This window comes from Gymnoscopelus microlampas (assembly GCF_963454915.1).
Source record: "Gymnoscopelus microlampas genome assembly, chromosome: 12".
Classification (NCBI taxonomy): domain Eukaryota; kingdom Metazoa; phylum Chordata; class Actinopteri; order Myctophiformes; family Myctophidae; genus Gymnoscopelus; species Gymnoscopelus microlampas.
In genome coordinates this window covers 33,630,017-33,702,105 of record NC_139949.1, presented here as the reverse complement: position 1 = coordinate 33,702,105, position 72,089 = coordinate 33,630,017, and the positions used below count along the sequence as shown (strand labels likewise).

General features: G+C 42.7%; 1 protein-coding gene across 1 annotated transcript; it reads left to right on the top strand.

The window, feature by feature from the left end:
* Window positions 1–30,310: 30,310 nt before the first annotated feature.
* On the top strand, window positions 30,311–71,001 carry fgf11b (fibroblast growth factor 11b; the record flags this gene model as incomplete). Its single annotated transcript, XM_084075163.1, has 5 exons — window positions 30,311–30,500; window positions 46,571–46,681; window positions 56,433–56,536; window positions 69,746–69,944; window positions 70,871–71,001. The coding sequence occupies 5 exons, from the start codon at window positions 30,311–30,313 to the stop codon at window positions 70,999–71,001; spliced, it is 735 nt and encodes a 244-aa protein (XP_083931289.1).
* Window positions 71,002–72,089: the final 1,088 nt, after the last annotated feature.

Here is a 72,089-nt window from a genome sequence, read left to right as displayed (position 1 = left end):
CAGAAAACAATGGCTGCCGTTCCATTTTGTTCAGCTGCACTCGGATCCATTCGGGTTCACTCGAACTCGACACCTGATTGGCCAACTTTTGCTGTCAATCACAGAACGATGAGCGAGGAGGGGCTTTACCAGGCTAAGGACGCTGATAGGTGAGTCCATTTGGTGAACGGGCAAGAAACGCCCAGATAAGCCTTCAGGCCAGACTCACTCCTGAAATCAAATGGAAATTAGATTTTCCCGAGGGAGGGGCTTTACCAGACTAAGAATGGGCAACATCACACCTGACCCTCTGACCCTCCGCACTGGAGCACCCCAGGGATGCGTGCTGAGCCCTCTCCTTCCTTTACTCCCTGTACACGCATGACTGCACAGCCATGTACAGCTCCAACATCATCAAGCATGCGGATGACATAACAGTGATAGGCCAGATTGTCAACAATGATGAGTCTGCCTACAGAGATGAGATCAGTTTACTGGCACTCTGGTTCCAGACCAGCCTCGCCTCAACGTCAACAAGAACAAGGAGCTGATCGTGGACTTCAGGAGGCTGAGGAGAGAGCACGCGCCTATCTTCATCGATGGAGCTGCTAGTGGAAAGGGTCAGCAAGTTCAAGTTCCTCAGAGTACACTTGGAGAAGGAGCTCAAGTGCGACACACACCACACACCATGCATGTGAAGAAAAAGGCTCAGCAGTCACTATACTGTTTTTTAAATATTTTATGATCTATTTATGCTGCCAGCAGTCTGCTGCTGTTCACCCGTTTCCTCTCTGCTCCTAAATGAATGCATAACCACTGGGACTATGCCAATAAAGCTTACCTGAACTAACAAATGTCAATGAATTAACATGCAATCTGCTGTTTCCCTACCCTAGAGGGTTGCAGGTGCCTGATGGGATTGTCGTCACATTTGGACCTCTCTCAGAAGATATGTCTGTTTTGGACATGTCATAGGCCATTTTCCCCCCAGAATTGTACATGAATAAATACATTCATTAAAATAATTCAAATTCAGAATTTAAAAAAATAGTGAAATCAACATATCTACAAACTCAGTTGTAGATTAGCTATGTTCGTTAATAGCAGATCTACACGCTCACAACGCCTCTCGATGCAACACCTTGTGGGCTTGTAGATCTGCTTTTTTCAAAACAAATCTTGTACAGGGGTCTCGAATCAATGGTTTAAACAACATGGAAGCAAGCCCAAAATAAGCAACCTGCAACTACCAATATTTACAAGCCACTTTACAGAAAAACAAGCCCAAAGTCGCATATAATAAGCAGACATGGCAATATAGACCTCGCTACAATAAAGACACAAAACAAATCAGGCTATACATATAACATAAATTAGGCTGAAACAAATAGCTTCAAATCTTACAAAGCAATAAATGCACAGAATCTCTGTACGTAGGCTACGTCCGTAATTCACGTATTTCGAGAACCGTCCGGATAGGCGGTTGTTCAGAACCAACAGAAAGCCTCTAGCCGTGGCCCAAATGAGCCAATTGATTCAGGTGCGAGGAATGTCAAATCCTGACATAGTCAGTCCGCATTACTTCAGTCAGTCTGCACTCCTCAGACATTCTTCATAGTCATTTACCACTGCACAAGGACAGAACTGCCGATGCCCCGATATGCCCATATATGAGCATTACTATATATTGGCATATATTGATAACTTCAGGGATCTCCACATATGGGCATAAAAGGGACAAGGACAGCCACATATAGAGTTCTCCATATATGGGCATAAAAGGGACACAGGCAGACAGAAAGATACAGAGATCTCCATACAGTACAGTATATGGGCACAAAAGTGACACAGACAGACAGTTACAACGGGTATAATAACAGGCATTGCATAATAGGGTGGGGCATGCATTCCCTATTTGCATCTTGCCCAACTAGCATCGTTCCTGAGTAGGCCGGTGCCCGTCTGGTAACATGAATTAAAACAATTAAAAACTGAAATAAACAAGGCGTACAGAGAGATTATCACTGATAAAAGTGCCAATAAAATAAATGCTATGAAAAGGCTTCAACATAAAAGTAGCTTTTGAGAAGTGACTTAAAAGAAGACCTTCAGGTAGGCCAGGGCGTTCCAAAGCCTAAGTACGCAGCCTGATGGCCCCAGGTAAGGAGGCTGTGTTTTAGGAACAACCAAGAAGGACCTATTTGAGGATCCAAGGCACACTGAGATGGTGGCAGTGCTACGTAGAACTGACAGAGGGCGCTCTTTACCCATGTAACAGAGCTGTAGACAATGGAAATTTGATTTACCTCACTTCAGCAGCCTGTAGAATAATCAGTTGAGCTATCTCACTACCTTAATTGTTTGATGATGGAAGCGTTTGTAAATGTATAAGCCTTTGGACTTTTAAGCAGCTAAACTCAAAACTGCAGTTAGTTACTTGACAGGAAAGAGGGAACTGTCCACTCCAGGGGAGCATTCAGATTAAAAAAAAATATGAACAAAATTATAGCTCTGATAGCTCAGGATTTATGAAAAGGACGGATGCTTTCTACTCCAGACAAATGAGGTGTATAAGACATCTTAATCATTGCTACAGAAGTCATGCTGCTGTGCCTTGTGCGTAAGAACCTGTCTCATGTTGTAGAGAGACATGACAATGGACGAGCAAAAAAGCATAAGCCAGGTGGACTTCACTGAATGGGAAGTTTAGACACCCAAATTAATTGTCTCAATGTGCTCTTACTGGTTAAATAAAGGTTAAATAAATAAATAATGTATTTTTTTGTTAAATAGTTAAGCTCTACATTCTGTAATCATTGCTATTCAGTGTTTGTTCAGTAACAGGGGTCTCCCTGTCTCTCCAGCTCTTTAATAAATTAGATTTTATTCAGGTGGGTTGCCAATCTAATCAGGAGTGAAAACCCATTTATCAGCATTTATAGTGGTCCAGTTACATTTTTTCCTGCAAATTTTTCCGCTCATTTGTTTATCCTGACTGTATCCTGTATGAGTTCTCTCTCCTGATTAGATAAAATTGGTATCCTGACCTGAAAACACCTGACCTATGTTATGTTAATTACTTTATTATACATTTAATTTGTATGAATTGTACACTTGATTATCTCCACCAGGCCGGAATGGCTGGGGGCGGGGATTACATTTTAGACCTGCATGGTGATTCTGTGAGTCTGTCTGTCTGTCTGTAGCTAATCTTGGACACAGCATGGGCCGATCGGCATAACACACACACTTTCAGTAGGCCAAGGTAGAACCTCCAGAGAGGACATGCAGGTGGCTGGAGTGACCGAGGAAGATGTCAAGAACAGAAGCAGATGGAAACAGATGATCCGCTGTGGCGACCTCTGATGGGAATTAACCAAAAGAAGAAGAAGGCAGTAGGGAGTCAGTAATAAGGCAGCATTAGGCAGTAGGGAGACAGTAATAAGGAAGCATAAGGCAGTCGAGTCAGTAATGAGGGGGCATAATGCAGTCAGTAAAAAGGCTACATAACGCAGTAGGGAGACAGTAATAAGGAAGCATAAGGCAGTACGGAGTCAGTAAAGAGGGGGCATAATGCAGTCAGTAAAAAGGCTCCATAGGGCAGTAGGGAGACAGTAAAAAGGAAGCATAAGGCAGTAGGGAGTCAGTAATGAGGGGGCATAATGCAGTCAGTAAAAAGGCTACATAAGGCAGTAGGGAGACAGTAAAAAGGAAGCATAAGGCAGTAGGGAGTCAGTAATGAGGGGCATAATGCAGTCAGTAAAAAGGCTACATAAGGCAGTAGGGAGGCAGTAATAAGGAAGCATAAGGCAGTACGGAGTCAGTAATGAGGGGGCATAATGCAGTCAGTAAAAAGGCTACATAAGGCAGTAGGGAGGCAGTAATAAGGCAGCATAAGGCAGTCGAGAGTCAGTAATGAGGGGGCATACGGAAGTAGAGTCAGTAATAAGGCTGCATAAGGCAGTAAGGAGTCAGTAATAAGGCTGCAGAAAGGCAGTAGGGAGTCAGTAATAAGGCTGCATAAAGCAATAGGGAGTCAGTAATAAGGGAGCATAAGGCAGTAGGGAGTCAGTAATAAGGGAGCATAAGGCAGTAGGGAGTCAGTAATAAGGGAGCATAAGGCAGTAGGGAGTCAGTAATAAGGGAGCATAAGGCAGTAGGGAGTCAGTAATAAGGGAGCATTAGGCAGTAGGGAGTCAGTAATGAGGGGGCATAATGCAGTCAGTAAAAAGGCTACATAAGGCAGTAGGGAGACAGTAAAAAGGAAGCATAAGGCAGTAGGGAGTCAGTAATGAGGGGCATAATGCAGTCAGTAAAAAGGCTACATAAGGCAGTAGGGAGGCAGTAATAAGGAAGCATAAGGCAGTACGGAGTCAGTAATGAGGGGGCATAATGCAGTCAGTAAAAAGGCTACATAAGGCAGTAGGGAGGCAGTAATAAGGCAGCATAAGGCAGTCGAGAGTCAGTAATGAGGGGGCATACGGAAGTAGAGTCAGTAATAAGGCTGCATAAGGCAGTAAGGAGTCAGTAATAAGGCTGCAGAAAGGCAGTAGGGAGTCAGTAATAAGGCTGCATAAAGCAATAGGGAGTCAGTAATAAGGGAGCATAAGGCAGTAGGGAGTCAGTAATAAGGGAGCATAAGGCAGTAGGGAGTCAGTAATAAGGGAGCATAAGGCAGTAGGGAGTCAGTAATAAGGGAGCATAAGGCAGTAGGGAGTCAGTAATAAGGGAGCATTAGGCAGTAGGGAGTCCAGTGGCGTCAGTTCAGCAAAAGCTAGGGTATGGCAGCGTGCTGCGCGCGCGCGAAATTTTTGTGCGGTTCTGGGCGGGTTGAGTTCGTTTTTTTCCAGTTTTTGGTTACTTTATTTCGGTTTTAGGGTTAGGATTCGGGTTAGGTTAGGGTTATGTTATTTAATTCTTATTTTTGCCTGATTTTCCCGATTTATTGTCAAAAAAAGTACTCTTTTTTTTTTCTCCCCTGGAGCCAGGGTATGGCAGCTGCAATAGCCTGCCATACCCAATTGACGCCCCTGAGGGAGTCAGTAGTAAGGTAGCCTCGGAATCCCAGCCTTTTTTTTGTTTCAAAAGAAAAAAGTCTGGGCGAACGGTGCAGGAACGATGGTCTTAGGACCTTGTTAACTCCTAACCAACCAGAGTGCAGAGGGGTGTCGCTCTACATTTGGTGACGTCAGCCTGCTCCGTGCACAGACCCGGGGGGGGGGAGGCGGGGACATAGATTGGTGAAGCAATCGGAGGACGCGGCTGCTCCGGGCGCCTGGGTTTGGATCCGCCCTTCGAGACCATGGACTGCTCTCGTTCTCTCAGTCTAGTAGTAAGGTAGCATAAGGCCGTAGGGAGTCAGTAATAAGGGAACATATGAAGCTCATCAAAGGCAAAACTTACTTCACACTGGCTGTGATTTTTTTTTACTTAAGTAAAAGTAGCAAAACCAGTGTAAACATTCTCTGTTACAAGTAAAAGTAAAACATTTTACTTGAGGAAAAATACAAAAGTAAAACACTTTTGGGGTCTCAGGAGGCAGAGTGGCCATCTGGGAACCAAGGTTCCCAGTTCGATCCCTAGCTTTATGTCAAAGTGTCCTTGAGCAAGTCAATGAAATCTTTAGCAGGATTTTATCGTACAGATTTTGCTATGTAGTGAGTAACGAGTGAGCGATTTGGAACACAGCCCCCAGTGTATTTATTCTGCCGGTCAGTTTAGTTACATATTTTATCTGTTGTGTACTGTACCCGTTTCTTGTATCCTGTTCGGTTCCTGTCTGCTTTCTCTTCCTAAACTATGGGGAGGAACGCCAATAGTAGGCTAAACATTCTTTGTCTGTGAGTATGTGCTTGGTTCCTCATTACCACCACACTGTCACGCTCAGTATCACTCTTGTTTTTGTGTTCTGTGCCTCCCTAAAACTCCAGTGTGCCTCCCCTAAGATGGCTGGGATCATAAATAAAGCCTGCATACCAGGTAAAGGACAGATGAATCCAGTGCTCCATCCATTTGTTGTTTAACAAATTTGTCATACGACAAATAACAAAAATAGCAGATCTACAAGCTCTCGTGTCTCATAGCGACGCGAACGTGACCTTGCTAAAATAATGGCAAATTATTTTTTTCAGGTTTTTTAGAAAACAGAAAAAACAGAACCACATACAGACTATATGATATTTCTTAATCATTTCACACAAAAGGTTTTGAATATGACTATTGACATACAAATAACTCTGTCTTCCAATGATGTAACATATTGAGGATTAAATTACTTACTGTAGGCCAATTTACGTTGTGACTTAGGCAATTGTAAACCTGACTTAGGCTTAATTATTTCTGGAGTTAAATCACATATTATTTTGCCTAAGTCACATTGTATTGTGACTTGGGCAAAATAAAATTCCCTAAGTCGTATTGTCTTTGACTTACGCAATATAAAATGGCCTAGGTCACACTCTTGACATAGGCCATTATACTACTGGGGTAGGAACAGCATGATCTTTTCAATAAGGATATAGGCAATTTTACCAGAGGTGGCCAGTGTCATGAAGAGATGATTTAGGCAAAAATTACGTCGACTGTTATTTTAGGAAGGTGACAATAGTTACCTTCCAGAACCATAGTTACAAATGTAACAATGGTTCTGTGAATTCCTGGATGAATGCCAGCAGGCAGTAAACAATAGTGAATATGTCTCAACAATCCAATGGGATAGCCACTGTTTAGACAGTGCAAATCCATAATTCTTTCTGCCGTAGCAGACGAACGGCTGCTTTGAGCGCCGAAAATCCTGTGTTGCCTGAATGTACAGTCGCAACGCACACAGACTGGACACAGTAAGTGGACCCTCTCCTCCACCTTGTAGACGGGGGAGGGTGGAATGCCAGCAACTCTTTTGCCTGATTAGTATAACTGGGGGGCAAAACTTTAGGCAGGAATGAAACATGCAGCCAAAGTGTGACCCCAGAGCCGTCCGTCTTCCAACAAAGGCATGCAGGACTAGTAGAAAGAGTGTGGAGCTCACTCACACACTTAGCTGTCGTAACTGCTAACAGAAAAGCAGTCTTTATAGATAAAGAACTCAAGGACGACCCCGCCATAGGCTCAAAGGGAGCCTCGCTCAATGCCTGCAGGGCAAGAGGCAGGTCCCATGCTGCAGTGCGCCTCACCCTGGGGGGGGGGGGGGGGGCGTGATCTCTTGGCACCGCGCAGAAACTGTGTCACCCAGTAATGCACACCAACTGGCCTGCCATCAATATGGCTATGTTGACAAATAAAGCAGCCGCGTGCACCTTCAAAGTGGAGGCCGCACGGCCGCCGTCAATTAGAGGGCAAGAGACGTGGGCCCTATAATTGCCACTGCTTTACCCAGTTTACAAGTGGCCGTGCCTTCAGATCAGGAAACAGGCTGCGCTTTACCCAATCAAATGTAGTGGGCGGGATTTACATCTGTGCGCTCGCTTCCTACTGAAAACAAACCCAGCGTCCTCAGAGCCGACAAAACCACGGAAAGTTACTAACAGAAACAAGCAGGCTTATAACCAAAACGATCTATGTTCTTTGGGAGAAATGGTGTTAGTGTTCCGTGGAGAAATATTGTTAGTGGGAATGAAAACATAGGCGCACCACTGGAAGTGGAGGGCTGAGGGCATGTTCATACCAAGGGGCAAGGCTTGGATATTTACGATGAGGCCAACACGGAAGCTTATGAATGGCCAGAGTGAGGCACTGTTTTACCCTGCGCCGACCTGCAGTGTCAGAAAGAATTTATTTTAACGCAAGTGAATGGGTTTTTGACAAACTTTAGACTAGATTTTCTTACCGTAATAAAAATTGTCATACATTCTATATGCTTCCAGTCGCTAGTTTAAAGTCTCCTTTCAATCATCATGATATGCGTTTTGCTAAATTATGGTCCCATTTATTCTAAAATTGACGATAAAGTAGGCTATGCTCCAGGAGGGGCGGGATGATTTGATTGACAACCTACACAACCAATAGCATTCATTCCCCGCCCTGCTCTTGATTGACAAGCTACCCAACCAATAGCATTTTTGGGGGTTGTTTTCCGGTTCGCTGGTCACGTGTCTGGTCTCAACCAATAGCGTTTGAGTTCCGGCGTGGCCAACTGTATATATTAACGATGGAGGAATGCACGTTCCTGAACTATCGGCTTCATTTTCGTTCTGTAGAAAGCAGGGGAGTGGCTTTCTCCATTCCTTTTTTACAGTCTATGGTTCATACCCCGGTTTCCAGTCAGCATAGGTCTAGTTAATCACCCCCCCCCCCGCCCCAGAGTCAAATGCAAAAGTGAAAGACGCTGGGGGCGCTGTTTTTCCTTTTTATTTGGCGATGGGTTCCCAGATTGCAGAAAACCAAGCCCAACGTGGCTTATAATAAGAAGACCTGACAACACTGCAGAGAGGGAGAGAGGAGAGCGTAAGATTGCATTGGGGATAATGGCTTGCGCAGTCTTCTCTTAAAGGCAATGGCATCTGGCACGGTGATTGGTTTTATCATTGTAACGCCCAACCACACCTAGGTATAATGTAACGGGTAGTGGAGGTGTTTTACGGATAAGGCAGGTGTCGCAAAATAGCAACTTTTGCACGGGAACGCCCCTTACGCACTTAAGTGGGTTTAGCCAGTATGGTCCTGAATAGGTCCCTGTGTCTAAACCCCTGTCGCTGCACCATGATGATAAAGCATTGGCATGGGCTGCCAAATAGTTCAGGACAGGTGCTGCTGTCAATATCTGCCCAGGACCCTCAGGCCTGGATGGTTATTTGGGGGCAGGGGGGTGTGCTTGTTATGCCATCGCCCAGACTGGGGCTGGCGAGGTGGCTGCCGCTCACCTCTGGGCTGATGTTGCCAGCTGCCAGCAGCCGACTGGTCACGTTGCCAGGGCTGCAACTGAGGATTCAAGTAGCCTGAGAGTCGCAGGTCCCACGTGCAATGTGGCTTAAAGTGGCGAATGGGCAGTGCCATGCCTCTACCCTGTTGACGCCTGGCATGACTGCTGCCTGCACTCCAATGCTCTGTCTGCCTATGGCCCAAACAACTGGTCTGGCACAACAGGAAACTTCCGTAGGGCCTGTCTACATTCATGTCCACAGGAGGCATGTGACCCAGTCCGAGTTCTTCTGCATTGCGCATGGAGGCCAGGGTCCTTGTATCCTTGCCTCGGCGAGCAGGTGCATCTATACCACCCTCAAGTGAGACCATTGCATTAAGGCGTTCTATTTCAGCCTGCAAATCCTCCATTTCATGGCGATATGGAGCAGTTTCAGTTGCCGCCGTCCTTTTCCATGAAGGGTGACAGCGCTCGCTGCGACTTTCCCTTCTCCCACCCACCGGAAGGGACCCCAGAGGGTAGAAGGTCTCCTCTGAACAGGAGGTTCGCCACCTCACGCAGCCTAGCCTCTCTCAGAGAATGGTAGGATGCTGCAGTTCATACATGGGTCAGTCAGAGCTTCCCTGAGATGACCGATACACAAGTCCTCGATCTGAAGGTGAACATCAGAATCAGAATCAGAATGCAGGACAAACACTCCATAGCTTAGCAGTCAGGCTAACCAGCCTACTGTCAGCCCACTCAATCAATTATTTGTGTAGCCAAGTAATATCAGCAAGAACTGTATGATCACAGTCCACAGAACGCGTCAGCAATCACAGCGTAGCTAATCAAGTCAGGCCACGGTAGCTTGCTGTTAGCTTATTAGGCCAGGGCGCAAACTGTGTAGCCAACAGACTAAGTTAACGTGCTGTCAGCTCAAAAGACAAACTAAGTGTATAAACAGGAAATCCTAGCGAGAACTGTGCAGTCACAGAATGCGTCGGGAACCTCAAGTAACTTTAATCAAACAATCTATTATAGCCAGGTAAATCAGGTGAGTTCTGTGGGCAACCCGCAGCACGCGACCGACACCCAGCATGTGGAGGAATTACTAACAGAACACTCTGTGAAACACAGCATGTGGAGCTGGTGAGTGAGCCAGCACAAAACAGGACGCTCGGAAAACAGTACAGGGATAGAGGGCAATAAATTGCACTCTCGACAATAGTCACAAGCAGGATGTCAACAAACCAAACAACACGTATTGATTTACCTATGCAAAACCACAGAAGAGAACCAATGCACGGATTCTCCGGAGCAATATTTACCCGCGATCCAAGCCAGGTACAGTAATGAGAAGATCAAAGAGAGCAGGTGTAGGCTATCACGTGCAATATGTAGCCGGGACGCACAGGTGGCCTGAGGGGCGTGAGGGGCACATTCACTATTGTTTACTGCCTACTAGCAGTCAGGAGGGAATGGAATTGCTATTTATGAAAAACAACAACTGAAACTGAAAACGGACCAAAACAAATGTATCCCCCCAAAATAGAGACACCAGGGTTAATATGGTTTACATACTTTTTTAATTGTTAAATTATCAAACATATTTCACACATCTTCCAAAAGGAATATACTGTATTTAATTCAGTCTGACCAGAAGCAGGGATAAAACACTGGTTATGAAAATGAATGACCATGGGGAGGCAAATCAAACCCTGGGTAAATCACAGAACCACACAGTAGCTGCACGCCTGCATCACAATGACCAACTTAACTGCTGACCGCAACCTGCTGTGTTTCCATCCGAGGACACAGACCTGTGTGTTGGTTGTGTCTGTGACCAGCAGGGTGTACTGGCTGCCTGCATTAGAGGCGTACCCTCCCCCCTCTCTCCTCCTCCTCCTCCTCCTCCTCTAATCCTATAGCAGCTCTGTTTGTGGAAGATAGTCACGGTGCATGAGTAAGACTATCAGGAGAGGAGAGGAAAACCAGGCTTGGGGGGGGAGAAGATGGGAGGATACAGTAAAGGACGGCAGAGGGATATGGTGATACAGTGAGGTGTTCAGGAGGGAGGTGGTGGTAAATGTTGCTTGAGTGTGTCTATACGGGCCTGCGTTTGTGTCACATGTGTGTGTATATAGATTGTGTCTGTGTGTGTATGTGGTGGGAGTGTGTGTGTGTGTGTGTGTGTGTGTGTGTGTGTGTGTGTGTGTGTGTGTGTGTGTGTGTGTGTGTGTGTGTGTGTGTGTGTGTGTGTGTGTGTGTGTGTGTGTGTGTGTGTGTGTGTGTGTACAGTACACATACTAACACTGGGATGGGAGTGTCTTCTGTCTTCCCCTGCTGGCTTTAATCCAGCCTTCTTCTAGTGTTACAACTCTTCTTATGCCCCCTATACCCAACTTTCTTCTCTTCTTCCCTCAATGCTTCTCTCCCTATCTCTCTCTTATCTTTGTCTCACACTTCCTTATCCTATTCTCTCCCTAAGGCTTGTGTCTCTTGGAATTGCAGGTACAATTGGAGGGTATGATTTCCCGCAATCAGCAGAATCTGGTCCTCAGCCCCTGCGCCCACGCCCTTCCGCCGCAAAGCCAGAGAAAAAAAGAAAAACCTCACCCTGGCCCAGGGGGCAGAGGAACACCAGCAGTCTCAGCGAGTTCATGTGAAAGGTCCCCCGTTCTAGAATTTTGACACAGAGGGTCCTCTTCCGATCACAGAGAGCGAAGAGAGAAGAGGAGTGCCAACGATAGACGAAAAAGTGACATTAGAGGTGCGTGGGGATAAAGTTGGTACAGTACAGTATGGTGTTGAGGATGTAGCGGGGTGGGGGTGGGGCTCAAACACATGAAAGCTCGGAAGAGATTTAGGGAAAGAGGGGAGGAGTTTGGGATTGATACGAACCAGGGCAAACAAACTTATATACAAACACATGACATAACACCGAACACACACGCACGCACGCATGCACACACACACACACACACACACACACACACACACACACACACACACACACACTCATATCGCATATGCTGTGCATGCCACACTGGACCAATAAATCTGCTATGGATAAGAAGATTATGTCTCCAGAGTTTCCTGGAATGTTCTCTGTTATACACCCCAGCCCAACACACTCACTCACTCTCTCACTCTCACTCTCTCACTCTCTCTCTCACTCTCTCACTCTCTCACTCACTGACGCATCACATCCCATACAGACATTCTGAAAACACACTGTCGTGGACAGGCTTGGATGACCGTGTCTACCACAGCTCCAGTTATGTAAGCACAGCAGCAGCACCACCATCCTCCTCCTGTCCTCCTCCTGTTCTCCCTCCCCGAAGCTGCCCTGTGGTCACACTATCCCAGACGCTGCTTCACTCAAATACTGTTTCAAATTGACAGACATTACATTAGGGTAGAGATACCCTGCAGCAGTCTGCCTGTTTACAGTCTAGTATAGCAGCTTTCTCATTTGACACGTGTCAGATATGTTTGCAGAAATTGTCTGAAACATCCAAGCCTCATTATCTCCGCCAGGCCGAAGTGCAGGTGGCCAGATTATGTTTTCGCCCCAAATAAGTATCAATATCTAGCTGGGTTAACCATAGTATGTTTACCCCAATTATGAACATTCTCATAATCACATGACTTTGCATGTAAACATACCTAAAAGGCTGCTGTGCTCTTTTTGCACTGCGCTATCCTGTCCTATCCTGTGTGACATAACACCTCAACACAGAGCAGGGACAGTAACGTGTAATTATTAGGAGGACACCTTGCTCGGGGGGAGGCTTTTTTTATAGACACATCAAGGTGTTTTTCACCTCAGAAGTTACTGTTTTCTTCTCTCCCTAATGCCATCCATCCGTCGTTCACTCTGCCCTTGTTTCTACCAACTCTCATTCTGCCCCCTACCTTCCCTCACGCTGTTTCCCTTTTGCTACGGCACTGCTTGTTGTCCATGTCCATTAATCTCCATTAACACAGTGAAAGTATTAATAGTTTCTGGGGCGAAACAGAAGGAGAGACCTGCTGGGGTTTTCGGGGGAGATCATACGAGTGGAGGACAAAAAAGAAAGAAAAAAAGATGCCGTTCACTGGGTATTTCCTATGTGTGTGGGCGCGTGCGTTTGTGCACGTGCACATACGTGCGTGTGTGCGAGCATGTGCGTGTCAAACTCCAGTCACATTATTATTTTGTGTATTTATAATGTGAGTATGTATGCACTGATCTGGCAGCTAGTCATGGCCACTGTATTTTATACAATGCAAACAAAAAGAGAAAAGAAAGAAAGAAAGAAAGAAAGAAAGGAAGAAAGCCCAGTGCAGTTAAAGGGATACATTTAAATGCACTGGGGAATGAAAGCTTCATTGTTAAGTCAGAGCAGTTTCATACTGGTTCATCTTTTAGGGAAAGGTTCTGTCTATTCTGCTGTTCAAGTTCTTGACAGAGTGAGACTGTATGTTTGTGAGAATAGCACACATTCAGTCCTGTTCCGATGAACACTGACACAGCTGAGAGATGTATTTTCTGCTTCTGACTTAATATTAATTAGCATTCTCTTTGATTATACTTTTTTCAGTTCCAGAAGGAACTCTTGGATGCAACGTAATTGGCCATGGCTCAAAACCTTTGAAGTGAAATTGCTTGGGTGAAGTCGACTATTGAGAACTGGATTAAGAGTCAAGGGGGTAACAAGTAATCAGTCTTTTCCACTCTCTCTAATAGTTTCTCTCTCTCTCTCTCTCTCTCTCTCTCTCTCTCTCTCTCTCTCTCTCTCTCTCTCTCTCTCTCTCTCTCTCTCTCTCTCTCTCTCTCTCTCTCTCTCTCTCTCTCTCTCTCTCTCTCTCTCTCTCTCTCTCTCTCTCTCTCTCTCTCTCTCTCTCTCTCTCTCTCTCTCTCTCTCTCCTCTCTCCCTCCCCCCCCCCCCCCCCCCCCCCCCCCATCCCCCCATTCTTCCCACTGCCTCTTCTTTTCTTTGCTCCCCTTCTTTACCAGTTCCTCCTACTTTTATATTTCTGCTCCATTTTCAGTATTTCTGTCTAAGCAGCTCTGGCAGGCGAATATCACAATCTCTTACAATACATTGTCCTCGCTCTACATTGTTATCTAAAGGCAAGAAACAGAAATAGAGGCACATTAGAGCCCCTCTCACTGCACTTCTGCAGTTTCTGCTCAGCAGTATTGCACTGTTTCTGGCAAATGTACATACCAATATTTATTGACCTTTCTTATGTCAGCCAAGAATTACAGCCAATTGACTTTCATTTTATGCTTTGAAAGCCTCTCCATGCGCACAATTGAATCAAAATGTCAGTTATATCAGATATTTTGCGCTAAACCAACAGCATCTTTACTGATAGATCATTGGAGTGTGAAAGTGCGTGCCTGAGAGAGCGTGATGTCTGTCTGTCTGTCTGTCTGTCTGACAGACAGACAGACAGACACACGCAGAAAGACAGACAGACACACACAGAGAGAGAGAGAGAGAGAGAGAGAGAGAGAGAGAGAGAGAGAGAAAGAGAGCTCCTGATGTGGTGTGACAAATGACTCGGTTATACCAAATGTATGTGTATATGTCGTGTTACAGTATCGGGCACCCAAAATAGCCAATCTACAAGCTCACGCTTGGGTTGCGACACTGTTGTACGATGTAGTATCACTCGTGCTCACAGTGCTTTGCGTTGTGAGCTTGTAGATCCTGCTATTTTCACTTTTTTAATTTATTCTGTTCATTAATCAAGGCGAAAGTTTGAAATAATAATATTACAATAATATATATAATCAATCAATATAATAATAATATTGATTTGAAGTCATATCGGCCAGCCCTGATGTGAGCATAAACAACGGCAGCTGTTTCATGATGTACAAACAAGGTTACAGTCATAATTGCACTGACTGACAATGCATTTCTGAATAAGAATGAGCACTGAACCGAGGCACAGAAATGGTCCCGGTGGGATTGCAATGCAACTCTCTCAGCTTCATAACATGTTTATGCTGTTTGTGCGACATTCAATCACAGTAGTCTAGCAGTATTTGAATTTGTTAATGGAGACGGGATTTATAGATCCCCAAGGATGATCAAACATTAGATTACAAGGTTACTGTACTAAACGACTTGAATATCAATTCCTTTCGTGATATCCCTTTTCTAGTGACACTTGATTTGCTGCAAATGCGCTTTACAGAGATATAAGTAGCTTTGAATCATGGCATCTATTAAGCATGGAAGTACGGTACTGCACAATTTTGATGCAAGTTGTAGCTCAAATGAAAGGTTACTTTCATTTGCTACTTCACAGCTACTACTGAGTACAGCAACTTGCAATGGGCCTTGTCTTCAAGATACTCAGGGGATCAGTGCCCATGTATCTGTCAAACTACTGTACTTCACTAGAGAGAGAAACGCCCACAGGCACAACACCAGAGGGAGCTCAACTGATATCGTACTCCCAAATTCAGCACAATCACGGGGATAAATGCATTCTACTATTCTGCCACCAAAATGTGGAACGCCCTACCACCAGCCATCAAATGGTGCGACTCCCTATACTCATTCAAAACCCACCATAAAAGAGCACCTGGCCACAATTTAAACAGGACCTAGATAAGTCTTCTATCTTGCCCATTTTCTGAGAGAAAAACGGGGGGGGGATGCATTGACAGGTAGGCCTGACAACATGTGCTTTCCCCTGTAAGCGTCCCTCCGTTTCCCTTCATCTTCCCACCACTGGAAGGACTGAGAGGTGGTCAGGTGTTCCGATAGCAGCAGCACATCACGCTGCCCCACATTTAACAGAGGCAGTGCTGTTATTAACTTTAGTACCATGGCCACTTCCCCAATGCATATATTGCTCCCAGGGATCAGTGTGCAATAGGGCTGCTGCTTAGGGCTATCACGATAATGACATTTTACTTGAAAAGTCATGGTCACACAAATAATCGCGATTACGATTTAATTGTGTTTTTTCCATTGAACATTAGAACATGAACACAAATTACATTTCTGTTTGCATTTTAGGCTTTGTAAACATAATTGCACAGGCAGATATGACAAATAACTTCAACATATTTAATAACTTCATACTTTCATATGTTTTTTGTTTTCTTAAATGAATGCCCTTCATCAATATCTATTCTTCATCTATTCTTCAATAGCCAATCTATAAGCTGTTCTAACCTCACGCGTTGTGAGCTTGCAAATATGCTATTTTTGGATATACAATATTTCTGCCTGACAGCAACAGTATGCTACTTGTGTGTCAGGTCTGTGGGGTGAGTCTATATGTCTAAAGATCACTTCACTTTCAGCCATTCTTTCAGCAGCTACTCAGTGAAAATGATATCATCAGACCATGAGGATTTCGAGAGGAAATTCTAGTCCAAAGTCAACTGTCATATCTTCTCCAAAGAGCCAGAGGCTCAGTGGATCCACAGTAGGATATGAATTGGCTGATATTGCATGTATATTGGCAGCATGAGTCAGTATGCTCACTCTGGAATGAGCTATGAAGCATGAATCATCCTCTTCTTCATCTCCCTTTATCAAATGTTCAAATCTATCTTGTTATCAGTTTAGGTTATAGAGCGTAGTAAATCATAGGGTTCTTATCATTGTTGGTGCAATGATTTTAATCTTTATTTAACCATGTTGTAGTAGAAGTAGAAGCTCATGGTCCATTTCACAGAGAAGGCAAATCCTCAGTGCAATGTTTTGAAAAGTGAAAGCCAGAAAGATTGTTATTCTGCATTTCATATTGCAGTACATGCTTCCATGCATGCATGGAAAGAATCTCTTCAGTCACACGAAAACCTTCGAACTTCTCATGACTAAATTGTTACGTTTTTGCTTGTTTTTAGTATTTTAAATGCATTAAAAGTAAAACAGACTCTTTTATGATTTGAGTGAGGTTTTGTGATGGCACAGGCCCATCCGTTCCAACTAAAACCATAGTAAAGCCAACTTATTTTAAGGCATTACTGCACCAATCAGAACTTTGAAGGGGATAGGCTTACTCACAGGGCTTTCCTGCTACAGTGGTGTTCTGCTAAAGGAAATGACTGCTCTGTTTAGCTTCCACTCGTCCTCGCCATGGACCACGTGAGCATGGAGGTGGCTGACCCATCCAGTCACATCATTGTCACATATAGAACAGCGAGGTGACAAAGTGGGCCACAACAAACCGTCGTGCAACAAAGTAATGAAGGCTTCACTCCTCCTGCCTCACACTGCAGTAGTCTCCTCTACAGTAGTAGTAAGCTAGCACCCACATGTGCTGTGTGTGTGTGTGTGTGTGTGTGTGTGTGTGTGTGTGTGTGTGTGTGTGTGTGTGTGTGTGTGTGTGTGTGTGTGTGTGTGTGTTTGTAGGGGGGGTGCATCTGTGAGTATGTCTATGTTTCTAATAGTGAGATTAGAGTATCATGTTAATATTTTAATTGCAGGCAGTACCAGGGCTTCTGTTGAGGCTTAACAGGGTGACAGATGAGCGCTAGGGGTGAACATGGGGTTGGCTGTCCTCTATGGGAATTAAGGGGACAGGGTTTGGTGAACGGATTATGCCACAGTTTTGGGTGCAGAGTGCCTAGCCGCAGGTTGCATACCAATGGCTGGTAGGGGACCTAAATAGTAGATAATTAAATTCTTGATATCACCTGTTAAGCTGCAATATAGAACTTATTCTAATGAATCAAACATTATTTTAACCAATCTGTGTGGTAGAGTATGTTAATACAATATAACTAGCACAACTCAGTGTGTGTGTGTGTGTGTGTGTGTGTGTGTGTGTGTGTGTGTGTGTGTGTGTGTGTGTGTGTGTGTGTGTGTGTGTGTGTGTGTGTGTGTGTGTGTGTGTGTGTGTGCGTGCGCTCCAGTAGACAGCTTTGACATCAAAACCACTAGGACGCCCTTGTCCAAGTTGTCTTGGACTGTCACCTACAACACTTAACGGTGTAATTCAGTTCTATCTATCTCAGAAAGATAGATAGATCCATTGATTTACAGCTATCTAACACACTAATGTGACCTCATTTCTGTAGCAGCACAATATAATGTACATACTATTTCTGTATTTCTTCCTCCTGAGTTCCACCACATACACATGCAACATGCATGGGTGAATACATGCATATGCAACGCATATACACACACAAGCCCGTGCGCATGCACACAGATGTGTCCTCAGGGCTTCTTTGCCTTCTGTTCTGTTTGTGTTTACGGAGAACATTTTGGAGGGATGATGAGAATCTGTTCTGGGGAGATTAATTCTGAAATCAGAAGTCATTCTTTGCCTCCCAGCATTAAAATCCTCTCCTAATCCACAGGATTATAGGTCATATTAATCTCTCATATTTCTGTACTCATTCATTCTTGGAGACATGAGAGAGGAAGAAAGAAAAAAAAGAGACTGGAAATTGGATAGCACAGATCAGCTTGGTCTGTAGTAATCAGACCAAAACAAAACTGTCTCATATGGACATGCAATTTGGGATCCCATTCGGTAAAAAAAAGAAAAGGAAAAATAAATGCAGAAGAGTCTTGAGAGATTAATGGACATGTGACACAGCTAAACATTCTCTCTAAGTTAAAGTGGCAGTGCCACAGTCCTATTTCCTCATAAATAATGATCATTGGGTATCATTGTTATATTATTCATTATTATAAAAATCGCTTTTGACTGCCAGGCTGCGGGGTGGGAGTGTCATATACTGTATTGCAGTGGTAGGCAATCTGCGGCCCGTGGGCCAGCACTGACCCACCAGCAATAATATCTGGCCCAGTAAATTATTTTGTAAATAATTTCTAATATCTAAATACATAAAGTAAATAATATCTAACATGTTCTCCCCGTGTCTCCTAGGGTAGTTAATACCCTCACAAAAACAGTAATCAAGGACACTATACCGCCCTTCCCCTCCCATGATGGAGGGGAAGGGAACTGGTTGGAATAACGTGTTCCTTCCACGCGCTACATCCTACCGGGGAAACTCCCCCCTGTCAGGTGACAAGTGACCTTGGCTCTCATGCATTGAAGGAGGCATGAGCTCGGCCCTAGGCTGGTGGGGGGAGTGTAGCGCCCAGGATCACTTAGAAAATTGTCACCAGGTGAAAAAAAAGGGTTACAAAATCGTGGGATATAAATAAATAAATATATAACTGACAGTCCCACATACTGTCGGTAGGTTATGGACAGTAATGGCTTTTTGCTTTGATGCATGTGTTTTGGTTTTAAAATGGAGAGTTGGACCTGTGGCTTACAGAGACTAAGACGAGTTGACCTGTTATCGAGTTTAATAAAATACCATTATTGGAGTAAATAAGACTCTGTCGTCTTTTAAAAGGGGGAGTTACGTCACAGCATGAAATTCAGTTTAATCAATGCCATAATCCAGTCCATAGTTATTGGCTGTTGAACGTAGCTTGTTTTCACCAAAAAGCAACAAAAAGCAGAGAAAATTTGATTTTTATAAATGCTATAATACTAAACGAAACCAGCTCCATTTTGTTGTGATCACATGATCTTTGGCTGTGCTCTTCATCATCATCATCATCATCATCGTGAGTGTAGTCGTCAATGGCAGTCAATGAGTTAAAGGGAATTATAAGGGGATAATATTAATAATTATTATTATTATTATAAATATTGTTAATAATAATAATAATACATTATTATTATTATACTAATTATTATTATGATGAATATTAACATTATTAATAATGAAACACACACACACACACACACACACACACACACACACACACACACACACACACACACACACACACACACACACACACACACACACACACACACACACACACACACACACACACACACACCCTGTTATAGATGGCTAGTAGCCTCCTTAAGTAAAATTAGATAGACAGCTGGGGTACCCTGGCCTGCATTACCAGGGTTATTGCGTAACCAGTCAAAGTACTTGGAGGCCAGTCTATGTTGTCTGTACAGAATGCAAGCTAGGACACACCAACGTGGGAGAGTCTGGGGATATTCATATATGGCCATATCTTGTCCAGAATGACATACAGACAACTTTATATACAGTACTAGACCGGTGGCCACTGGCCTGGCCTCAGTGACCACGGAAGTCGGAAACGATACAAGTTGGGTATTAACTAATATAAAAATGATCACCATTGCAAAACCATATTTGGGCTCGGCTGGTGATGTCACACCGTGATGGACATAAATATCCTTAAATATCCTTTATAGGACTCACTGCAGATTAACTAGGTGAGTAATGAGAGGGTATGAGAGATCTTACTTTTTGAACAGAGTATACTAACTAAAATGTCTTTTGGTACAGCAAAACCAAGGTCCCTAGTTACTGTCCTTGAAACTCAAGTTTTTAAGGAGGAGATCAGGAAAGAGCGAAAATGGTTGGCAATCCACAGAAATTTCACTGATGAATTAAGGAGGAAATTATGTGAGATTAAAGAGCCCCTGTCAAGTAAGGCCTCAGGGAAGGAGGACCCTAAATTCACTGGAGCCCCCAAATACACTGGAGCCCCCAAATACACTGGTGCCCCTAAAGGGGGTCACATAGAGCCTAGTCAGAAGTACACCCACAGAGTAGGATTAGGAGGAGGTCCCACGACAACAAGTCAGGAGATAGGATGGTTATCCAGCGCACCACTGATGGACTCAATCTCGGACCGCAGACTGAACTACCGTAGAAAGTGCACAGATGTCACCAGAATGATGGAGACCCCCGGCGCCTGGTGCCGCCTCCACGACTTCCATATCAGCCAGAAGAACGTGATGCGTTGGAAGTGACCACTCCGCTCATATTGACAGTGTTGTGCAACCTACTTAAAGAATGTAGGTCGCTAATTCAGCTAGCAGGGAATGGCAACATTGGCCAACATTGCCTGCAAGTTCTGATCTAATGTTCAAAGAACATTTTAAGGATGTTTATCATTTCAAATAATGATACATGGTGCATTCATATAGTGCCTTTATCCAAATCGCTTTACAATGTGCATTCACCCATTCACACACTGACGGCAGAGGTAACCATGCAAGGCACCAACCTCCTCATCGGGAGCAGTTAGGGGTTTCGTGTCTTGCTCAAGGACCCTTCAACACTAACACGAGGGGGGGGCTGGGAATCGAACCGGGAACCTTCCGATTCCTACGTGGACACACTGCCACATTATAGCATATGTCTACATATGTCTAAACAACATGCTATCTGCATTCTTAACATCTGTGGTCAAGAAAAAAGGAATCTAATGTATTAAATGATGAGGGATGAGGTGGAGTCTGAGGAGGTGATCTTCAGACTACGGCTGAAAACAATCTGCAGTTCTGACTGCAATGGGGAGTTTATTCCACAATTTGGGAGCCAGGAGGAAGAAGAGTCTAGGACGTGTGGAGCGTCGTCCAGGGTGTTTTAGGGAGGGCTCGGACAGCATTCCTGTGCTATAGCTGATCTAAGTGAGCGGGAAGGGAGGGTTGGACCATGTCTTTAAGGTACAGTATGGCAAGAAAGCAAGAATCAAGATCAAGAGGAGTTTATTTGTCACCCACTCGTACTGTATAGGTACATGCAGTGACATTTTGGTGGGACATGTTCCGTAAAGAATGTTTTAACACAATACAAGATAACAAGACTATAATACTAATACTAAAACTAATATTAATACTAATACTACCACCACCACTACTACTAGTGCTACTAATATGAATAATAATGATGACGATGATGATAACAAGGAATGTAATGAAATCAAATTTAAAAATGTAATAAGACAATTATAGTTAATATATATAAGATAAAAGTGAAGTTAAAAGTACAGGTAAAATACCTCTTATGGCAGGTATGATACAATCTCACATTGGGAAATGTGCAGAATAAGGAAAATATTTGCACAGAAGGCTTATACTGTATCAATTTCACTTGTCTGTTTCACATGTCTGTGTACAATTGTTCAAGAAATATTTTCAGCAGCGACTCAGGATTTTTACAGCTTGAATGTAGTTTTTTGTTGTTTTCATTTAGTTTTACTTTTTTGTTTAGCTTTTCAGTTTTTTAGTTTTTTGTCTTCCTCGTTTAGGGCTCTGACAGCTGTGGGGGAAAAAAAACATGAGCCCGGGGCTCAAGTTTATTTTCTGGATGTTATTAAGGCCTCCGGTTACAGTATGTTTTTATAGCGTGGCTATGCAGGACACTAGCTTATAGTCTATAAGAAGGTCATTCTGTGTGTCTGTCTCTAGCTAATAGCAAACCGACACGTGAATACCGCCACGATTTTTTTGTAATGATGCTTTATACTTTTTCAAATATTTAACTTTGATTGTATAATGGAAGTCAGTGGGGCTCGGATCATTTGGACCTGGAAAAGAACGTTCAAATAGCACTTTAAATGTGCTTCAATGTTCGTATGTGCTAGGAGCCTAGGATATACGAACGGTTCCTTCTCTTCTTTATGCTGCCAGAAGAAATGCTGTTGAATATATGTTAAATCCAGCGGACATCCTGTTCTCCCCAATACAGCTGCTAGAAGTATGGTCACTGCACTAATATGTTTACTAATACAAGGACAACTGCTTTTTTTTCTCAGTGAACAGTCTCAAACAATCTATAATCTATGACATACTATGGGCAAAAGGCAATACATATCACTATATCTACAAACTGAGCATTTAGAGTAATTAGTAATTACATTATAGTGTGTGTGTGTGTGTGTGTGTGTGTGTGTGTGTGTGTGTGTGTGTGTGTGTGTGTGTGTGTGTGTGTGTGTGTGTGTGTGTGTGTGTGTGTGTGTTTTCCTTTTTTTACAATTATTATTATTACTTTTTTATTACTACTATACTGTATGAGGAACCAACACAAAATAAGTTTACTCTTATGTACTTGTACACAAGATGTACTGTAACAATAAAGAAACCTTGAACCTTGACCATGTTGATTATGCTCATTGAACCCATGTCTCAACCAACCACCGCTCGGATAATGGGCACAATATGGTGGAATTTTTTTGGACTATTCTGGTTTTGGAGTAATGGGCTTACAGGACAATAATTGAGTGTTTTTAGCAATAATTTCTGCTAAAAACACTTAGAACGCTGTTCTAAGTGCTCATAGACATGCTTCACGTATCCAAGGGGGACTCAATTCAAACAACCACCTACAGTATGTGTACAGTACCCACAATACACCCCAGGAGATTCCCGCCTGCGCCCACCTGCTGCCCACCTGCTGCCGTGCTTGACTGTCTGAGGTGGTTGTGGTTAGTCTTACTTTTCCATTGTGAGCTGTGAGTTTCTCTGGCAAACAGGAGAAAAGCAAAAGACTGGACTTGGAGCTGTTCTTCGGCAGGGTCCATCAGAGAACCAACATCCCCTGGTTTTCATCAGCTGCAAGCTGGAGCCAAGAGAGGTCCGCTACTCTACGGTGGAGTAAGAAGCTCTGGCAATCAAGTGGGCCCTCGACTCATACAAGTATACCTCCTAGGGAGGGAATTCACTTTAAAGACTGATCACAAAGCCCTCCAGTGGATGAGAGACAGCAACGGCCGCTTCACAGTACAGCATAAAACCGGCAGGCTCAGTGTGACCTCAGACTACCTCTCTGTTTCAGTGAGAGCTCTGAAGGGGGGAGTATACGATGGCCACACATTGAGCCAACAACGCATGGTGTCCCTGACAGTTGCTGCTGGGTTGTTGCTGGAGGTGACTGGCTGGCCAATGAATGGGGGACCAGCTGCATTACATCTGCTTAAATGGACCTCAATGGAAACTATACTGTATAGGAATGACTGTCTGACGTGGTTGTGCCCTTTGGGGAAATTAACATACCGGTTAATTCACCTCTACAAACAAAACATGCAAAGACCAATCTTGTATGGTTTTAGTTTGTAACCCCTGACAGAATGACAAGCAGCTCTAGGAAGGGTGAAGTGTAGGAAAAGACAGATCAGTCCGTAAAGATCTTGCCTTTAGATCTGCACATGTTACTGACTGACTGGCTGGCTGACTGACTGACTGAAGTTACAGAATTGATCAGCTAGTTCGCCTCACAACAGACTAGCCAATCGCAGAGAAATTGTCTGTCCAAGCTATGGAATGCAGTCTATTCCCAGTTGGCCTAACACATAACTAGCCAATCACAGATCAATCATCCCTTCAAGCTATGGGGTGTAGTGAGCGGACCAAGCCCCCAGAACCACGGTAGAACAGTGAAGCGGTCAAGCCTGGTGGTCAAATCTGATATTGCAACACTTCCGCATTTTGCGCGTGCATCTGCCGTTTGTGCGCCTGCTCACGACGCGTCACGACCCATGGAACCAATGGAATGGACCCATGGAACCAATATGGAACCAATATTTCTTCCGGGTGCTTCAAAACGCCACTGAGCAATTTCATTGAAATGAATAGCTGGGGGTGGGGCAATCCGCCCTCTAGATATATCATAACTCTATGGAGCGGACACATGGACATTATCAACAAATAGCGACAGTGAGGGAAAAATGTGTTAACTGGTTAGTACTGTATACTGTTAGTACTGTATCCCACTGCAATATTGGCAACGGCCAATCAGAGGGCAGATGTGTTCGCCTATTAACCACCAGAGACTGTTGTTAAAATGTGCGAGGATGTCTTGCCTGCGTATTTTTTCTTTTCCATTGTGAGCTGCAAGTTTCTCTGGCAAACAGGAGAATAGTAACAATCATAATCTGTACAATGCGAATTCACCTCAACAACCAGGAAATGTGAAAGAAGTCAAGAGAATGTGGAATGTCTTGATCCTCGGTGTAATCCAATGTAAAAAGCAATTATTTTGCAGCTATTTTTGAATGAGCTGTTGGATGTGTCCACAGATATACTGTTTTTAACACTTAAATGTACAGTTTTTGGAAAACAAAACAAAACGGGATATAATAGTAATGACCATTATCTGGGAGGAAATAGGCCTGTGGTGTCATCTCGACACAAAATCATCAGATCCTGGTTGTCTTAAAATAAAGTGATAAAAATAAAGGTTATTATATGTAACAACAACTTTAATCAGTTTTTACAAAGTGCATCAAACAAAACTTGTTTCTCAAGAAATAATGTCTTATATCACCATGTCATTACACAATGACAGCTACAAAATAACTGTGTAACTTTTTCAATTAAGCAAAAGTTATTTTTGATATCATCTTTCACTGACAGACACAAAATAGTACAGTTTCTGACAACTTATTGTTGTGTTCTAAAATATCATCAGGCGCTAAGACCCTGCAGCATTCCTTTTAGAGCGGCACTTCCATATAGACAAACACTTAAAGCTAATTATGTAATTTTTTAGTAAATAAAATTATATTTTGTCCAACCTGTAAGGTAGAGTATGTTAATACAATATAACCTACACAATTGGTGTAGTTGTATTTGGTGCTCTTCTATTGAGACATTTAAATCCTGTGTCTACTCTACTGTAGGTTGGACACAACCTTTGACACGATCCTGTTTCTGGTTTGACACAAATTTTGACCTGAAGGTCAGAATTCAATTTCGCCCCAGAGCAAGCAGGCAGGCTCTATTAGCTCAATGGTAAACATTTCAGGAGACCTGGGTTCAAATCCGTGCTAGAACAGGAAAGTATGCAGTGCCAATTTAAATTAAGCAATACTAATGTATGGGTGACCAGTATTAGCAATACCTTGGATCAACCATGTAAGATGACTATGCCACTCTCTTTAACCCATTAAGACCTGAGGCCGATTCTACAAATGCCTTCAAAATCAGTAGTTCTCAAACTATTTCGTAATTCAAAATTATTCAAAAATGTAAAACACTCATGAATAGCAGATGTACAAGCTCGCAGCGCGCTGACGTGCTGTGAGCTTGTATATCTGCTATTTTTGAATGGCTAACGCTAAAATCTAAAACGGTTTTAATGGGTCAAAGGGAGAGACCCAAAATCAGAATTAAACATTTTGTTCAACCGTTCTAACCTAAATCCCCACACGCGAGGCTGTGGCCGGTTTACAGTAGGCTTGTCCTACATGACTTAGATGACATAATGATCTTTATACTGTAAATCCTTCACCTCATGTCCTCACTTAATCCTCTGGCATCAACGATCTGCCTCCATCGGGACCTTTCTTGTGCTGCATGTTGTGCCTCGCACAACATGCAAGGTTCATGTAAGGTTCTCCTGAAGCTCAGCTGTCACGGTTCGTCGCCAGGTGGTTTTGGGTCGACCTTGACTCCTTTTCCCTGCTGGGGTTCATCTCACTGCAACCTTTGGGATTCGATCCTGGGCCATTCGGAGCACATGTCCCAGCCATCGTAGACGGCGCTGTTTGATTTCTGACACAACACTGGAGCACCTGGTCATCCTGTGCAGCTCTTTATTTGAGATCTTCTCAGGCCAGAAGATGCGGCAGATTTTACGGAGGCATCCATTGTGGAAGGCATTGGTCTTTTTCATGTCAAGTGTCACACGCCAGCATTCTGAGCCATACATCAGCACTGATTTTACATTACTGTTGTACAGTCGGACCTTCGTTTTTAGGCTGTACTGCTTCGACTTCCAGATAGGATGGAGCCTTGCAAAAACACAGTGAGCCTTCCCTAGTCTTGCTCTGATGTCATTTTTTGTTGCGTTGTCCTTGCTGACAAGACTTTCCAGGTAGGTGAACTCGCGGGTTTCCCCATTCACAATGATTGGTGCATCTGGAGTGGCATTAATGCACATCACTTGTGTTTTGGAGCCATTGATGTTCAACCCTATTTGTTTTGCATACTGGTTAAGTCTGTCAGTTTTCTCCTGCAGATGGATATATTTGGAGGAGAGAACAGCAAGGTCATCAGCAAAGTCTAAGTCTTCGAGTTGGGAGAAAAAAGTCCTTGGTTTATCGGCCGTTGTCTTCCTCATCACCCAGTCGATGGCCATCAGGAAGAGAATGGGGGACATGGTGCACCCCTGCCGCACACCAGACTCTACGTTGAAGCACTCAGATGGTTTTCCATTGACAATGACACTGCATTCAAAGTGACGGTAGAACAACCCCATCAGCGAGACCATTTTTGGAATGGAATTCCATATGCTCTTGCAATCTTCCATAGGGTGTCACGATGCAGGCTGTCAAAGGCTTTCCGAAAGTCTATGAAATTGATGTGCAGTGGGGCGTTCCATTCTACACACTGCTCGAGGATGTTCTTCAGAGCAAAGATCTGGTCTGTGCAGCCCCTCTCTCTCCTGAATCCTGCTTGCCTCACGTACGAAAGTATCTAACAAAAACGATGTCAGCGAAACTAAAAAAAAAAAAAAAAAATAGTCATTTTCTGGTTTTACACAGACAAAGAAAATGTGTTTGGCTTTTGAGACTCAACTTATCGTACAGTACTTCATAAAGTGCTGGCCTCTGCAAAGGTAATAATCTCACGACAAAGAGTCCTGATTTGTTTTCATCAGTTAATAAACAACAACTCGGTCGGAAAATTTGCAGTGTTGCCTCTATTGATAGTACAATGGAGAGAGACAGGAAACAAGGAGAGAGCTTAGGGGGGTGACAAGTAGCAAATTGTAAGTGAGTGAGTCAAACCAATTAACATAGGTCTGCATCTATATATACAGTCACGTGCAACGTTTTTGGGGATTCAAAAACGTCCAGTTTCAACGCTTTTTGTGCTTTGCAGAAATGTACAGTGACAACACTTTCTCTGGCGACCAGGCTGCATTCATAAGATTGATATTCTATAGTAAGGAACATGAGTGGATGGCTAAGAAAAATAGATAGAGCAGAGAAACTGATCCTGTAAAGGGGAAAACATATTCTGTTTCCTTGTCAATGCTAACAGCATTGTCTCTGCTGTCTTTACCGTCTCCTTCTCGCCCCCTGTGGAAGCCAAACATCTGCTGTCACCTGTCAATCAAGGCCTGACTGACAGTGACCTTGCTGGGCCTTGTTAGAAATAATTTAAATTGACCTTGCATTTTCAAGTTGCTTCCACTGCTGGTTTCCTTGGCAATTGCCTTGTAAAAGAGGTGCCATGCCAAATAAAATGGGATTGATCAGCCCTCAGAAAAGTTGATTTATCGGGGTGGAGTCTCCAATGTACGACAGGAGAATTACTAAGAGGATTTTTCTGCTCAGTTGCACAACTGATTCAAGCTAAAGAATGACATGATAGCAATTATCTGTTCATTTAAGTCTCTCATTTAGCAGCAAATAACTTGGAACCAATCTAATCTTGATCATAGTACAGTATATATGGTTAGTTTGACTGGACAAATGCTCTTCTGAATGACATAGAAACAGACACTATTCCTCAGATTGGACACGTGGCACTTGAGAATTTTACATTAGAGTCAGTTCAATACAAACACCATTTAGAAACTAATAAAAACAAACAAGCTGGATTGATATGTAATTGTTTCAGACAAATTATATAATTTTCCTTTGGATAGACCTATCTCTTCCTGCATCTCTATGAGTTGAACTTGAGAACTGGACAACCTGGCATTCCATTCCTATTTTTATTAAATAAATGCGTCACCAAATTACGTGGCTATATCACAGTCACGATTGTAAGGGGTTGGACTCCAGATCAAGCCTAGAGGTAGTCATGTGAACTGAAAACCTATGTGAAGGGCTGTGATTAAATGTGTGAAGTGATATCAAAGAAAACGTGAGTTGTTTTTGTAAAGCATCGTTAAATTTTTTATTTCAGAACTAAAATGTTTTTTTTTCTCAAATATAGTTTTTGTTATTACATTAGTTTTAACCTTGGGCAATGTGGGGGTGGCTCATTTTGTAGCTCATGTTTCTGTCAGAGTTAGTGTAGCCTGTGTCTGTGACGTTAGACACTGGAGCATCAGGAAAGACTGACAGAGCAAAATGTATAGAATAAAGAAACAAAATAAAATGCAGCATTAGTGATGATACTGTACACGTGTGAAAACTCCTGGGTACAGACACAATTACATAAAACATTTTCAATTCTCTACCATGGTACAAAAGGTAGGTGTGTGTGTGTGTGTGTGTGTGTGTGTGTGTGTGTGTGTGTGTGTGTGTGTGTGTGTGTGTGTGTGTGTGTGTGTGTGTGTGTGTGTGTGTGTGTGCGTGTGTGCGTGTATATGTGTGTGTGTGTGTGTGTGTGTGTGTGTGTGTGTGTGTGTGTGTGTGTGTGTGTGTGCCAGCGAAATACCCAACAGTCTTGCTGTTCCTCCTGAAGAGACAGAGAACTGTCACAATCTGCACCTTAAGCACTCTTCTCTCTCTCACTTTCTCTCTTCTCTCACTCCCCCCCCCCCCCCCCTCGCCCGTTGTGCTATCTCTCTGCTTCAGCAGGGCAGTCAGATGGATGGGTGAATGTACAACACAGAAATTGTAGCTTCTCTGAGCGTTAATTCGGAGAAGTGGCTGCTGCCTGTACACCCCCCCCCCCCCCCTTGTTTCCAGTCAAGCTCAATTCCCTCACATCACCGCCTCTCCTTCCCTCCCCCTACCCTCACTCTCACTCTCTCTCTATCCCTTTTCTCTCTCTCTCTCTCTCTCTTTCATGAATGTCACCCCTACTGATGGTGGCTGCTGGAATTCGCGCACACATATTCTCACACTCACTCGCTGACTTTGGATGGGAGGAGGGAGGGAGGGAAGGAGGGAGGGAGGGAGGGAGGGAGGGGGTGGGTTGGTGAGGGCTGTGGGATAGAGAGCATGCCATCGGAGGTAGAGGAGAGATCTCTCTGTCCATCCCTCTGCACTGTTCCTGTCTTCATTCCTGCAAGACCGTCTGCCGCGTGTGTGTCCGTGTCCCACGCGCAGTTCTACTACCTCTGGATCTAAATCTGCTGGATTACTGCTCAGAATCTCATTTTATTATTGTTCCCTGCATGCACATTTAAATGGGGGGCAAAGTTGGACCTCCGTGGACTACACAGACGGTGACAGCCAGCTTGGCTGCTCTCGCATTTTTATGCGTTTCATAGCATCACGATGATGGCACTTTTCATTGGACGAGGTGTTATTTTTATATGTAAAAGAGTATAATCTCTCTATTTAGGAATTTTGTTACTTTTGCAGTATTGTGAACTCGTTTTTTTTGTTAGGTATATTTTCAATGTGTGGACAAGATGAGCCGGGAAGCAGGTTAAAGTCCATACGTTCTTTTTTTAGTAGTAGTTAGTTACAGAATTATTATTTTTTACAGAAAATGTGACCACAGCACTCAGCACTTTTAACTGCGAGATCTTTTGATATTGGTGACACATTTTCCTTTCTTGTCAGAGTAGAGGTTTTTCATAGGATTGTAGGTGGACTCGCATTTTACACAATTGTCCCCTTGCCTCGGGAAGCTTGAAACTAAACTAGTATTTGTAGAGCCGCTTACCTCCCCAGCTCCCCCGGGGGGGGTCTCCTCCAGAACCCCTCATCCCACCTTGCTTGAAGAGAGTAACAACCCTACCAGAAGAGGGGTTGTTGAGAAAGAAGACACCCCCCTCCCAAAGGTGAGAGGGGGGGGAAGATGGCAGCTCTTGCCAGCTCTCTCATCAGACAGAAACGTGCTGTCAAGGACGACCAAGCCAACCGACCGGTAACAAACAAGCGCAAGCCCTGTCCTAAAAGCAACAAGTCCCTGTGTCAGAAACAGATCCTTGTTCTGATATCTAAAGTACGGCTATGTGGGGGTCGAAAACGGAACGAGAAAAGACCAGGTCAGTAGCAGCTATGGACCATTTACTCACTTTATAACCTGGACTTTACTTTCCGTTCCTTTTCTATGGGGATTTCTGTCACCAGACATGATGATCTGGATTTCATGGAATTTATTCACGATAAATGATATGTGGTTTGTAAATGTATATATACAGTATAAACAATAGATAGATAGATAGATAGATTTGCAACTTTTTGAATACACTTACAAATTAACCAAATCATTCCAGGAATAAACTTTAGATATTCAACTATTGAAAAAACAGCTATTACAGTTTAATGTTTTGATCATACTGTGTGTGTGTGTGTGTGTGTGTGTGTGTGTGTGTGTGTGTGTGTGTGTGTGTGTGTGTGTGTGTGTGTGTGTGTGTGTGTGTGTGTGTGTGTGTGCGCCAATGTAATCCAGCTGCTTTTTAGGCAGGACCAGGAGATTCCCAAGCTTGGAAGCCAAAGTAATATGCCTGAATAACTAAACTGCCTACCAAGCAGAGTCTGTTTTGCAAAGTTGTATGTCTGTAGCAGCCTGAAGGCTAGACAAGCTAACAGCACCACTTGGGTTGACAGCTATGCTGAGGAACAGCGCTAGAGAACCTGTGCCTTGCCTTGCTAGTTCAATCCTGATAGACACGTTCACTTGTTTTGTGTGGAGTGTTAATTATGCGTCGTTGCTCTTGGTGGAGGACAGTCATACCATAACACGGTGTATGATGCACTTCTCGTGCATTTGTGTTCCCGGTGGATGAAATGTGTTCCCGGTGGATGAAACCTATTCCTAACCGTTTGAGTGACCCCCATGACCTTTCCTCTAGCACCACCCTCAGGCCAAAATATTAAGTCTGCACAAAATGTTATAATGAATTGTGTGCAATGTGAACTCAAACTCAGGATCTTGTGGCTCATGTAGTGCTTAGTGCACTAACTATGCAAACAGGCACCCCATGTACTATCCTAGTATCCAAGTTTCTTTGAAGCACTGCATTGTTTTTCTTTGCACTCCCATGTAACCATTTACTCTGATCTTGCACTTTGTAAGTCGCTCTGTATAAAATTGTCTGCTAAATTATGCCTAAATAGTAAATTGACTCACTCACCAGGGCTTGAGGTGCTGCAGCACTATTCTCTCAAAGATCTTTATGACGTGTGACGTTTAAGCAACTGGCCTGTATCGTTATTGAGAACGTTGGGTCATCCCTTCTAGGGCACCCCCCCACCCTGATAAGCATGCACTTGGAATAGGAGTTGTTTGACTCGGTTCCACGATAAATTGTGAAAATATCAGATCTACAAGCTCACAACGCCTCGCATTTCAAAATGTTTGCCTCTTTCTTATATTATTTGACCAACGTTTGACCATTTTTATACTATAGTTTGTTGATTACTTTTGATGCAGTGATTATCTTTTACTCTTTTTTCGTTTCATTCTTTCTTATTTATTCTTTTAGGTATCAAAAAGGTCTTAAAAGTCCTTAAATTGTCACTTCACTGTCATGTGATGGGTCTGTGATACACCCCCCTCCCCCACCCCCGAATCATGTGGGGACCTCCCTAGGAGTCCCGACCCACAGGTTGAGAACCACTGTTGGGGGGGCACCAAATGTGGCCTCAGGGAGAGGTTGAAAAGGTGCTGGAATGCAGCTGCCCGCGTGCACCCTGAGCACCTTGGGGTTGGTGTTGTCTTGTCCTCTGGCCTTGTTCACGCTAACCTTTAAGAGCTGCCTTTCACCTGGCTCATATTAGATGGCTCATTATATTGCTCATAGATGGTCATCCCGCTGCCACACACTTGTACATGAGAGCTCAAAGACATCTATGAACAAAAGTCGACCTAAAAGACCTACAGTAACTGAAATTGGTGTGTAAATATGAAATATTGCATAATATCAAGTTAGGGTTATCAATGTGTCATAAATAAATATAAATATAAATACAACGCATGGATTATTTTTTCCAAGGTAGTCCAATTTCAATGTACACTGAGCTAAGAAAGCATGAAAATCCAAACTTTGAAGCCTGATATCTCAGACCTTCAATCTTCAGGAAAACCATACTTCTGCTGTATCGTTCCAAAAGTGTCGGGTCAATAAGTGTGATATCAAACCCTGTAGCTCTGATCCACTACTTTCATTTGAAATGAAAATAAATAAATACAAATAAAATAAATATCAATGACAACATTCAATCACAATTATGGCACTTTATTTGATTTCACTCGCTTTTGCTGTCATTTACAATGTGTTAATCCTCAGTCAATATTTATGCAACCCCCCACAACACAGGGTTAAACACACACACAATAATAATAATTTAAAATGTTCTTTTTTTTTTGTTAGTAATTTCACTAGTGCGAGTGTGGCTCTAAGGATGGCAATGTAGGTCGGTTCAAACCAAACCGGTCCTGTTGGATGTATGAAGCAACACATCCTCTAGGGGCTGCTAACAGGGCTTTTAGTTGTTGCTTATTTATTACTTGTGCATATTATGAGAAATTAAAACATTATGGCACACTTTGATTTATTTCATCATTTTATTCTAAAATATTCTACAGCTACTGTATTTGCTTTATGATGATTAACCTTACCAATATTGAGCTAATTCAATCTATTACTCAGATAGAGTTGTCTGCTACCAAAGGTGACATTGTTAAAGCAGCAAACCATAACTTTGTTTGTGTGTGAAACATTATTTAAAAAAATCTATTAATGAGAAGTCCCACATGGATGCTGTCAGGTTGCTAGAGCCTATCATAGTGGAAGCTGGACACATACCAGTAACAGATTATGTAAGTGTAATGGCCTTAAACGAAGAAACTGGAACAAAATAAATAAATAGCAGCAGTGCAGTGTTCAGTATTCTTAAGGTGCAGTTCACTAGGCCAGTTCGTGCCGCAAGGAAAGGTAAAAACCATGTAGTGTTGCACAGGTAAAACCGCATCAGGTAATGAAAAGTATTCCTCCTGTGGGCCACGACTACCTCCTATGTTGATACATACAATACAACTGACACAACTGCAGTGGTTCCATGTGGTCTCCCTGCTCTTCTATTTAGATATTTAGATCTAGCTCGGTCAGGTAGAACGATTACTGGTTGACAAGAGTTATTGCATAAAACTCAAAAGGAAACAACTCGCCTTCCCATCCATGCTCTCTGCTATATCTTAACATAAAATACTTTTTATAGGACTAGGGCGCAAATCCCGGCTATGACATGAAAGTTATGGGCTGCAGCTTTAAACGGAAACATCACAATTTTCAGCATTACCCATTTGTTGTTGGGCTAATGTTCTATTCACGGCCACGAAACTGAGCCATTTTCTGTCTCGGATTGAAGTTGGTCACTCGGACGGTTCTAGAGATATGTGAACTACAGACACACGCACACACTCACACACAGACGGACAAAGATTTTGCGCATTTATAATAGGAGAATTTTGATTATTGTTATGACTATGATTATGATTATTCCTTCGCAATGTTTCAAAACCATCCCAGATAGGAACTTCATCATATTCATACAGTGTGTCATGCTTTCAATCAATACTGCATTTTCACAAAATGGTGAAGAAATGAAAGCAAAGCACACCACCCTAGAGTCACCTCCTCACCTACTGTATCTATAGGTAACATAACTATTGGCTAAATGAAACTTGACATGTGTTGATCTCCAAAATAGTTGTTTAAAAGTTGTGTCAGCTGTTCTGATGTTGTGTTAAAGACTCGATGGCGGAGTACAAACGTTTGATGTAATAAGTCACACCTCCTTCATTTTGACCTTTGAATGACATGCTTTTGGTGTTTGTAAGAATGTGTAGAGATAAGTCAATACTCATGTATTGAAACTGTGTGAGTGTTTGGGTGCGTGCGAGCGTGCGTGTGTGCGTGCATGCATGCCTGCAGAGCCCCTGTCAAACTGAGCCAGCCTTCCTCATCATTATCTACCTCTTCCTCATCCTCTTCCAGTCTACATTCCTCTTCCTCTTCCCCTGTGTGGTCCTTTTTAAGATGGCTGCCTGGTTTCCCTGATAAAAGCACTCTGTCTCTATCAGTAATCTGCAGTGCCTCCCCCTTTTGAGATCAATTCAGCTCATTAATGTATACTGATTAATCAATAATCACCCTCTTAGATTGTTCAAGGTGGAAGCTGACTTGAAAGGTGTAGGATATTGAACAGTGACCCTTGCTTGCCTCTGTGTATCTCATTCACTACCGCTCTCTAATAACAAAGAACAGCTTCACCCACACATTATTATCATTATACTACAACAGGCATGCAATCATAAAAACACACATTTGACAGGTAATAACACTACAGACTGGTGTCCACTCGACGGCTTCTGTAACCGCAGAACATTTTGAATCAAATGAAATGACGGCACTTGCTGCAGGGTATTTCATCCGTTCGCATATTGACAGGAGACGGTGAAGTCCCAGACATCTTCTGGCATGGAGTGGGCTGTAGCATGGTGTAGGAGTAAGAATCCCACGGGCCGATCGACTGTTGGGTCACAAATCTGGGGCCCCTTTTGGCAAGCAGCAGACAGGGTTACAAGGAGACATCCAGTAGAGGATAGCATTAAGCTGACCGCAAGAGATCAGGGCCACAAACTCGCTTACTCGACAACACCTGATCAGACAATGCAGTGTTAGGTAGCTTCTCATCCGAACTTTACTGACAGCGACAGGGGTCAGACCGAAAGAGGGAGAGAGAGGGGGTGGGGGGGCTAGTAAGCAGAGGCAAAAAGAGATAGCCTTAAAGATATTAAAGATGTAAGAAGAAAGTGTGTCAGAAGCCAGGGGTGGATGGGGAAGATGCGGGTGGAGATAGATAAAGAAGTAATCAAAAATGGAGTAACTGAGGAGGGGTGAGATAGGTGTGCAGATAAAAAGGGAAGGTGGACAGGGAGTGAAACAAACTGTGAATCAGACTGTTTGAGACATAGCATGCGGGGGGAAGAAGATGAGATAGGAAGATAGGAATTCCCCTCAGACTTAAATGTTTTCCTTGTAATTGTAGAAAGATATTTGACCTATAAACTATTAAAGTAGCGTGATATTTTATTGCTTATACCGGTTTAAAGCAATGCCTGATGACACAATCCATGTTTGATGCATTAGCTGGATGTCTGCACTGATTGACATTCTTTTTTCACCATGGTACCTTGAGCCAACATTTATACTACTGTACTGCAAAACAAACCTGATTTGTAAAGTTTCTAATGGTGGCTTCAGTATCACTGATGCAAACATTTAATTAAATGATCAAATTCAAAAGGCTGGGTACAACCCGTGAACAGTGTGGGGTTAGAAGAAAACCAACTCTCTCTCTCTGTTGAACAGCTGGATCACTGGAAATGGATCGTATAGCTTGTTATTGCTCAGATGTCATGTTGTACTTGATGCTGTCGTTATTGCTACACTAATCAATCTTTATCTCAGATTTATCTTAAGGCTGGGAGGCAGAGATTATGTTTTCACCCTGACCCTGTCTATGTGCCCTTGTGTGTGTCCATGTGCGCAAAGGGCAGAAAGTATGCATTAGGAAAATCCTTTTGTTTTCTCTTGCCCTAAAGATAACAAATGACAGAATGCCACCTTAGCCTCGCACACATGGCTGCTAAATTGAATCTGTGGATACTTTGATTAAACCTGACAAGGACAGATTGACTTTAACCTCTACCAAGAGAAAGACAGAGTGAAGATAGAGGACACCCTCAGAGATAATGATAATAATGGGGGATAGTGAGAGATAGAGAGAGTGAGGACTTGTAGGTTTGTAGCCTGGCATCAATACCATCATTTTCAGGTTTCTGATCCGGTCGGAGCGGAAATAACTTTACGTCATCAGGCGGCCGGAACCCACGACCGGAACCTCCAGTGCTGTGCACCTCCAAAATGATTCCCCTAGTTTAAATATGGTTTTGTTTCGTTTTTTTTGGTATAATAATCGTTTGGTATTCTAACTTGTGAGACTAAACTAATTGCACATTATTTGGGGATCAAAAACAATGCGCCGCCAACCCACCACCGGAACACGATTTTTCCTTTTTTCTAAACCGGATCAGACGGGCCAGTTTGGAACGAATACCAGGCTTTCCTCCACGGTGGAAAGTCTGGAGATGTAAGGTTAGTAGGTTTGGGGTAAGAACATGAATAGAGACATAACTGTTCTTAACCACTTTCAACCTGGATACCCTATTTTGGGCATGTCAATATAGGTTAAAAAGAATATCAAAATGTACAGAAATAGTGAAAATAGCAGATCTACAAGATCACAACGCATAGCAGTGTGAGCTTGAAGTTTGGCTATTTTCACTGTTCATCCTAAAACAAAGTATAAAGGGCGAGGACCACAAAGAGGTCTTAAAATGCATATGCATGTCCATATGCTAATTCTATTCATCTGTGTTACTGTGACCTATACAAAGGATGTTTGAAAAATGTAAAGTAAGCTCTTCTCTCAAAGTTTAATTTTTACAATATGGTACAGTTGCACGGTGTGTGCAAATCTATGTGACACGATCATTTAATAGATCATATGAATACCTGTGTACGGGCCTATTCCCAGGTGGGTAAAATGTGATTATGAACCTTGGTTCTATACAATGTCTGCTATAATTGTACTGTATAATAAAAAGGTTATTTCATATAATTGACTTTTATTCCAATTAATATATTTTGCGTACTTCAATTTGCAAAGTCAAACATGCGTTTCAGAATTCCGCGCAGGGTCAATGTCAAAGGTCAAGGTAATTGTTCCTCTAAAAACAAAATTACTCTGATTGCTCTGATTTGAATGAAACTTCATAGGTTCAGTGCCAACATACCATGAACGGATTTGTAATTTGTCAATGTTGCCGTAGTTTATCCACCTGTGTACAGTGTTCGTATTTAATTAACTGACATGCACTGCTTCTTGTTACCAGTTATGCTGATGTATGTGTTTCTATAGGTATATTATTTGTGTATTACAACATGTGTGCATTTTTATGCTTTGCAATTGTGACAATGATTTCCATATGCATAAGTGCGTGTGGACGTGTATGCATTTGTGGGCAATGTGTGCACATAATATGTGCATGGGTGAGTGTGCATCTGAATGTGTGTTTGTATTTGTTTGAAGCTGTCTGTCAACTAAGCACAGAAGCGTAGATATTGAGTGTGTTTGTCTGAGGCTTGACAATTAGCTGTGTATGAAGACAGTAGAGACCAGTGTAATTACAAATATGTTTATGTCAATTTATGGCATGGTGCCAAGTTCTTACAGCAGTTCCCCTCATGAAGGACGTGGGCCAGTTACAACTCGACAAGTTACATTTCACATTTCACATTACAGCCTTACAAGTACAAGTTTACATTGTTGTGTTGGTTGCTATTTACGCCTGAATTGGTGACCTACCACTTTCTTTTGTTTCATGTATGTTGGGTAAACAGGCTGGTTTAAATTTTACATGCACTGTAGCAGATCAATCTTGACGATGAAAGCAGCAGCCGGTGGGGTCAATTGTGTAACTAGTTCACCAATTATGGTGTAACACTGGCACTAGTTGTCCACCACTTTGCTTTGTTGATATTATGACAATCTTTCTTTGTTATTAAAAATCTAACAAAAAATCACTGCATGAAATAAAAGTTTCATACAGTTTCATGACTTTCAAACAAGTGAAAAGAGAGTTCACTTGTTTTATGGTCCAGTGTTTTATTGTCATCTGGGACATTCATAAACATGCATTATTTTGTGCTATTATAGCACTACTATATTAAGGTAAAGTTAGTCTTTGCATTGTACACTTTAGTTACATAGCCTACATTTAATTCCTTTTAACTATTCATTTGGATGATTATTTTACTACACCTTTAGTTTGTGTTACTTATTTCATAGACAGATTGCTGGTTGACATGCTTTGGTTGCATGCTCTTACTACTTTATTAGTAAATAACACACACACACACACACACACACACACACACACACACACACACACACACACACACACACACACACACACACACACACACACACACACACACACACACACACACACACACACACACACACACACACACACACACACACACACACACAGATGGAGGGAGGGAGGTAAGGCATGCCTCCCATCAGAGATTTGCGCTCTACTGAGTGTGCCTTTCTAGTTAATATAGATTTTCTGTCACCTAAGCTTTATCTCAATAAGGGTTTGATTGAAATGTGCACAAGAATCCCTCCACCAATACTATCCCAATTCACGAATCCCTACTGCAGCATTGCTAGTGGCAGAAAAACACTTCCTCTGAGGAGCATGTAATGACTCAAAGTGTTTCAACATCAATCAGATCAAGTTCAAGTTCTGAAGATTAGTTGTGCATCATTAATCATGCAGCTTAGATTAGTTGTTTGTTTACTAATTACTACAGTATGTGATCGTCACGCAATGAAGTCGGGGTCTAGACCTGAGTGGGCATGCAGGAGACTTTGTTCTTTTCACAGATTCACAGGCCTATTTCTGCATTAACTGAAGGGTTCATGGGAAAGACAATGGGTGTGCTGTTTCATCAGGATCATACAAAGTGTGTGTGTATGTATGTGAGTGAGTGAGTGAGTGAGTGAGTGAGTGAGTGAGTGAGTGAGTGAGTGAGTGAGTGAGTGAGTGAATGAGTTGAGAGTCGTGAATGAGTGAGTGAGTGAGTGAGTTGAGAGTTGAGAGTTGAGAGTCGAGAGTCGTGAGTGAGTGAGTGAGTGAGTGAGTGAGTGAGTGAGTGAGTGAGTGAGTGAGTGAGTGAGTGAGTGAGTGAGTGAGTGAGTGAGTGAGTGAGTGAGCGAGCGAGCGCGAGAGAGAGAGATGCATGCATACAGTAGCACCCCCGCTGAACTGCATTCATTGTACTTAGTCGTACGATGGTGTCCCCGGCTGAAAAAAGCCCACAGCATGGATGAATTGGGCATAAGTCTTCTTTAGTGTCCTACTTCTTGTATTGCCATGTCACTGTAAACCAAGTAATAAGCATGGAAGGAAGCAAAGACATCACATCAATAACACGTTTGGGAAAGCGGTACAAAGCTGTGCGTCATGATGAATCTCCTACACTCTGCAGGATGGCTCTGTTCAAAAATGTCACGGGTGGTGTATCTGTCCAAATGTCAATGGAGCACATATTAAATGTGTGAATATTTAATGTGTGACAGGGAACCAGCGTGCTGTCCTATTTCACATGGCGTGTGTTTGACACGTCCTTGTCAGCAGTGTTAATTGGCAGTAATAACTCTGGCTCGTCTATGTGGTCTGCTGTGGGTATCATGTGGAGCTGTCTGAGACAGAGAGGCCCTTAATTGAAATTAAGAAGGTGTTGTTTAATCTGCGAATGAGGAGGTCATACAAAGCCTCAATTATGCTTATGCCACTTCCTCTCCTCTCCTCTCCTCATGTTCTGCAGTTTCCATGCTTACTGATACATCCTCATTTGCAACCTACCCTTTCCTGTCTCCTTCCCTGACCTCTCCTCTATCTCTTTCATTCTCCTTTTCTCTCTCTCTTGCCTCCATCCTTTTTACCCCACAACTTCTGGACGTCGTTTATATTTATTTCATTCCTCCTCAGCCATGCCCCAATATTGTTAACTGGCTTTAATGATTAGCCCCCCACCCCCACCCCTTTATAGCTTTTCATAAGGTTGATAATTACTAGCAGTACTCCAGAGCGTATGGCCCAGTTTTGAGAGGAAAAAAGAGAAAGAACCCTGTTCTCATTTTATTAGAAGCGGAATCAAACACTACACTGGAGACAGAATGCTTTCTCTCTCGCGCACGCACACACACGTGTGCGCGCGCACACACACACACGTATGCGCGGCGCACACACACACACACACACACACACACACACACACACACACACACACACACACACACACACACACACACACACACACACACACACACACACACACACAGAGAAAGAATCTTGCAAACTGGTGGAAAATAGAGGGTAGAGAGGAGTTGAAAGGGAGAGTGATGTTGAAGGGAGGGGAGAGAGACAGGGAGTCCTTAAAAATAAAAGCAGAGGAAAACCCCTGTAGTTTGGTCTGGCTTCAGTCAGAGCAATATGAGAAATGCCCTTGGCTGCTCAGTCAAGCAAACCCCCCCAGTAATTACCTCCAACCTAATCAAGAGGACCTCGGCTAGAGGGGGAACGGCAACGCACAGAACAGCTCACATTGAGCTAAAGACTAACAAATCATGCCAGATACAAATACATTAGCATAACGATAAGCAACGTCGAGCTGGGTATACACCACAGAGATTACAGATAAACCTCTACCACTGCTTGGTTTGCAGAGCAATTAAATTGCTACAAGGGATTTTTAAGTGTCCGTGTGTGTGTGTGTGTGTGTGTGTGTGTGTGTGTGTGTGTGTGTGTGTGTGTGTGTGTGTGTGTGTGTGTGTGTGTGTGTGTGTGTGTGTGTGTGTGAACTGCATTCACTGAGATCATATAATTCACTGGTTCTCAACCTTTTTAATTTCAAGGATAGGTGATATGTGTTACGCCACGGGCCCCCATCTGATACGTTTTCTCTCCTTTTTTATCTCTGGGACCTCCATCCTGCATGGTAAAATCCTCAGCGTTAAATTAACGCTGAGGATTTCACCGTATAGATTGGGGTATCAAAGTATCAAAATGGGTGTCCTCTGTGTTATCCTCAGTGTTAAATTAACACAGTGTACAAATGGGTCCCTACGTTGAGAGCCAGGGACATAACGGATATTATACAATAAGTGCACATTGTGTGTTTTTCTGAGGCTAAACCCCATATTCTTTCCCCAGATGCCTTTGATCACAGCGGACTCTAGTCCATTATGGCGCATTAGTGAAGTAGGAAATGAAATAGGATGTAAACAAACTCACTGCCCCCCGCATAAATCTTTACCCTTGCAAGATAAACACTAAACTACAGAATACACATTATTCACTACCATCCCATTCTAGCACTTATGAAACGTACTAATATTTATTTTCTAGTTTGTTTACCGTTGTACGTGAAGATTTTCTTGCAAATACTGTACATTTTCCCCTGAGTTCAGAGGGATTTGTAGCAGCATGTTTTTGACTAAGCCCAGGAGGTGAGGGATAGAGGTGTGACAATTTTGGGGGAATTTGATTCTAAGTTAGGTATAAGTCAGTTCGATCTAGTGTGGTTGCAGTAACAAAGGAACTTCAAATGATAATATCATTGCTATAATTATTATACACTCCATATTTGGGCGTAGCTGAATTGGGAGCTCCTTATATGGTTATGTTTTTCCCCCCTGATTGGCCAAGGTGTTAAAATAATGTCAAAGAAAAAAAAAAAAAGGACATGCAGTTATAATAGACTAGTCAATCAGAGGCTTAGCTGACTTTTTCTTTGGCAAAACCCAGACTTGTGATTCAGACCCTCCGTCACTGGAAATGATGACGTAAGACGCTGGACCTGACCAAGTGAGACTATTGCTTGAGCAGTGACTCAAATGCTTTCAGAGTACTATTGGCCAGTGACCAGCTTGTTAAACAGTAATTCAAACACCTGTGTGCTGACATAAATAACAGACAGGGAGGGATGCAGTCTGTCTGTCTCTTATATTTGATGCACACTCTAATGAACTGGATCAGCATGTTTCCTATGTCCCCTAACAACCAGGACAACAGCCGCCTAAACTGTTGGCAGCTGACTCACGAGACACCTAACGAATCGCATAACAGCATAACATTTGGTGCAAATGTCCCTTGGTTGATCCTAAGACATCCCATAAGGGGGGGGGTGGCCCAAAAAACCTGAAGTGAGGACTTGATAAAACAAAATGGCCCCTAAATTGTTGCCAGTTGACTCAAAGGACATCTGAAGAATCATAAGCACACAATTTGGCAAAGAATTGGTTACATAGTCACACACCGCAAAGTTGAGCATAGTTATTATGACATCAGCACAAACCACTTAATTCCCCTGACTAAAAGCCTAATTTATACTGTGTGTGAGCCAAGCCGTGGCTCATGGCTCACAGGCCTAAAAGTACAGACAGAACTATGAGCCATGATCCACGGCTTCACTCACACAGTAGATTAGGCGTAATTCCTCTCACACACACACACACACACACACACACACATGCCTGAGATGAAACTTCTATCGTGTCACCTTGTGTGACGTGACCACACATTATCACTTTTGTTCAATCATAGTGGGTCACATGGACTTTGGTGGCAGGCATGTTTCACAAACATCAGGGCATGCATTACACTGTTCCAATTGCATATGGCCCATTTGAATCACACAACTTGGTATAGACCTGGATATGTCATGAATCCCATCCTGTCTTTGGGCTTTGACCTCTGCTAACACAGATAATCGTCATGCTTCACCCCAGCTGTGTTACTATGTGTCAAAAAACTGTGTGTGTGTGTGTGTGTGTGTGTGTGTGTGTGTGTGTGTGTGTGTGTGTGTGTGTGTGTGTGTGTGTGTGTGTGTGTGTGTCCAACTGTATGTGGGTGTATCATATGTTTATGTGTCCATTTTGTCCTGTGATTATGATGAGCATAACCCAGTGACTCTGGTTACAGTGTGACAAGTCTCTTGCAACGTGTAGAATGTGTTTGTCCCTAATGCCACACTGCAACATCAGTCAGAGCAGCATAGCATAATGTGCGTCCCAGGCACAGAGAGACATAGTGTTGACAGAATACATGGGCGCACCGTAATGTAATACATTCATGTGATGTTGTGACCTTGAGCCGAGGGACACGGCAAGTCAGTGTTGTGTTTATGCACTATTTTGTCTGCTGTTTGGCACCTGACGTCGGGGGCCAACCAGTAAACATTTTGAACTAAGGTAAAATAAAAGATATTATTGTATATGGACAAGAGATTAGTAATAGCAATACTAACAGTAGACCTAATAGTAATACTAATAGTTACGGTAATTATAAAATGTATAGTATACTAATAGTGATAGTAATCATATTACTGCTCAAATGTAACTCATTGTTTCACATTACTGCTCATACTTCAGCCCATCCCTGTCGCTTGCCAGACCTTCTGTTTCATTATTCAGCCTATTATTAAGCCTAATATTAATCTTTAATGTTATGAGTCATATCAGAGACTTTAACCTTCTGATATGAGTTTAAGAGTCATTGGTGTGTTGGTGTAATATAAGTTGGGTCACACTAAGTGAAACATCACTTTTAGTGCCCCTGACGTCAAGCTTGGGATTGTCGCTTACCCCCCATACTGCGCAGGCTTTCTAATAAATGTAAGCCTACATGCACTGCTTTTATGCAGTTGTCACTCTTAATGACACAGTGTCATCTCACTCCTCTTCCCCATATCCTCCAATCCTTCCCTCTTTCTCTGTCTTTCGGCTTCTCACCTCTCTCTTGTGTCTGTGGGGGCAAGTAATGAACGGCTTCCCTGCTCTGATTGGGTGATGTATGATGTTATTAGGTAGGATGAAAGCACACATAACTCACAGGATATGAAACAGGGCTAAAGAGAGAAAGACAGCGCGAATAGAGAAAGAGGGATGGAGTGGGAAAGTGAAATGGAGGATGGAGGTGTTTGGCAAGCTGCATTAAAGGATGGAGACCAAGACAGAAGGAGAGTGTGTGTGTGTGTGTGTGTGTGTGTGTGTGTGTGTGTGTGTGTGTGTGTGTGGGGGGGGGTGAAAGAAGGGAGATGACGGGGCCGTTGTAGACGCAACTATGCTTGTAACTATATGGGAAGCTGTGGCAATTTTGCTGATAACTTGACCTTGGCACTCATCCTATGGGGAAATAATCCTTCACACCACATTCTCCCTGTCTGCCTCTCTGCCCCCCCCCCCCCCCTCTCTCTCTCTCTCTCAGTCAGTCGCTCAGTCACTCACCACTCACACTCCTCTTTGGCTCTATAGCATCAGTGTGAGATTGAAGACAAGCAGATTCCGCAGTGCCCTAGCTCGCTCTGTGCTTGCATGTGTGCGTGCATGCGTGCATGCGTGCCTGCGCGCGCATGCGTGTGCATATGCACGTGTGCGTGGGAGAGAGCAAGGGCATAGGTTGCATTTTATAGGGAGGGGAGTTCCCAAATGATCCTCAACCCTCCAGAGTCTCTTTCCATAAACTGTTCCTTCATCCATGTTTCATCCTCCTCATTAAAGCTGCATGGGAGTCCGCTGGGTCCAACTGGGCTGTTTTCTCTAAGTGAAAGTGACTGAGAAGCCAAGTTAAGAGGCAGGGTATCTGCAGAGTTTGCCTTGTCTTTGCCACTGAAGGTGCCTGACCTGGGGAGGAGAGACTCGGCCCAGGAGACAACTTACTGAACTTAAGATTGGCAGAACATCACGCAATTGAGGGCTGGGGAACCTGGGAACTGACCACAGAGCCACTATAGGATTCTGATTATGTTGCTTAAATGAGCACAAAAGTAGGCTACAGGGACAGGTCTCATGAATGAAACATTCAACCTTTCTATTCATCCTCCCTCTTCTCTTCTACTGCCCCGTTGCTTATGTATATTTCAGAAAGTTGGGGATAGACTAGAGCTCTCTAACTTGACTTCGTCCTCCAATGACCCAAACTGTTTGCTAAAAAATACCATTGTTTACAAGTGGGGTTGACATTAGGTATATGTTTGCTCAAGTTGAGCCAGTCAACTATATATACAGAGTAGATAATGGCGCCTGTACTGCATTCGTTGCTGTCGGGCAGAAACCAGCTAACTCCATTTGTTTTCCATGAATCAGTGCTATTGAACACCATTTACATCTGTGTGTTGTTAAAAAAAAACATTGAACCAATGAAAAGTATTAAAAAGCGCTTCTGACAAAACCAGCTAACTCCATTGGATCCTAAACTGTCTGCTAAACCAGCTGAATCAATGATGAACAAAACCTCCTAACTCCACTTTTTTTTTTCTGAAAAACTTACATTTAGGAGTTAGCTGATTTCTGCCCGACAGCAGAGATATGAATAGTGAGAATAGCAACTTACAGCCATACAAGCCATACAGATGAGAGCCTGATTTAAAAAAGACAATCATTGACCAAATCTGGCTATAAACTACAAAGGGAAGTGGATATTCAGCTGTCAGACTCCACAATCTACAACATTCGATAGATCAGGGCAATCACCTGGTTATTTTTTGTGCAAGCTGCCAGCAGGCCAAGGACCTCAATTCCTGTATATATATATATATATATTTTTTTGTCAACAGCAACTATATCTTTTGTGACTATATGAAAATATTTAATCATCGCATAGCATTTGCCCCCCCAGGCCATGGTATATGTGTCCAGGAAGGCTATGCACTGGAGCTAGTCAATGGGGCACAAGCTGTGCCTCCAGCTCATAAATGTACGGATAGTCATTCGCAGGATGCATTACTCATTCGCAGGAATGCATTACTCATTCGCAGGAATGCATTACTCATTTGCAGGAATGTATTACTCTGGCGCAAGCCAAGGCCAGATTGAAATACCAACTCTTTAAAGTTGCATTGTAGTTGTCATTTTGTTTGTTCTATTTTAAAGATCGCAATGTCCGTTTAGCGACAACCCTATAGGCTAAACCCTGCACTGCCTAATGATGTGAAACAAGTTTGACGCATTTTAAAACCTTTACCTTTACCAATGCCATCAGACAGCTGAATATCCGAAAATAAAATGATGCTGAATAACAGACAGCATATGACGATCAATATTGTAGAAGACATGCTAGTCTACTGTATGTGTTGACAAGTATTACTCTTTGTAATTTGCTATATCAACTCAAACCCAATCTGAGATTGAAACACAAGGACAGTCACAGCAGGTAAACTATAGTTGGCATTATATGAAGAGTGCTGTCAGCAAAAGTCCATAGCAGGAATGGCATTATAATTGCTGGCAATTGAACGCCAGGCCCCACATGGCTGTTATTCACTGTGGATCTTACCCACTTATACCAAACAAACACACATCCACAACTTTTACAGGTTTTGCAGGTCTGTGAATACCATAACAATACTTTTCTGAGCCTTTGTGCTCAGCACCTGTCTAATAAAGCACCGTTTTGCCCATTGCCCCACAGATCCGCAGCTGAAAGGTATTGTCACCAGGCTGTACAGTTCATATGGATACTACCTGCAGATGAAGCCAGATGGCACCATGGACGGCACAAAGGACGAAGGCAGCTCCTTCTGTAAGTGTGTGTGCTTCGAGTTGCTTGAGCTTATTTATATGAAAGCATACTGTCCATGTAGGCATCGCTGTACATATATTGCTCTACTGGTGCCATCTGCACAAGTAATAACTAATAAAAAAAATGTTTTGCACCCAGTGTTTCCCCTATAAACTATTAAGAGAGCGGGGGCTCTTTAATGGTCCAAAACATTATCGTTATCTATAAATGCACGGAATCTGTGTGTGTGTGTATGGCTGTTTCCCGCTAAATCACGCGTTAACTTGAGCACCGTCTGACGTGGTGTGTGCAACTTGGCGTGTGTATCACTGCACCTGCGAGTATGTTGTGTCTATAGGGAATTGGGTCTCTATCTGGGCGGCAGTGGCTCGGGACAGAAGCCACTTGGGTGTTGGAATGTTCCCTGTTCGGATTCCTGGCTCCCTCTTGGTTACTGTCAAAGTTTGAAGTCGTCAGTCGAAATGTTCTCAAGATACGTACAGTTGTACACACGGACATTACAGAGATTTCATGCATTCATAGTAGGATGAACATAAGAAAATATGAGTCGTCCAGCGACCTTTGAACTCATGAGACTCCTTCATAGTGCTGTCCTTAACCACTTACTTCATTGACTGGATTCCCCCAGGGGTCTTTACAACTCCTCTGCCTTTTTTCCCGCTACACCGAATATCTTTGCAGAAAATAGCAGATCGACAAGCTCACAATGTTGTGAGCTTGTAGATCTTCTATTTTTGCCAAATGCTTGCCACAGAATAGATACGCTATAGGGAATCTACATCATTGATTAGTAGCCCGTGAACTGTTCTCCGGCCCCAGCAAGTAAGGAAAAGATGAAATACTGTACAGTGTCCCTGATCTGCTAGAACAACCTTTTCTAAATGTAATTTTTCTAAATGTAAAAGCTGGTGTTTTTGTATTGTATAACTTATTCTTTGTGAAAAGTTTGTGTTAATGGCTAATGGCGTTAGAGGGTAAAGCTACCGCACACACGCACACACACACACGTGCGCACACACACACACACACACACACACACACACACACACACACACACACACACACACACACACACACACACACACACACACACACACACACACACACACACACACACACACACACACACACACACACACACACACACACACACGATGGAGGAATGGACCCTACAATGTGTAAGGAAGCTATCCACTTCCATTACATTGACAATGAGCCCCAACACATAATAGAATAACTGAAGAAAAACAATACTTGTAACGCATACCTCACAACAGATCCCTGCTGCTTAAGGTATGTCAGTCTTGTAAATTACATCATGTTCCAGAATCATCCACCCACTGTGCAAGATTCAAGTGTCCTCAGACAGCATCCTCAGATAACAAAGGACCACAATGTTATTTTTATGTCAATCCATAAAAAGAAGTTGAATATGATCAGTCATATTCAATGAAACGCACAACATGGCCACACCTTTAAACAACATTCTTATCATTAAACATGTTAACAAGAGGTAATAAAATGAATCATATTGACAGATCTATTGGGCTGACAATCTCCGACAGGAGATTCATGCATTTGCCTGTGCGCGTGTGCGTGTGTGCGTGCACGTGTCTGCAGCTCATTTGGCCTATACCATTGGTTCTCAAAGTGGGGTCCGGGGAGGGGGTTCCAGGGGGTCCCCAGCTAAATGATGGATAGGAACCAAATGGACCCTTATGGGGCTGTAACTCTGAGTGTACAAATGGAACATTGATTTCACAATATGAATTGGGGTCCCAGAGATAGAAATGCCATTAAATGGGGGTCCGTAGCCTAATGCATGTCAAACTGGGGGTTCTTTGATATTCAAATGGTAGAGAATCACTGCTAGAGAGCCGTAAAAATCTTCTCTTATGGGGAGTCCCTGGCTTATCTTTTCAAATGGGGGTCCGCGGGCTAATAAGTGTCAATTTGGGGGTCCTTGACATGAAAAAGTTTGAGAACCACTGGCCTATATCACTTGGCCGATCAGCTTCATATTTCTTGTGCACGCTCCCAGCTGGCCAAGGACCTCAATCCCGCCCCCCCCCCCCCCCAAAAAAAAATGTCAACGACAACAATGTCTGTTTTTGCAAATCACAGAGCAATTGTCCCTCCCGGCTATGGCATACGTGTCCCGCAAGGCTATCGACCAGAACTAGCCAAATGAGGCATCTGTCCATCTGTCTTTAAGGGATCTATACGACTATCTAGCCAATTACAATGCCCCGGGGGTGGGAGCTCGCTGTTGCTACCGCAGTGGTGGTCTGTGGGTTGAGGAGGTTAGAGGAGGAAGGTGAGGGGTAGTGGACGGTTATGCCCCATGGTCATAATTCAATCATGGCCTGTCAACCTGTCAAAAGGGGTCATAAATCACTCACTACCTGTCCATCAAATACACATTGCGCGTGCATGGACTCATTCACGCAGCCTATACAGTACATGTATTATACAGGCATATACTATTTTCAGTGGCAGGAGGAAGGAAGCATGTCTGATATGAATGAGAGATAGAGAGACATACAAAATGCAATATGAATGAAGATGCATGTGCATGCATGCATGCATGCCTGCGTGCATGTGTGCCTGTCTGCGTAAGAGAGAGAGGGTATTGTGCGAGGTATGTGTGTGGTGGTGGTGCTCTTTTATTTATTTTTTCCCATTTTACCAGTGGTGGAAAAAGTACTCAAATGTTTTACTTGAGTAAAATAATAATAATACTTCAATGTAGTACTCTGTTACAAGTAGGAGTCTGGAATTCAAAATTTACTTGAGTAAAAGTACAAAAGTATTGGTATCAAAATGTACATAAATGTACTTTTTTTTTTTTTTTTTTACTTTAAGTACATAAATCTACTTAAAGTAAAAGTACTAACATGTTTGAAAATAGCCGATCTACAAGCTCACAACACGTCGCATCGCGGCGCGTTGTGAGCTTGTAGATCGGCTATTTGTATTTTCAAATAGCGTCGGTATAAAATAGGGCTAAAGTGGTTAATGTATGTTTTAAAATGTAATAATTTATATCTGCAAAGTAGTAACTAAAGTTTTCAAATAATTGTAGTGGATTAAAAGTACAATATTTGCCTCTGAGATGTAGTAGAGTAGAAGAAAGGGTATAGACAATTGGAGATACCCCAGTAAATAGGCCTGTCAAAAAAAATCGATTCATGAATAAATCGCGATTCTTAATGCCACGATTTTAAAAATCGGACCCCCAAATTATTTTTTTTTACATTTTTTTTATAAGTTAGTACCTTTTTCACTGGCACTTTGTCTGAAATCAATGTCAGAAAGACTGACTGACATGATCTGGCTGCATTGAAGTGTATGATTCAACTTTTCATGGTTTATATTATATCAAAATGTTCTAGTATAATTAAAGCAAAGTGATTTGGGGTAGAAAATCGCAATAAATCGCAGAATCGAATATCAATAAATCGCAGAATCGAATATCAATTAATCGCAGAATCGCAATTTTAATCGAATCGAAACCCTAGAAAATCGCAATAAATCGCAGAATCGAATCGAATATCAATTAATCGCAGAATCGCAATTTTAATCGAATCGGCACCCTAGGAATCGATTTTGAATCGAATCGTGAGGTAAGTGAATCGTGACACCCCTACCAGTAAAGTAAAAGTACCTCAAAATTGTCCTTAAGTACAGTACTTGAGTAAATGTACTTGGTCACTTTACACCACTGCATTTTACACACCCATTTGGGTCCATTTGCTTACATTTGTATACTCTCAGAGTTACAAATGGATGGCTGAGGATTTTACTGGCGACTATGATAGAAAGATGTGAGCGGGACCAATTTAGCAACAGAAAGAGGACAGGCAAAATAGTGAACATAGTTGAACTCCTTAACCTCCTTGACAGTAGAACCCTCTGACCCCCAACCCCTCCCCTATACTTCATCTGTAAATATACCTTAAGATTCAACTGGGCTTTACTCCATTATGTTTTGTCAGTGGCGTGCGCAGACATTTTGAGGGGCAGGTGCTCAAGTAAATTATAGTTTTTTTTGTTGACTAGGTCTGCTCTTTTATCCCTCTACACCTATAAGCCCAAGCTTGTAGATCTACTACTTTTGGCTAAAGTTCTCCTCAGAAAAGGGATGCTAGGTTTCGAGTGGTTATGGTAAAAAGAAAAATCATATCACATAAAGAATTGGCGGACCCCCTGTAGTAACTCTGAGGACCCCCTAGGGGTCCCGGACCCCCTGTTGAAGACCCCTGGGCTGCTGTAAACTGGAGGGGGGAAAAAAAGTTTTTTTTTCTTTTTTTCAAAAGGGCACTTCTGGTCAAGAGGGCAAAGGGCAGACGCTCTAGCACCACCTTAGCCTGGTTCCAGACGAATCTGCCTTTGCAAAATTGCATGCACTTTAGCCCTCGGCAGATTAGGTCTGGCCCCCCTCCATAGAGATTTCAATTCTCTCCCTCCGCAGTTGTGCGGAACCAACCAGGGCCCAGCATCCAAATGTGGGCGGGCTTATCACCTTATTTGGAGCAATGACGTACAAGGAAGCACTGCTGTGATTGGTTCGTTCAAGGAAGCACTGCTCTGATTGGTTTAGGTCTAACTAATAGAGTCCGTTTGGATCTTTTTGTAACCGCCCCTTGGAAGAAAATCTACCGTTGATAGGGACCAGACTAATATCCACGCAGTGTGTCGTGTGATATTGTCTGGCTACGCGAGGCTAGCACCACCTAGAGTCTATCTGTGCACGTCCCTGTGTTTTGTATATGTATATGTTGTATTGTCTGTATTACATGTATTACTGATTAATTAAGTAAAAAGGACCGCAATGGAAACAAGCACCTGGGGTAATGTTAACACATTGCCTGCCAAGGACGTATATATGTCCTTTCAAATCCAACACTTGCCTGCCAAAGGCGTAATTACAGTATAAGTCCTTGAACACATTACCCGTCAAGATATTAAACATAGTTTTTTATCCCCTTGCCAGCGTTTATTACCTTAAATAGACAATCTTTGAAACGCTGTGGAAGCCACGTTGTGTACAGAAATGTAAAAAAAAAGTCTCCGTGGGTTGGGGGAGGGATCCGTGTATTCACTGGAACAATAACATTCCGCGATTGGCCATTTTGGAGCTATGGCCCGTTGAAAGCGGGTGGTTTTCATCACACAAAAAAATAATCTGAGTTAGAAGTGTTTTTCTAAAAATCCTATAGTTGGGGCGGACGGACGTCCGTTTTTTTGGAATGACATCACATCCCTGAGTGAGTCAAAATGTTACTTGAGTAAAAGTACAAAAGTTTTGGCATCAAAATATAATTAAAGTATCAAAAGTAAAAGTATAAAATGTTTCAAAATAGAAGATCTACAAGCTCGATGCGATGCGTTGTGAGCTTGTAGATCGGCTATTTTCAAATATCCTATGTATAAAATAGGGCTAAAGTGGATAATCATTTATATCTGCAAAGTAAAAGTACAATATTTGCCTCTGAGATGTAGTAGAGTAGAAGTAAAGGTACTGAAAACGAGAAATACTCTAGTAAAGTAAAAAAAAAAACTCAAAATTATACTTAAGTACAGTACTTGAGTAAATGTACTTAGTTACTTTCCACCACTGGCTACATCCTCCCGGTGCGGGATCCTCACTGGCAGGTGAGCCAGTAGAGTACAACAGCTGTGGCAAACCACAGAGATGTGTGAGGAGGATTAATTGGCACAAAAAAGGGGTAAATTGAGAAGAAACAAAAAAATAAATTCTTGCACACTATTTAGTCCAAATATAGGCTAACTGAAAGGATAGCCCCACCATCAAATTGTAATTAGAGACATATTTGCTATCATCCCAACTTTAATGCTTTGAAGTTGCATGCAAAATGTATAACTCATTACTTAATGAGAAAAAAAACAACAGACGATCCGGGCACTCAGGAGGAAAAAGGAGGAAAAGCCTTTATTTATTAAAAGGCAACTGCCAACATGTTTCGACTTCGGAAGAGCTTCATCAGGGCAAAATGAATATACAGACACGTGAGAATAGCTATGCAATTAGGCAATTAATAAGTGTCCAAGTGCACGTGGGTACCTATTGATAGATGGTAATTACATAGGCACAGTCAATCGATGAACAACTTTAACGCTGCACGTGTTATGTGACAGCCCAGAGGAAAAGGACTATAGGACCTGAGCTCATATCATCTAAACATCAAGTATTACCCAAATATAGAAAGCAATTTATTATATCAAATATTAACAAATAAACAAACAGTAATAACAAAAGTTAAATCAACTAGTAAAGGGAATGAATCCAGAAAGTTTCCCTCTGGTTCAGTCTCCTGAGGCGATCACCACCTCTTGTGATATGTTGATATGGTCTACCTGTAATCTGTAGGAGAGTGTCATTGCTATTGTGACATTGACTGAAGTGTCTGGCTATGGGGTAGTGTTATTAGTGCAGATAGCATATTTATGTTCAAGCGGTTACGTGGGCAGCGCTCGTTCCTGCCTAAATAAAAAACATTAGGGCAGATACAGGTTAGATGTAACCTGACTCCGCCAGATGGAAGAAGCTTGAGTCACATTTGTTTCACAGGCTACTTCCATCTGGGACTTCGGTAGCACAATCGATGACGGGGCGGGCCCTTTTTTTCAAGCTACTTGGCAGGTGATTGGATGGGACCGTCTCACTGGCGTAGCGTGGATTCTAATGTTGACCGGGCCAGAAATATCTTTTTGCTTGATATTGTTTGATGGCAAAACAATCATGACTGATAGACATGAAAGAAGAGTAGACCCTTCACAGCTAATAGAGATTTTTTAATTTTAAGAATCGGTTCAGAATTGAATGAGTACGGCTATAGTTAAATGTGAAGCTCTTTCTGCTATAAATATGCATCCATGCGTTCTGCGCACCTGTCGGTGGCCAAACCGGTTTTCAAATGGTCCTCATTTACAATTCGGCCGATTGCAAAAGAGGGCCATTTGAACACAAAGGCACCTTGCTGTGGTTGGCTACAACAGAAGAGGGTGAGGGGCTGCTAATGTTGTTACGTTGATTTTTTATTAATTTTTTTCCCTGGCGAATCGAGACCATGGCCCCATTGGCCGTCATGACGCTTCGCCTCTGGACCGTCTGTCTATCACCGTCTATCAACCAATCATATTGACGTGTCTACATGACGTATAGTAGCTGCGTCAGCAGTAGTTCTTTTGTATACTATTCAACCATGATGAATCATGAAAGAACTACAACGCAAGAAGGGCTTCTTGATGGCGTCACAGCCGGTCTCACAAAGATCCCGCCCCTAGATGAGCTGATTGGTTCGCACACGCCGTTGTGCAGAGTAGCCTTACTCTCTGAGCGATCCCAGATGGAAGCTGTATTCTGAACCAGTGAAGTCAATACTGCCCCATCTGGCGGAGTCAGGTTAGGTTAGATGGTTTCTACACAAAAAAGGTGCCCCCAGAGGCAAAAACAAAGGAATTATTTTCCCCCCTTTTTTTTACCGAATGGGTTACCAGATTGACAAAAAACAGCCGAAACATAGCTCTACATACATAAATATCACACATAAACCAATATATCCATTACAGTTAATAACCCACCATTGTTGCTTCAGTCACCACAGTCAAGCTTTCAAATGTGTAAAACAGGCACTGGTTTTGCTATGTGTGTCTATAGACTTCCCACACACAGTCCTTGAACAAAATAGGAATGCATGAATAAATGAATTAAACCCACTTTACAAGAGACCATGTCCAAATAATCATATTAGTTCCAGTGTCTTAGACTACTGTTGGTGTGGCATGATTAGTGTTCAACTCTGTATACTCCTGAGCTCCATGAACTCCTCATAGCAAAGTAATTTGTGATGTCTTTTAAAGTCTGGTTTATGGACAAGTTGATGCTCCATAGAGAGCTTTGCTAACCTGTTTAACCTGAACTTGTACATTGTGAGTACAAGTTGTTTTATAAGCTTAATTTTATTTAAGGCCTGCTTTCCTCCAGCCACAGGCAGAGACAGGAAAACATTTGACGTTACAATAGCATCACGTGACAGAACGTATTTGCACTCGTTTGCTTTATGAATTATTATTTTATAGCTAAAATAATTATTTTATAGCTAAAATAATAATCATGATCATATTAGCTTAATACTGTAACCGTAATTATTAATCACACAATTATTGATAAGGATGACTTTTGGTGGAAAAGTTGTCATTTTCGTAATGGCTTTGAGTCTCATTTTGCTTATCAGTGCCATACCTTTGGCCAAATGGTCTGTAATGGCCTCTGTTATTTTACGGCACCCTTGTGAGCCTAAAGGATGTGGATATGGGTTGTACAATGTTCTGGTTAGTTACCCTAGTGCAATGGTGAGGAGTCAGACAGGGTCAAGGACAAGGTACAACAGTTGAGATGTTTTAATTAACTCTATATTATTTCAATCCATTTGCTAGGTTTCAATACGAGTTATAGGCTCCCTTTTCTTAGTTCCCATTAACACCCTAGCAGCAGTGTTTTGTACGAAGCCCTGGAGTGGACTTTGAGTGAAAGAAAAACAATTTATTCTGCCGTTAGCAGAATCTGTCTTGAGATATTACATATGCAGTGAGTCTACTCATCGAGCGTGTGAGCGCTCACGCCTGTGAGAGACAGATGGACAGAGACAAGAGAGCAACTGAGCAAAGAGAGAGAGAGATTGATAAATGTGTTCAGAACCCAACCTATTTGAAATGAAGTTTATTCTGCGTCTCCCTGCTGCATCAAAGTCTTGAAGAATGGCCTCCGCAATATTATGATAGATGTGCATCAGATCATCAGTGCATGTCCACTCAGAAGTTTGTCAGTGAGTAATTGTCCTGAGACACACTTTCTGTTTTCAAGTTCAATTGTTTTGTTTTGTAATTTTTAGGTTTAATTATTTGCCAACACACACTCAAGATTCTGGAAATCACCTCGCCAACTTCACTAGCCAGTTTTTAAATCTGCAATGATCCTGACTTTTATTTCTTTCTTTTTTTTCTTTTTTTATCCCACGATTTTGTAACCCATTTTTCACCCAGTGCCAATGCCTAAGCTTGTAATCCTGGCCGCTACTCTCCCTCTGCCAGCCCGGGGAGAGCCCCGAAGTGAGCTCATGCTTCCTTCAATGCATGAGGAGTGAGCAGGCTGCTTCTTATCACCTGACAGGGGGGAGTTTCCCAGTAGGACGTGAGTGGAAGGAACACGTTATTCCAACCAGTTCCTTTCTCCTACATCAGGGGGCCGCCTGATGTAGGGGAAAGGAACTGGTTGGCTGACCAGGGGGAGGCAGTATAGAGACCAGGATTACTGCATGTTTTTTGTGAGGGTACCTACCCTAATGATCCTGACTAACCATGGCCACATCACTAGTGGCCTGTAGCCAAAATGCATGAAGCTTATTTGATTAAAAGAAATATGCACATGATCTATTTTTGAGATGATTTTAATTGTCAAGACTGTAGATAAATAAATAAATACATAGGTCTACAGTACATATACGTATGTGTGTGTGCGGTTGTATGTACTACATAGGTCTACAGTATACGTATGTGTGCGTGACTCATGCATTGCATTGCACCGTGTTGCATCGCATTGTGAGATGCATTTGGCGCGCAACTCCATCGTACACAAATCTGGCTTTACTAGGCTATGCTATATTTTGCAGTCTATTTGATCTCTCTCTCCTTCTCTCTCTCCAACACACTTGTTTTCCCAACACAGCACAGTTCAACTTGATTCCTGTGGGACTACGGATTGTGGCAATCCAGGGGGCGAAGACAGGGATGTACCTAGCCATGAACAGCGAAGGACACCTCTATGCCTCTGTAAGTAGCTACCCTCTAGTCTCTACACATCACACAGTCATGAGCAATTCCCTTTTGATATAATACTGGGACCACATTTGTCATGTTAACCACATTAACCCTGGCAAGCTAGGGTCCCGATTTTGGGCATGTCATTACAGCCAAAAATATTTAAAGGATTTCAAAAATTGCAAAGTAACAAAAATAGCAGATCTATGAGCTCGTTGATCCGGACAAAGTATAGTGACTAAGTGGTTAAGACAAGATCGCACCATACTACAAGACCAGTGAAATGCCCAACAAGGTTGCTGTGCTGTTGGGTGGAAAATAATACAGTATGGGGTTCTGCGATGTAATGTGTTGGCACCAATGTGTATAGAGCGTACTGTAACAGTCGCTGCCATGATTTTCACCAGCGCAGGTTCCAGTAGTAGAAATCCCATTAACTCATTGAGTGCCACAATCCGTCAAATCCGTCACGTGGCCTGACGCCCAGAGCGCCACGATCCGTCAAATCCGTCATAAAATTTTTTTCAAAATAAAAAAAAAAATTCAAAATAAAAGTTTTTTTTTTTTTTTTTTTTTTGGGGGAAAAACATGTTCAGAACCCAAGATATGATGATTTGAAGATTTGCTGCTCCATCCACTCCTTGTTTAACCTATAACTTAAAAAGGCTGTATCTCGCTTCCTAAGCACTTTTTTTTTACAATGAATTTTGGCTGTGGCACTCAGAACCAAAATTCCATTAACATGAATAAATAAGTTTGGCACTGAATGAGTTAATTTCTCCATAAGATTTTTAGAAATTCCCTATATTAAGAGTATAATATATATATTAAACCTGGAACCAAGTCAAACAGTATCCTGGTGGCTGGTGAATCACAACCATAAAACATTAGATTATTTTAATTGGAAAACAGAAAAGGGGTGAAGATACAAGACAGAGACTGTGCAGTGTGTACATATCATAAGAATGAAGGAACTACTTCTCCCATGAGCCATTGCACATACCTTTACAATGCTTTAAGCTTCAGCCAAAATGATTCTATAGCTTGATCTTTTTTACTTTAATCGCTGTTTTTATTATAGTCTTTATATAGTTAGTTGATAGTGTTGTAAAATATTGTAGTTGACTGTTAGTGATTTTCGGTGATAATTCAAGATCGTGTCTCCGGGTTATGGGATATAGCAAGTAGAAACTCATGTGAGGCAGGTAACATTTCCATAGTAACGCAATCTCAACCAATCAGAGACAATGTTGCTACACATTACAAATTAAACATTGTTTTACAACCAGGAGCCTCGTGTTAAGTCGACATTAGATTGTTGTGACATTATAGCTGATAATACAATTATCTATGGAGAAAATGAATGGGATGTTCTGACTGGAATCTGACTGGGAAGCTCCATTACTGTCTATAGGTCTGAGCTCTGTACTAGAGGAAGCTTGTAGTAACTGTCCATGGTACTGAATTGGGCTTGACTGAGAACAAACAGCAATCAGGCCTTAATCCTCTGCCATAGCAGTAAACAAGGGTTTATGTGCCGATTCTCTACTCTATAAAAAAAAAGCCCAGAATAAAATCTGGAACTAGCCACAGTAATATGAGCAATTACCCACATTGTGTTTGGTGCCGTTATAAGTAACTGAGATTAATAGCATTGGTGCAGACCGTAAATTGTGTGTGCTCTTTTTGTGTGCATGCCTGCATGCATAAATCCTTGTATGTGCGTTTTAGAGAGCGGGGGGCATGAGAAACAGAGCTCGAGGAATTGTTGGGGGTGTATAAATTCTGTGAATACACATAGGCATGCATCATTTGCGTCAACAAAGTTGAGATATGTTTGGTAAGGCTAACAAGGCCAGGAGTTATGAGTGGTCGACTCGGTAGACAAATGAAGTGGAGAAGAGCGGCTGAAGATGTGGCGTGGTTTCATCAATATGGTACAGCGGGCCAGTTTATCAGAACAGTTTGACACTTTAAACACAGGTGTAGAGGCAGAAAAAAAGAGGTCCTCTGATCTGCGAGGGCTGTGCTAGATGAATGGAAAAAGATAGTGGCTCTTTCAGGGATGTGGGAAGATGGCTGACCGAAGTGTAACATTTTAGTGGTGTTTGTATATTTTGTTGGTTTGACCACTTAAACCTAGACTTAGTAAACTGGAGCTGAGTTGGCTCTGTACTTGGACAGTTTTTTTCTGTCTGCACCAAATTGGTACACATTATGTCTATAGTCAAGTGATCAAGACGGATCCGTCCGATTTTTCATATTCCATCGTGATTGGTGAATTACCGAACATTGCTGGCCCACAATAACCTACCTGACCTGGCGGAGACCTGTGCTCCAAGCAGCACTTCTTCTAGTTTCATAATGTTTTTCTTCTGCCCCAAACTAAATAAATGCAGGGTCATGGCAAACAGCACTGAAACAAATCTTCCTCTAATTGGCCAATAAATAGAAAGTGTGCATTTTGAACAAGCCATGTCAGGCCTCCTTTGACCTACTGTGCAACCATGAAACTTGCTTACACATTTACATCTAGTAATGAGGAACAATTCTGCCATAGTGACCCATGACTTCCTCCCCCGCTTTCTGCAATTTTGATTTAAAAAAAACTTAAATCCTTACTTCTCCTGGGATTTTTTAGCAATCCGCACAAAAGTTCCCACAAACAATCTACGTACCATTAACTAAAAACCCAGTGTCAAAGACGTTTGTAAGTGGAAAGAATTACAATAGAGCAACAGCTTGAATCACATTACTACACAGCATACAATACAATACAATATGACAACAATAGAACAACAGCTTGAATCACATTTATGTATGTAAGCTGTGTTGTATCACAGCATACATCACAAGCAGCAGCTCGAAGAAAAGAAAGAAAGAATAGCAGCCACGAGGAATAGGCCCACCAAGCCAGTCATGAACCAACACAGCCACCCTGTCACAACTCACAATCTCCAACAGCAGCCTCAACACAACACACATACTGTAGATCAGGGCCGCATGTTGGGGTCCACTGCAGGACCCCAACATGATTTTCAAAAAAAGGAAAACCATACTGCCTCTAACGACTGCTCACCCCCTCCCCAACCGCCGGCTGATGGCTCATAATTTAATGGCTGTAGAGAGGCTCTTCTCTCCCCAGCGGTGGAATGCAGTCGCTGATTGGCACTCGTTAACAGTCTATTCAACCTACTAGTTGAGTTTTGACTACACTTTGAGACAGCCTGGTGTTGCTCACACAGGAGTAGGCCTAGCACGGACATGGAGAGGCCAAAGAACCATATTTGTTAGCTCAGAAGTGAGTTTCATTTCCCTTACAAAGTGTTTTTTTTTTTTTTTTACCAAATGAGAAGAGCATGGTAGAAAGTTGTGTAATCCACTATGATCTCAATTCACAATGTAATTTCTCACTCACTGAGACAAGACAGACACACATTCACAAAGTTACACTATACATTATATTATGATAATAACTGCAGAAACTGGTCCCTGACATTGACAAGTTGGTTAAAGCAAAGAGATTTCATGCTTTTTTAAGTGGTTACTTTTTTGAAGCATTAATCATATAGGAATCATTGATATGTTCTGAATATTATTGTTCATCACTTCAATAAAAAAAAGACATATAAAGGTTGTGTACCCATTTACAAATTTGTAGTTAAAGCGGAGACAGTATTTTAAATTGAATTATTCTATTTTCAAATGTTTTGTTGGGGCTCCTTAAACAAAAATAGCATGTTATTTTCCCACCTCTCATATCACATTTATTGTAGCCTACAACTGTACAATACCAATGATTAAAGTCAATCATTTAAGTATCTATTCTTAATAATGAGCAAAATGTGTAAAGTGATATAGGCTACTGTAGTTAATAGTAGTGCCTGGGACAACAGGCTGAAAAACAAGGCCAAGTGTTAGCTGTGTAAGTGAACACACGTGAGCGAGTATGCACTTCTGCAAGAGTATGCACTTCTGCAACTGGTCGCGGCCCTCATCAAGTCGCCTTACCCCGAAATTAGTTTGACACCCCTGCGTTTAGATCCACATCAGTGTTGGCTGTTATGTCAAAGCCCAAAACCTCTAGCTTGAACTTGAAAGGAAACAGCAAACTCAGGATAATTGAAGTGACCAAGAGCCATATACACATACTGTACCCTGTCACAACTCACCACCTTCAACAGCAGAAACAACACAACACAACACAACACAACACAACACAACACAACACAACACAACACACTGTAGATTCACATCAGCATTCACGTCGAGACACAAACGGGTGTCATGTGAACATGTTTCATTGGCACCCATTCATTGGGTCCCAAAATGACAGCAATAGTACAGCTTGAATCACATTAGTATATACACACACAGCATACAACACAAGCAGCAGCAGCAAAAAAAAGAAGAAAAGGTTCCTACTTTGAGCAGTCTTCTACTTGACTTCATCAGTTGAGTAAGTGATGGCCAGGGTCAAACTTTGGAACTCATCATAGACAGAGAGAGCCCCTCACTCTAGTTTGTCCTCAGACAAGCCTCCAGCGCCAGTCTCCAGTCATCTCCATATAACTTATCTGTATAGCTTCGCCAGTACTTTCCTCCCCTGCTGGAAGCTCACGGTGTCAATGGCAGAGACCACTGGCAGTGATCTTCTCACCCTCCTTTGTTGCATAGTGCATAGTCCTGGACTATAATGAAGAGGAAGGGGGCGAGGGTACCCTCCTGCAACACCCCAGGATGCCAAACTCTGCAATGTTGTTGTCTGGGGTCATCACTGTGGCTTTTGTACCCACGTACATGACATATAGCTCCGAGTAGGTTGAGAAGGACACCATAAGCCTTGGGTAGGCTAGCTGAAAGAAAGAAAGAAAGAAAGAAAGAAAGAAAGAAAGAAAGAAAGAAAGAAAGAAAGAAAGAAAGAAAGAAAGAAAATTCAACCACAGAGCTTAGGGGTCGTCAACAATGTACTCAACATTATGTTTATTGTACCATACATATCTAGCCTTTTACTTTTCTTTTTCTTTTTTTTACAACTAAAACATACACACACAGACACACACACACACACACACACACACACACACAAATTACCTTTATGAGATTTACTAGGCCTGCTTCAGCATCTCAATCAAAAACACAGCTCAATTCAACATATACAACCATTATTTTTTAACTCTATGATACAACCACATAACTTCTCCTCATACAAAAATACTTCCTAGTCCTGGATATTTTTAAGTAAATTATTAAAAGTGAAACTATACATAATTCAGCCCTACTGTATTTTACGCAAACTACAGTTAGCAGCTAACTACAGTTAGCTGCTAACTCAGTTAGGTAACTAACCATAGACTAGTTATAGGAGATAATTCAGCTGGTGGAGAATCCAATCAGTTAGAGAGTAAACTCCCAATGCAGTTTGTCATGACGATAATTAACTTCTCTTTCAACTGTCACAAATGTCTTTTAGCAGTTTTAACTCCCTGGCAATACAGACAACTCTACTGAGCTTCCATGTGGTGGAATGTTACTTTCCAAGTTGTTTAATTCACTCTTAATACTTACAAATGAACGGAGCTAGTGTCAAACACCCGCTGTCTGTCTCCAGCAGAGGCGGGGGGTGGGGGAGGGGGAGGGGCCTGAAAATAAAATCAGTCTGAAAAGGCGAGAAGCCTGCTTCTACGCCGGGGAGTGTCTAGAACACTGCTCTCCAAACACTGGGTCGGGACCCATTTGTGAGTAGTAAATAGCCTGTAAGTTCCCTACATTTAGTTTTTAATTATTATGTTTAAAGATTCAGTTTCAAAAGAATTTCATAATACAAAACTCTAAGACGTTTCATAAATTAGGGGGGAAAAGTAGTGAGCTTGTAGATCTGCTATATTCACTTGTTTGGGTCCCGGGGAAACATCCAATTTATCTTTAGAAGTGTTTACCAATCTATGGAGTGTCTGACAATAACACTGTGTGTAGGGCCGGATTAACCTTTCGTGGTGCTAGGTGCTACGACCCCTTTTGGTGGATTTTCTTTTTTACATGTTTGAATATTTTTGATAAACATTTTAACAGCACAAGTTATCTAAATTACATATAAATTGACAGACATATTTGGGTCATTGACATGAAAACATGTGTTAACTGCATTAACAAACCTGTTTGATTTTTATTTTATTAGAAAGAAAAAGAAAATACATTACAATATCCAATAGCACTCTCAGCTGTTTCCAAAGCTTTTTATTTTTTATTTTTTTATTGAATGGGCTTCTGTGTTTCAAATGCAGTCTGTTGGTTTATTGTGTATATTTATTGCATATTGCATTTTGCAATTTAGTTGTTGTTTTTTCCTCTTGTCCAGAGGTTTACTGTATGTTGTGCCTTTGGCACAGTTAAAAATAGGAATGTGTTACAATGCATGCTACAAAGGTCATATTTCAGAATTTTCCACTATGTTGTCAGGGACAACCTGGGGTTCCATTGCATAACAGGCAAATAATTAGGATTCATAATGAGCTGCCAGATGCTTTTAGGCTAACACAGCTCGCTTGCTAGAGCTCCTGCAGTGAGCTATTAATTGATAGTGCTTCAGAATCACGTTCATTGACTGCAGTGAAACAAGAGGAGGTAATGATCAGTTGCAGAGTAAAAATAAAAATGGTACAATGTAGAAGTGCCCTAGTGGCTGAAGAAGTTAGAAAGCATACCACACAGAGGCACAAACTTAATCATGATATGCATGTCTTTGATGGTATGGGGAAAACAAGCATGTGTGATGTCATCATTAGTGTTACAGTCACCTCTTATTCTGAGTGGGGTGTGTCACATATGGATTAGTTGGTAGATGAAAGTGTGCAGGTGCATTACTACACTTCTACAGTTTATTATTTAGGCATTTAACAGATTGAAATAAGTCACATGCATGAACCCTAGTCCAGAAACGGGTTAAAGGATCACGTACAGAGTGCAAAGACAACAATAAAGGGCTACAAAGTAACTATACCAGGTAAACATCAAACCTAGCATCTGTCTTAATACAGTATGATGCTATCTATAACATACTTTTGGGGACAAACAGTTTATGTCTATCTAAATTACATACACAGTATCATGTGAACAAGTAACCACCATACAAGGTGTATGTATAACTAGCATCTATCAAAAGAGGCAACATTAAGTGATCCAAAGAATAAGGAGTGTTGGTGATGAGATGAGTTTGTCAGACTGCGGTTGAAAATGAGGAGTGAGTCTGCAATCTTACAGATGGGTGAGGTCATCCACCACGGAGGGAGAAGAGTCTAGGACGCTTGTTATGTTTGGTCAGGGTGTCGCAGGGAAGGGGGGGACAGATGTCCTGTGTTAGCTAATCTAAGTGTGTGGGAAGGGGTCTGGGGGTGGATCATGGGCTTAAGGTGCCCTTAATTGCGTTGTAGGTCATCACCAGTGTTTTCAATTGGATGCAGGCAGCAATAGGAAACCAGTGAAGGGAGCGCAGAAGCGGTAAGACATGTGATGCTATAGGGAGGTTGAAGATCAGGCATGCCGTGGCATTCTGGACCAGTTGTTTGAGTGATCATACCAGCAGACCAGATCCTGCAGGTCACAAGACTTCCAGGGAAAAAGAGAAGCTCAGTCTTGTCTGCATTGAGTTTGGTGGGAAGATGTCCAATGTGAAATGTGGATCTGGCATTCAGCAATGCGCTCGTCACCCTGTGTGGCAGAGGGAGGAAAGGAGAAAAACAGTTCCGTGTCATCAGTATAACAGTGCTTGAGGCTTGTGAGCTGGGGCCAAATACAGACCTCTGAGGGATAAGATGTCAAGAGGGTGCAGGGAGATGAAAACAAACCTTATCATTACACCTGGTGAGTAGTAATGTTCCTACAGGAGGCTGTAGTTTATTTACAGGACACTGTTTTTTGAGACCATGTTGACTATATCTGGGAACAAACGAAATAAAATACTTGTTTTTCATTGGTGTCAACTAGGAATGAATGGAGGCCTTATTGGAGTCTTCCCATACCTCCTGTACTGCAGGAAGGAACCTGGCATCCCACCATTCCAGGCGGATAACCAGTTATTCAGTGTTATTCCAGTGATACCAAGATCAGATTTTGACAAGTGCAACTGTGTATTGCTTTTGGGTCTACAAATGTGTTAAGTTTGCATTTAGAGCAGATGGATAGAGCATGTGCATGTTCAGGAAGAACTGCAGTAACATGTATGATAGAGAAAGCTCTCCATTAGACAAAACTGAAGTGAGTGATGGTGGATTGAGAGCTGTCTCCTTTCTCCTTTTGGCTCTGTAGGCTTTATTCACAGTTATAACCCTCACATGCATGCACGTATGCCCTTGTACGCACACACACACACACGGACGCACGCGCGCACGCACGCACGCACACACACACACACACACACACACACACACACACACACACACACACACACACACACACACACACACACACACACACACACACACAAACACGCGCACACAAACGCACACACGCACGCACGCACACACACACACACACACGCACGCACACACACGCGTGCACAGTGCACACCCACAGATACATGCACGCAACACATTACAGGTTGTGTAGGGGAGGGATCCCAGTGAGAAAGAGAGATATCAGGTGCAGGGGGAAGTCTGTGTCACTGTTCCCTTGTCTCACACAGGATTCTCAGCCTCACTACCTGTGGCAGGCACGAGGAAATGGCTGATCCTAATGTAAAAATAGAGCTCAGCGCAGTCCTGCCCCATTTCATCATCTACTGATTGTGTTCTGGAAACCCCTCCTGGGCCAAGAGAAAAGGGGAGGGGAGAGAGGAGAGAACAAAGGGAAAAGAAAGCGGAACACAGCATTTGCGCAAAAGAGAGCGAGAAAGAGAAATGAACACATACATTTGAGCATGTATGTGCAGAGAGAGAGAGAGAGAGAGAGAGAGAGAGAGAGAGAGAGAGAGAGAGCACTGTAGGCAGCTGATTTTATGGAGGAAGTTTAACATAATATTTCAAAGCTATAATTGACACCGTTTTTGTGCCAATCACAAGTGTGAATGACAATTGCTTTATTCTCTCTTAGAACCTTTATTATCAGTTGTTTATATACAGAACATTCAATTTAAATGTTTTATTTGGGCTGTACAGCAGTTGGAGTATACTTATTATTGTGTTGTGTCAATATTTAGGTCTATCTTATTGGTGTGTATGGATGAGAGAGAGCGAGAGAGGGGGAGGGAGAGAAAGCTCTGTGGATAAGTGGCTCTGTCCATTCTTTACCTGTGCAGATTGCATTGAAATGCAGGACAGCACAAGCAGCAAGATAGCATCACTCTTATCACAGGACAAGAGAGGTCGATAGAACAGATGAATGAACGAAGGAAGGAATGAAAGCAGCGAAAGAAAAGAAATGCAGGGTGGCTGTGTTTGTTGGGGGGGGGGGGGTGAACATTCTCCAAAAGTAGCCGATCTACAAGCTCACGTTTCCACGGTGTGTCCACACAGTAGATACTTCATGAGCTTGTAGATCGGCTATTTTCATAACAGATTAGGTTCATGACCCGATATTGTGACGACCACATAATCGGTTCGATTCTGGCTGGAGACCTGTGTTGTGTGTTGTGTGACGCCCACCTATCTCTGCCCTTGGATTCTTTTGTCTCATACTAGCTTATTTAAATGACACAAAAGCTACCTGTCAGTGGGGGGCAGGAAGGGCCATCAGCAGACACGCCTTTTTCAGCTCCATCACATTGACAGGAGGCCTTTCCAGATGTCAATCAGCATAACAGAGGCACGAGCGCCTAACCCTCCACCTCAACCCTCCTCCCCGGCATCATTATCATCCATTCACACTGAGCATGTCACTCAATCATGCCAAGCCACGCTTCACCAGGCCCTGCCGTGCTAAGCCAAGCTGGGCCAGGCCATGCCATCATAAAACATCACAGACAGCCCATAAATCTTTTGTGCCAGACGGTATTATCTCCCAGTTGCATCCATGGTAAACTGCTATTAATAAGTGCACCCATGCCTTATTAACTTATGTAATGTGGCATGTCATAGAACATCTGCATCTGGATGTAAATCAATGTAAAAATGTGTGTGCGAGAGCGAGCGCACACACACACACACACACACACACACACACACACACACACACACTTTGCGTGCAAAGACTGGCACACTCAAACTGTATGAGAGGGATGGGTGGAGGGGCTTTATTAAGAAGCTTTACATTTGAAGCAACAACTAATGCAGCACTATGGAAATATGTCAGGATTACTGCAGCTGGGCAGATTTCATGGCTTCCCATTAGATTAACCAGAGAGCTCATGGGATGGTCAATAGATGCAGGCAGCATAAATGACACCATGACCCCTGCTGTCTAAATGGGGGACTGCGGGCATTTACCATAATGGCATCAAATGTAAATGTTCGCCATTGAAGATGAGCAACATCTTCATGTAGATTACATACTGTGTACTGTTGCTTCAATGGGAAATAAAATATATAAAACACTATATATGGATGACATTAGTTCCGTTTCATTTTTCTAACCACATTGTTATTGCAAATCCTTATTTTCTAAATGTATAAAGATATGTAAATTAACCAAATTCATCGAAATCAGATCTATAGGCATTGGAGTGTTAACTCTGCACTGCAAACTCATGTGTGTTAAAGTGGACTGGGTCATTTTTACGCTCTCAAAGTTAGATTAACACTCAAGATTTTGCAGTGTAGGTACTTCATTGTCCTTGCCATGTTGTTAGTGCAATCCCAGTGTATGGTGGCAAAGAGAGTTAAGCTTCCTGGAGCAGGTAGAATAGATGTAATCTGACACAAGGGATGAAGAAGGAGGTGGAGGGTGGGTGGAGAAAAGAGAGGCGGAGGGGAAGGTTGGGAGACTGCTCTGAATGATAAAAAGGTTCTTTCCATCCTCTGGATTCTCAGCACTGACGCTAGATATTACCTCTCTCGTCTGCTTTTATTAGAACTCATTCTGGCTTGATATGCAATGGAAAGGAGACTGGCAAAGTCTGTCAGTACAGGCACATGAAGGATATGATTCTTTAATTTCATACGCTGGTCTAAGCTATTGCCCTTTAAATGAAAGTGCACCCCCGCCCCTGCTTAAAACAATACATAGAAAATCTACTTTCTTTACACTAATATCCCCAGCCATTATTCATCTTGGTATCCCAAAGACGTGAAGTGGCTTCTCTTCTAAGGTTCTGATCATAGCTTTGTACTCGGGGCCTGCAGGTGTTTTGAGGTGAATTACAGAGATGGGGAAAAACTACAATTAATCATTTGTATCAAATTTCGATGGACTGGCATACTGGCATTGCGGTTTATCCCTGAAGAGCAAATTTGACCATTTGGGATATGTGCACAGTAATGCATTTATTTTGTCTGTTCTCTCACTGTACTGCGTTTCCTTCCCTCTCTCACGCGAAGTGGTTCATACCTTTGGAGATGGCCGATTAATGAAACAGAGAATGTGGGTTCTATCATTAGGCTGATTTCAGGGGACTGATTATAGAGGGTAATTACTGGAGGGCCTCGAGGTTTTCATTAGTGTTATTTCAGAGCGTTAGTTGAAGGGTGTTTTCCTGGGGGTCATGTGTGTTCTTATCTGTGAAAGAGGTGAGCGTCAGAGCCTGGGGAGGTTCTGACTAAAGAGCCTGTGTGAGCCTATAGTGTCCCTCCTCTGGTCCCACAAGGGACCCAAAGTACCAGGTCTCTCTCACCCTTATACCCCCACCCACCAGTGTCCTCCTCATTGATCTCCTCCTCCTCCTCCCCTCTCTTCCTCTTTCCTTCTACCATTCTCCCCTCTCTCCTGCACTTGCCACCCCCTCCTGCTCTCTGGCCTGATTAATAATGAATGAAGGGGATCATCTATCGATCCTATCCTCTTTGTGTTAGCACAGCAGAAGATATCAAACCTGTCAGTGGATCTTTAAATAGCCCTGTGATGTGATGTGATGCCTCCAGGGTGGTAGTAGTAGTGGGTAAGAGGGTTTGTTGAGATGAGGGTAGCAGGGTTTGTTTTGCATGGTGCACAGAAGGGTGGCTAAACGGGCATATCCAGGGGTGCAAGCGGACACAGAGATGTGGACATAACGTGTGTAATTGCAGTCTCTACAAGCTACCAAAGCATGGTGGCTCCCTGTGAAGGTCATAGGTGATGATCTGTGATGAGTGTGACAGTGACACCGGAGGTCACTTTAGACCCTCTCAATCTGCGTTTGAGTCTTTATTAAAGCCCCTACACGGTGGGTGGTGTCATCGTCATCTAGAGAGTCTCTGAGAAATTCTCCAGTCAGCCATTTCTGCCCTGCTGCTGCTCTTGCTAAATCAATCCTGCAGATTGGCTTTGCTCTCTGACACTGGAAGGACCCTGATGGTGACTAAGAGAGATGAATATCTGTCAAAGTTGGTTATAATCACTGGTAAACATAAACATTGCCAATGCTAATTGTCCAGCATTTTCATGCTCTTACCTGTAAAATGTGTTCAGATTCAATGCATCTGAAATAGTCCCGACAGTTTGATGTCAAAACTCTGCATGTATAATATGTATGTATTCATGCGTGTATTTACGGGAGTGTTATTGGTGTGGGAGTGAAGACTCCCAGTGCTTTTCATGTGCTCTGTATACTTTTCCTAGGGGGACTGCGATAAGTTCACCAGAGATGCTAATGCAATCACATCACACGTGCAACTATTTCGTGCTCCTCCCATGGGTCAGAATGTGCATACTATCAAAGAAACTGGAAAATAGATGGAATTTTAGCTTTCCTTTATTTTTCCTCAGGCAATGCTCACCTAATTAATGTTTTTTGTGTTATTGTGTGTGTCATTGTGTGTGTGTGTGTGTGTGTGTGTGTGTGTGTGTGTGTGTGTCATTGTGTGTGTGTGTGTGTGTGTGTGTGTGTGTGTGTGTGTGTGTGTGTGTGTGTGTGTGTGTGTGTGTGTGTGTGTGTGTGTGTGTGTGTGTGTGTGTGTGTGTGTGTGTGTGTGTGTGTGTGTGTGTGTGTGTGTGTGTGTGTGTGTGTGCGCGCGCACACGCACGTTCACAACTTGTATTGGCATTCAGGCTCAAAAACTCATGTTTCCTTTTGTCTTTTATCTTTCTTCTTTCTTTTCTTTTTTCTTTGTTACTAACAAACTTACCCCTTTTGCCCTGCCCCATCTCTCCCCGCAGGATAATTTCACTCCAGAGTGCAAGTTCAAGGAGAGCGTGTTTGAGAACTACTACGTCACATACTCCTCACTGCTCTACCGCCAGACCCATTCAGGTCGTTCCTGGTATATTGGTATCAATAAAGACGGCCAGGTCATGAAGGGTAACCGGGTAAAGAAGAACAAACCAAGCGGACACTTCCTGCCTAAAGTTATCGAGGGTATGTGGCACTTTTCTTTTCTGGGATCTCATGAGCCTTAGCATAATTCAAACTCGAGCAGTGTGCTCAGTGGAACATGTATATCTCCGCCAACATACAGTACCGGTACATACATATTTGGGTGCGGTTTCAGCCCGATCCGACTGCCGTTGAATTCCATTATAAAAGTAAAGTTCAATATATGAAAAAATACACAATATTTGAGAAAGGAAATGCATGGAGGCACTTATTTTGCCTTCTGACAGCATGCACAAAGAATACTGGTGCTGACCGGTTCAGTTGCAATATTAGCCCTGGGCAGACAGAAACGGGTGAAAACACAATCACCCCCCTCACCTTCGGCCTGGCAGAGATAATGATGGTTCTGCATCATTAGATGCTATTTATCACTGCTCATCAGCATTATTGCATTGCTGTCGGGCAGAAACCTTATATGTTCAAAAATGATACTTTTCAGATAATGGGAAAAAGATCCTGTGTTCCCATGGATCCAATGTAATTATTATTTCAGGCGAATATGTCTGGCCATGCCAGGCTAGTTATTAGTTAGTCACAAGCTCTTGTTAATACTTTTCATTGGTTAAATATTTATAAAACCAACAGACAGAATTAACCACACTTTCACTTTCAAAATCTTATATGAAAATTGGCCAAAGCGAGGACCTAATGTCACGCTAATGTGCATGGCAGTACGACATAGGTGTGTGCATAGGGCCCGCATAGGGGCCCGCATAGGGGCCCAAACCTCTAGTGTTTCAAAAGGTCAGAAAAAAGCAGTGTCACAATGCGACACAGGGTGAACACTGTCATATAAAGGACGGCATTAATACATAAAAAAAAGTATAAATGTTGAAATATGATAACTCAAAGTTTATGCCCGAAAGTGACGATATTCGAATCTTAACTAATAGTTACTTTCCCCACAGTTGCCATGTATAAGGAGCCATCGTTACACGACCTAGCCAGTGAAGAGTGTCCTCCAAGGAAGACGGTGAAGACAGACTCGCCGTCCGTGAAGAACGGCAGGAAAGATGCCCCAAAGGCTGATGCCTCATAGCACAGGAGCTCTGAGGGTGGGGCAAGGTCAGCAGTGACACTGGGAACTCAGTCCGGCCCCTCAGGCACTGGGGTTGGCTGAAAGAATACCCCCCCCCCCCCCTGTGGGCCACCATACCCCAGGAGTGCACTACTAAATGCTGAGGGATGAGAGCAGCCCGTCAGCAGCCAGCCAGGCCTGAGAGGGGACTTCCCCCTCCGCCTGTCACCAGAGAGAGAAGGACCAAGTCCCGGAGTCAGCACCACTACCATGCCCCTCTTCACTGCTCTGTCGTCGCTCCACACTCTGCGTCCTCTGACAACCAGTGGCATATCTTTTCTTATTCATCTTATTCATTCGCAGGCTTCTTCAGTATTCCCTGTTACTTCTCGCTGTTGATTTAATTTAACCCTCTCAGAGTTACAAATGGATAACCCCCACGCCTCACTGCTGTCTTTTCAATTTGTCGCATTTTGTTTTATCTGTACGTGGCGAGAGAGTGACGGCAGCACCGGCTCACTCGTCATCTTAGTCGCTCTCTCAAAACTCACACAGCCATAGCCTTGGTGACCTTTACCCTCTGCCCACCAGCCAATCACCAAGACATAATGTAGTTCACTGAGGCAAAACATATATAATAGTCAGCTGTAATATCTGCCTCCAAAACGACCTGAAATCAAAATCGAAACGTTATTATTATTATTTTTTGTATCGTTCCATCAGATCTTTAATGCGTGTGAAGGGTGTGAAAATCCACCAGCAATTACTGGGTCCTGATAAACATTTGTTTGTATCCTTACATAGTATGGAACCCTGAGTTTCCTAAAAAATATAAATATGATGATGATTGTGGTAATAATAATGACCAGTAAGTTAACAATATAATTACTTAAAATAATGACCATGAGGATCAGTATATTATTACAATATAGTGTTTGTTAGGCTCACAGCAGAAGACAGATGCTCTAAACTACCTGTGTGGTGCACAGACTAAGGGGGTCCATACAGACCTCAGTGCCCACTGCCTCCAGGAATGTGAGGACATAACAAAGCCACAGGCCCTCTGAGTCAAACATCAAAAGAACATGAAGAAGGGCGCTGAGCCATTG